The sequence below is a fragment of the Antennarius striatus genome, chromosome 13, assembly GCF_040054535.1.
Source record: "Antennarius striatus isolate MH-2024 chromosome 13, ASM4005453v1, whole genome shotgun sequence".
NCBI lineage: Eukaryota > Metazoa > Chordata > Actinopteri > Lophiiformes > Antennariidae > Antennarius > Antennarius striatus.
The window spans coordinates 19518649-19589307 of NC_090788.1; the positions used below are offsets into that span (position 1 = coordinate 19518649).

General features: G+C 44.4%; 4 protein-coding genes across 7 annotated transcripts in view; 2 read left to right on the forward strand and 2 right to left on the reverse strand.

The window, feature by feature from the left end:
- Nucleotides 1–650, reverse strand: part of LOC137606363 (15-hydroxyprostaglandin dehydrogenase [NAD(+)]-like) — a 5406-nt gene extending 4756 nt beyond the window's left edge. For both annotated transcript variants that reach the window (XM_068331601.1, XM_068331600.1), the window contains exon 1: nt 503–650. In XM_068331601.1, the coding sequence (XP_068187702.1) occupies nt 503–595 (93 nt within the window). In that variant the 5' untranslated portion in view covers nt 596–650. The remainder of the gene's footprint in view (nt 1–502) is intronic.
- A 7151-nt stretch (nt 651–7801) lies between these two features.
- On the forward strand, nt 7802–35826 carry larp1 (La ribonucleoprotein 1, translational regulator). 3 transcript variants are annotated; one of them, XM_068332140.1, is made up of 21 exons: nt 7802–8450; nt 17849–17913; nt 18471–18536; nt 22203–22274; nt 24966–25119; nt 26570–26704; nt 26807–26959; nt 27713–27875; nt 27988–28132; nt 28681–28855; nt 28946–29112; nt 29523–29621; nt 30025–30351; nt 30820–30943; nt 31045–31250; nt 31331–31437; nt 31629–31786; nt 31867–32011; nt 32106–32215; nt 32297–32424; nt 33203–35826. In XM_068332140.1, the coding sequence occupies exons 1-21, from the start codon at nt 8081–8083 to the stop codon at nt 33422–33424; spliced, it is 3291 nt and encodes a 1096-aa protein (XP_068188241.1). In that variant the 5' UTR covers nt 7802–8080; the 3' UTR covers nt 33425–35826. The 3 variants fall into 3 exon arrangements, with proteins under 3 accessions (XP_068188241.1, XP_068188242.1, XP_068188243.1); XM_068332141.1 differs by having other exon boundaries at nt 29538–29621; XM_068332142.1 differs by lacking the exon at nt 22203–22274.
- Nucleotides 35827–36030: 204 nt separating this feature from the next.
- Nucleotides 36031–44069, reverse strand: faxdc2 (fatty acid hydroxylase domain containing 2). The gene is made up of 9 exons (XM_068332143.1): nt 43885–44069; nt 41873–41910; nt 41503–41609; nt 41051–41154; nt 40790–40915; nt 38690–38891; nt 37983–38088; nt 37732–37898; nt 36031–36767 (listed from the first exon to the last, which is right to left on the reverse strand). Exons 2-9 carry the CDS (start codon nt 41906–41908, stop codon nt 36611–36613), a joined length of 1005 nt encoding a protein of 334 aa, XP_068188244.1. The 5' UTR covers nt 41909–41910; nt 43885–44069; the 3' UTR covers nt 36031–36610.
- Nucleotides 44070–47900: 3831 nt separating this feature from the next.
- On the forward strand, nt 47901–59792 carry macroh2a1 (macroH2A.1 histone). Its single transcript, XM_068330984.1, has 9 exons — nt 47901–48017; nt 49410–49614; nt 49697–49803; nt 49924–50115; nt 50851–50955; nt 54164–54254; nt 56170–56259; nt 57342–57516; nt 58269–59792. Exons 2-9 carry the CDS (start codon nt 49443–49445, stop codon nt 58432–58434), a joined length of 1098 nt encoding a protein of 365 aa, XP_068187085.1. The 5' UTR covers nt 47901–48017; nt 49410–49442; the 3' UTR covers nt 58435–59792.
- Nucleotides 59793–70659: the final 10867 nt, after the last annotated feature.

The window sequence follows — 70659 nt, forward strand, 5'->3', positions numbered from 1 at the left end:
CCGATGGTAATAGAAGCAATAATAGTAATTAGCCGTAGTAATAGTATTAATAGTAATAGTAGTAGTAGTAATAGCAATATTAATAGTAATAGCAGTAATAATAGTCATACTAATGGTAATAGTTAGAGTAATAGTAGTAAAACAGTAATAGTAGTAATTGTAAGAGTAATAGCAGTAGTAATAGTAATACTAATGGTAATAGTAATAGTAACAGTAGAAATAATAGTAATAGTAATTGCTAACTTTTTTCCTGTAACTCTGTGACTTTACAGGTTTCACTGACAGATTTCTGCTCTCCTGTTCACTTCCTACATGGTTTAACATGTTTTTTCTCCATGAATCTGAAGAACCAGCAGAGATCCAGATGGACCAGCCAACATCTGGATCTCTGCTGGAGAACACACACCACAGAGTCCACACAACAGGAGTCCTACACACTGTCTGTGGTCGGGAGGGGTCCACACAGTCTGGATCCACGCAGTCCGTGGAGGACCAACTCTACCTTGGCTCCGTGTTGCAGGAGTAACTCGGTCATCGCCCTTCCGATCCCCATCGCCGCGCCGGTCACCGCCGCCACCTTCCCGGTCAGAGCCATGACTGCTGCTGGGCGGGAGGAGGGAGACGTCTGCGCCGCATTTAAAGAGGCTGGCGTGAGAGACGCCCACGGACACTAGTGACACGCCTCAGAGTGACCGTCCATACCGTATATGAACGGAACCAGTCCCGTCCACTATACAGACACTCGGTGTCAGCTGGTGCTATATGCCCTTGATGAGGGGGTATTTGTCTGTTAACAGAACCACCGGGTATCTATCTATCAAACTTGCTGAATACGGGCGTAAGGCGGGCTACACCCTGGATAAGATGCCAGCTGATCGTGGGGCCCCACCAAAAAAACCAAAAAGCCCCCACCAACAAAAAAAGTTAGTGGGGACTGGATGTGGGGGGGGGGGCAGACATGGGTTAGTGTGAGGCAACAGCGCTCCCCACTGCGCCCGGGACGCAAAAACATTTTAGCGTTGTCAGATTAGTGGACTCTTTTAATTTGCATGTCGGTGGGATCTGGGATGGCCATGAGATGTTCCACTGTGGACCTGAGTGACACAGAAGAGGAGTATAGAAGGGGCACCATAAAGTGCTTTAACCTGTGTAAAGTGGGTTGAGGTCATCTAGACGGGAGCTAATAAAAGCATGTTTGACTGTTTCAAAGTCTAGATAAACAAAAAAGTGCGTCAGTTTAGCTATTGTTCTAATCTGATTAAAACTACCTTGGACAACAGAGCTGACTAGTTTGATAAAATTTATATAGCTCTCAAAGAGAACCCCCAGGTTTCTGATCCTGTCTATAAATGTTATAACCAGTGATCAAGGGCTTTGCTCAACTTGTGTGTACAGTTAGATGATCCAAAAAACATCATCTCAGGGTTTCTGGTGTTCAACTAGAGGAGGTTTGCTGTCACCCAGAATTTAATGACGTCCAAACAGCTGAGAAGTGTGTGTTTCCAGGGAAGATGAGTCAGTACAGTGGTGTAGGAGATTGTAATTGCCAGTGTTTGTTCGTTTGTTCATTTACCAATCCATCCACCAAATATCATCACAACCGTTGCAGATAGAAAGATGAAACAAAAAGCACATTACTCAGGCAGGAGAGGCGATGAAAATGAGATGATGACCTTGACCTGGAGAAAACTAGGTTAAGGGTACATTTCAACTTTTGTACACTCAGGAACCAGATAAGATAGAAAGACGACGGAGAAAGCCAGTGTGAGTAAGACCATGGACCAAAGCTAGTGCTTTGATCTATAACAGTAGGTCAGAGCACTATCTTTGATCTTTGACCTATTCAAGTAGGTCAGGGTAAAATTTTGAATTCAGTGGTGTCGCGGGATGTTGCAGCCTTTGTTCTAGTCTATCCTGAGATATTTTTGCACATATCTCAGGAGCTAGATAAGATAGAAAGACAAAACAAAAGGCGTTATATTCGGGACGGTAGGGGGATGAAAATTGGATCACAACATTGACCTTGAAAAACTAGGTCAAGGTCACATTTTAACTTTTATCCCTTTTTAGGTACACATCTAATGCCCAGTTACATGTTGGATCATTAGTCTTTTGTTAAATGACCCTGACCTATGAAAGTAGGTCAGGGTAAAGTTTTGAATTCAGGGGGGGTCACGGGATGTTGCAGTTTCTGACTGCCTTGTTTCATGTTGTCCTTGCCTATGTTTTGATTTAAAACTCTTTCTGTATTTCTACCCTTCTCACGCACAACATGGGTCAAAAATAACCCTTATCTATTTTCTGTTATTTCCTGTAAGGCTGAATGCCTTCATGATATATCATGTATTTAAACCTTTATCATTGTGTTCAGTAAATATCATGTTTTTGTTTTGCACATATTTTTCTTTCCTACTTTATGAACAAGAAAAACTTTTGTGTTTTGACATGAAACGTTCAGGTGATGACAGCCAATAGTTTTTCAGGATATCTGTGCTAATCTGCATGTTCCCCACATCGTCCATCTCAACATCTCAGTATTATTGCACCTGCCCTTCCTCCCACTCACCTGTGTGCCAAACACTCCCTCCTCACCCATCAACAGCTCCCCTCAGCAGCTGATTCTGGTTTCCAGTCACTCATTCACCTGTTAACCCACTGCCTACCAATCAGACATTAGCCACTGCGCTTAAGCCTTAGCTGTATGGATTTTGAGCCTGACTGTTCTGGGAAACTCATTCTGTTTGGCTTTCTGACCCCAACCACAAGTCTGTTTCACACCTGCTTTGTGCACCATAACGCTCATTACTATCTGAGTAAAGATCATTTACTTTCCTGTCTGAGACTGTTGCATTTGAATCCGGCTCCCACGCCTGTGACTTACTCAATACTTCACGACTGGTTTTATGGTTAAGTATGAAAGGAAAATGGAAATAATAATCTGTGGAATTCATTCATCTTCTTGAAAACAAAATTGTAATTGTCTCATCTTTAGCCACTTATCTGCTATTATATCTGATACTATAAAACAGACCAGAAAACCACAAAGTCATGTTATATGTTAAAAGTTGAATTCATGTCTGCATAATTTGTGCTTATATATGTTTTGTCTTTTGGGATCTTGTTTGTTTGTGAGATCAGAGTCCAAGGTTTTTCTTCTCCACCTCCACCTGAACTCCGTATGATCTTGAAGAACAGACGCATTGGTTCTACTCTGCGGTGGGACCCTGAACGACCTCTCCTGAACGGCCACTAGGGGGCGTGTTGAGCCGTCACGGGGACACGTGTTGCTGTTTCACTCCATCCGTGACATCATTTCTGGTTTCTCAGCTGAGACGCACAGCAGCAGACCTATATCCGATCACACAACTGATGTTCTGTGTGCTTTTTCTTTTTTTCTAATCATTAGTTCCGTTTGACCCCTTGGGAAGTCATGTGACCTCCCTTCAAGAGATCATTGTAGTTGAAGTTGTGACGACATTATGGGTTTCTGTCTCAAACCAGAGCCATTACATTAATATGTGTGCCAAGAATATAAAAATATGAAAATATTTTACTACCTATAAACCTGTGACACTTATGGTTTCTGAAAGAATAAAAAAAAAATCCAGGTTCTAATATATATCCAGAATGGAACGATTAAATCTGGGCTATGACTCACATTTTGAAATTATATCACATTTAATTTGTCCTATATTTTCCTATTTTAGCTCCTGGCCAATTATTATAATGATGTTTGTTTTTTTCCTGTCAGAGACTGAAACACTCTCGACCAGATCTATAAAGCCTGTCTGAGAACAGGAACAGATTCTGAGGAGTTTGAGTGAAATTCAGTTCCTTCTTTCCGTTAATGAGATCAGCTGTCCACGAAAAGCAGCATCCATCATACAGAGCTCTGATCAATAAAACCAATGTAGATGCTTATGAAAAAAAAAGTCTCCACTCTGCCTCCCAAACCAGGTCCACAAAGCCACCCTAGGCTTGTCTTGCTTACGAGGCAAATCCACCATTTAACAGCTTTCAACTGTGATTTGCTGACCAGCTGCTGACTTGTGTTTTCATCCCAGCGACCCTTTGCCATTTCACTGGTGGTTGCATCGCTAAAGAGCTGCAGAGAGCTGGACAATGCCAGAGAGCTTTACATGTCACCGGCGTCATCGCCCTCAGAGAATAGGACGTGGCGATTTCATGGAATATCAGCCTGTTTACAGTGAGGGGCCAGCATGGGAGAGCAGGGTGTGTGTGTGTGTGTGTGTGTGAGACCTACTCGAGGCCGTGACTGCGTATGAGATATGTGGTCAGAGGGTTAAACAGGAGTGTTTGTCAGCCCAGGGATGAAACAGCTCTGCTCACACCTTTAGACGTGTGTGTTTGTGTGTCTGAGTGAGTTTCATTCAGTCCCACAGAAACCAACAAGTTGTTCATCAGTCAAACCACCAAACATCTGTCAGCTGATAACACAGGGTGTGGAATAAGGGGGCTATCGTATGGCAAATGTTTTGGGCCCAAAAAATAAACAAATAAACAAACAAATAAATAACATTTTATATATATATGTGTGTGTGTGTGTGTGTGTGTGTGTGTGTGTGTGTGTGTCACAGGTCACAGGTCCAGTGCCTGAAAGGGTGTCGGACCAAAGAAAGGGATGGCTCAATGTGTTTTGTTCATGCTTTCAGTCATAATATTATCTATATGTCCGTAAATGTATATATTGATAAGTTTTCATAACTTTAAGGAAGAAAAGAGCTTTGCTCAAAAAAGATCTTAAGGACTGTTTGTCGGATGAGGCAGCTGAAAAGACAAACACCAACTCAAACACCAACTCTGATCTGAATGAAGTGACATCTGCAGGTATATTTACAAACTGCTTAGCATGTGACAGCTGAGCAGCTAATAGCTAGTTAGCTTTCTAACGGCTATCAGTCACACACCTCTCACAACAGCAGTAGGACAAGGTTAATTTGTTTCCTCAACCTGTGAAAAAATAAACTTGACATTGCCGGAAATTATTGCCCTTACTGCCCTCTGGTGATTTAACTGCTGTAATACTGTGGATTTTTAAAAAAAAATGTGTTGCATTCAAGACATTTGGTTGAGTTTTGTTTCCTACATTGTGCACCAGCATCACATTCGTTCATTCATTCAAATAATGAATGAATGAATGAGTGAATGAATGAATATTTAGACTAATTTTTTATTGGAATCATGAATAGGAGCAGAAGCCAGAGTCTCACATGAGGAAGAGTAGTGACAGGTGTGTATGTTTCTCTGTGTGTGTGCACATGTGTGTGTTTGCACGTGGGGGGATCTTCTGCCCCTTCTTCATCCCCACCCGCCCCTCAAGCATACCTGTTCTTCTATGCACATTAAACACACTCATACACACACATACACACACACACACCTTTGCTTGTTTTCTAGTTGCTTTAACTCACGCTAACAAACAATTACATTTCTCATGAAACTGTTTTTAAGAATGGCGGCCTCCAGGCCATTCTGGATCGTCCGGCAGTGAATGAACCAATCAGCACTCACCTAACAGGGGCGAGAAAGTAAGAATCTACACAACGTGTTCAAACAGGAGCGTGTCTTCAGGGAGGTACCGCTGCAGTGACTAATCTGAGAAATGAACGTACTGTTTTTAATCATAAATACGTGAGCGGAGCGGCGAGGACAGCAGGCGGCTGAGGATCAGAATCCTCCAGCCGAGCACATGACCAACTGTGGAGACTCAGAACCTGTGCCCCCCCCCAGGAAGGTTCAAACACCACAGCAGCATTATACAGTACAGTGTATTCATGCATTGACTGCATTGTTTCTTCTGTTCATTCATTCATCCAGTTTTACACAGTGACTGAATTCCCTTTATCAAAACTGGTTGATTTAACGAAGCCTATAAGAAATCTTTCTGAATGAGATGACCTCTGACCTCCGCTATAGTGGAAACTGGAAGTGTCAAACAGTGAAATGCACTTTTTTTTATATTAAGTATCAGAATAATAGTGAGACCAACATGATCCAGGTTCTAGGAGCATGGAGTCACATGATGGGGGGGTCAGCCTGACTGAGATGCCTTAGGACGTTTGTTCTAGAAATGTCTACTTGCCCCCCTCCCCCCTTATATTGTGTTATTTCTATTTATTTTTGTATATGTAGTGACCTTTAAGTCAATCCAGGGGACATTTTGAGGCACAGCAATAAAATTACTGATTTTCTTCATACATCTATGAACTAAGCGGTACCTGTACCACTATGCAACATTATAATACACAGATCTATTGGATCAAATATTTAGTGATCATTTTTTACATTTTAATTCATGAGGTATATTTTGGTACTACTACTTTAAGTATGTATGAAATTACACTATTTTTTTCCCCTTCAACAGAATCCATTACTTTCATAATCACGTCAACACTTCCACTTTTCTTTTTCCACACGTCTTGTAATATAATCATCCATCACTCAAGTGAAAAGGGACATTTAATTTAGAAGCACACGTTGGGCATCACTGCAGTCACAACAGACAGTCATCCGCGTACACGCACCACACACACTGGGTGTTTTCAGTGGGATCGACCAACTCCACAAAACAACTCCGTGGAATCCGCACACGTGTAGCTCCGGTGTGGACACGTGTGCGCCGTCCAGCACCAGGAACTAACGGCTTCCGTTGTTGTTTCCACGCTTCTCTGGTGGGAATGTGAACACAACGTCACGTGAAAACTCCACACACTAATCCACGGTGTTTTTAACAACCGGTGGTTACCGTGAAAACATTGGGCAGCGGGCTGACGGTAAGGTTACGGCGAGCTGCAGACTCGACCGGAGGGAGACAGTGACGTCATGCAGGACGTCGCGTTGCGTTCAGGATATCGGAAAAAAAAAGTAATTTCCATGAATTGATCATATACGTAGGTAGCTTTAGCACCAGATGACTATGTAGGTTATACATTTAAATAAATCATTTGAATTTTCAGTATATATACCCAGAGCGTGTAAAATGGGAATATCACGTGATAAAGAAACAATTTGTTGCTAAGTTCTTTAAATTTTAAAGAATGTAAATAATTTTAGTTTTTAAAGTACTTCACATAAAAAAAAATTCAACTTTCATGACTCAAACACAACAATGCAGTCACAGACTGCAACATCCCGCGACACCCCTGAATCCAAAATTTTACCCTGACCTACTTGCATAGGTCAAATATCAAAGCTAGTGATCTGACCTACTGTCATTGATCAAAGCAGTAGCTTTGATATACGGTCTCAATCACACTGGCCTTCTCCCTTGTCTTTCTATCTTATCCAGTACAAAACTTGAAATTTGTTATCTCAAGTTGTCTCAATGTCAAGGTCATCATCTCATTTTCATCCCCTTTGCCACCCGAGTGATGTGCTTTTTGTTTCATCTTTATATCTTCAACGGTTCTGAAGATATTTTGTGGACTAATGGACAATTACAATCAATACATCACCGCTTCGAAGCAGGATTTAACAAAAAGAAGCAATACAATAATGAGAGAACAAACCTCCACCAAGCTTCCACATCACATCACAGAGCCATGATGCCTGATCTTCAAATATGACGCCTTACGCGTTAGAATCTATGCCTAGAATTTTAAAAATAACTGAGTGAACGTTGAAGAGCCGCTAAAATAAAATCAAGTATTTTCCTAGTGTGCGTTTATTAGTAGTGAAGACTACATGTTGCACCTGAAGGCATCATCGCGACCTGACCCCAGAGCGCGCTCCCAGTGGTTCGTGGCCACTCCCCCTGTACGTGCGTACGTGCGCGCCCCTTCGTATCGCGTGGTGGGGATCATCCATATTGCTGCTAGTGGTGGAGTTCGGCTGATAATCCTGGGAGGCCGTCGGACACGTTACTTTTATTTTTATTCATGTTTTAAACGACGCTGACGACTCTGCGTCTTAGACGGAAGCGTTTCCTGGTCTAGGGGCGACAGAGGAGCAGCAGGCTCCCGGAAAAAACTTCACATTTCCTTGAAATTGACGGCGAATTCGGACCGAGGGGGGGGAGAGGACTGGTAATCCAGAGGGGGAAGAAAGACGGTGGTGGGAAATGGCCACTCAGGTGGAGACTCTCCTGCCCGGCAACCCGCTCGCCACAGCGGAGGAGCACGGTAAAATGATCAGCCGTGAACCGGTGGAGGAGCAGGGCGGCCGGGAAGACGGGGACAAGCGGCAGATGGGTGTCGCCGACCCGGGGAGCAGCAGCGACAGCACACCCGGGCAGGGAGACACCTCGACCGGGGAGGACCCAACCTCCCCGCGGGGGACCGAGGAGAGAGAGGGGGTCTGCGACAGCGACGAAGGGGATAAAAACGGCAGCAAAAAGGAGTTTACTGAAGCCCCCCCACCCAAGGTGAACCCGTGGACGAGGAAGATGAACGCGGTGACCGTGGTCAGCGTGAACGGACAAGCACACCACGGTGGGTACCCCGCTTCTCCATGCGTCCTCACTGTCACCGCTGCCCCGTCCAGGTTGGAGCTCACCTGGCCGGGGCAGCAGCTGTCACCCGGTTACGTGTCAGTTATGGAGCCTAAACACTGGGGGGCTGCTTCACAAACCACTTCTATTTGGAGTGTGATCACCACCACCCCTCCACCCAGGAGAAAGTTATTCTCGGAGTGGATGTTTGCGGGCGGCTGGTTGCACCAGGGATCACACCCTGATGGTGGTCGAATGAGTCCTCAAACGCGTCCCGGCGGCTTTTTGTTCCATTTATTAAATCCCAGCTGCTCGTTTCTAGTCGTGTTCTTGATGTTTTAGCCGTTAAACCTTCATTTCCTTTCATGTTCACGCTTCACAGACGCGTTTTAAACGTCTTGATGTGAACATGAAAGGGTGAATATTCCCTAGATGCTCCCCTGAATGCATTATTTGTGCGTTTAGCTGATCCATCCAGGGAGGGGGGGTGACACGGCTCCACTGTTGTTGCCCCGTCTCCTGTCACCTAGCTTCCCTACAGTTAGCCCCACCTGCCCTGCGTTGGAAATGCAGGTTCCACGCGTGTTTTGGGGGGCATGTTTCTGCACATTCTTTCTCTGGCATCAACCAGAAGCCTTCCCCTGGCTCACATCGGTGAAAATCCACGGGCTTGGCCGCTTGTGTGGCTCCTTAGGCGGCTAACAATAGCACGCAACCTCCTCGGGCCTAGCGATCTCCGAGCCCTCCCCCGCGGGTGTTAGCCTAGCTTCCAGGCTAACAACCGCCTCTTTCCGGTATTATTATGCAAACATGTTAACTTATTAACTTAGTAAACACGATTTCCGACTCAAACACGACTCAAAACGTTAAAATGTGATGGTTTAATGTTTGCAAGGGAGCAGGTTTGTTATGAGACGTCACGTGTTCACTCCACGTGTTCCCCGAGAGAACAGCATGGCTGCTAGCTAGCTGGCTAACTGGCTAACGGGGTTTTAACGTGTTTGTGGACTCGGGGACCTCAATCACCGTGTCGTGTGTTGTGATCGCCGTGACGTGGACGTGTAATCGTGCGGTTGTCATGGCCTGTACGCGTTGTCATCACAAATGTAGCTCATGGCTGCTGCCAGTTGTCGTTTGCGTTACGCTAACAGGACACACGGTTCCGATCAGCGGCCTCCCGTTCGCCCCTTTGTTTGCCTTCTGGGTTGTTTGCTTTGCTAGAACCATGTGGCACTAAAGTAAATTTCAGAGTTCAGGCTGTACCCTGAAAATAGCCGGTGTGGGTGGGGTGGATGGAGCTGCCCCTGAAGCTGTCACATCAGCAGGCAGGCTGGATGGGGGCCAGGTTCAGAGGGGAGGCACTGGTGCTGCAGAGAGAGGCACTGGTGCCACAGGACACCCACCAGCGGCTAAAAGCATTTTAAATGTCTGTAGGAACATCTTCAACACAAATCACACGTCCTCTTCTGATGTCGTGTTGGAGATGTTCCTACTTCGATGGCTGGTTCAGACCATCAAAAATGCCCCCTCCCCTCCAATTACCCCATTATAATAATAGAGAACGGTAATGGCAGATAAAGGTGAAACAGCTCCATCGTTAACCAGTCTGCTTTGCATTGATTACAGAGGTTGTTCTTGAATAGGATCCAGGACTGGCTTCTGCCCCACCCAGGCTTTTTTTGTGTGTGTTGATGTTCTGCACATCAATCATTTCTTTGTCACTGAATGCTCGCCTCTACATTCTCCAGTTGGACACTCGATCAACATGAGTTAATTTTCCAAAAGATTACTTTGCCTTGAAGTCAAAGGAAACCCCAACGCTCAACAAATCACCCAAACCAACTTTTAAACGTCTTCTTCCGTCAGTCAGCATCCAGTCGAGCCATCAGTGAAGGAAGCATCACTGCAGGCAATAAAAGACGGATCGCTGTGACTAAAACGAGACAAAGTAGATTTCTACTTTACCTGACCTTTGTGGTCAGAGTGAACCCCACTTTTCAAATTATTTGAACTGATATTGCTGTGTGTGAGCATGCCTCCATCCATATGTTCACTAATGGAAACAGACTGAAGGGCCTTAAAACTGCATGGGCTGTAAAACGTGTGCAGTGTGTGATCTTTAGTGTGTTTACATGTTGCAAACATGCATCCCATCCTGTTTTTCTCATCGTCTTCCGTGTTTGTACGGATGCCGATAGTTTGATGGTGACTTCATCTCAGATTTGTGTTTTTTGGTTTGACTCTCTGATTTGTTTCTGGTAGCATCTTTTTTTAAAAAATTTTTTTATAACAGATCTTCGGGGGGGGTTGATCTCAAACAGAGTTCATGATGAAATAATAAGATGTTGCAGACAGATGGAGGGAAATGCTTCATAAAAATCATACACAGCTGTTCCTTAAACTTTTCCATCATCTATTTTTCCCAGAAACGTTTATATATTGTCCAGTTTATCTCTAATGTTCACGGAGAAGTACTTTAAAACAAGCTACAGTCGTGTTTGATCATCTGTTTTTCTACATGATCTTAAAGGTGTGTTAAATCGCCCAGAAGGCAGTGCTGGGTGTCAGGGAAGCCAAAGCAAACAGCTCAAAGGTGGAATTAACTATTTACGTGAAGAACTTTGAAAATGAGGCGTCAGGAAAAACCAGTTTTTCACCATCGTTCTGCTCCAGCTGGGGGGGCTGTCAGTGAGGTTGGCTCACATTGATTATCAGCTGTTAAACAAACAGGTGCTATTAAGACTGAACTTGTTGTGCTACTGTCTGACTCTTCATTCAGAACTCACGTTCTCCCAGCTGTTCCAGGGAAAGTGTTGTGGTTTGTAGTGTAATCTGAGGTGTGACCCAGTGACCAGTGACTCATGAATGAGTAGTAGTTCTGCTGAAACAAGAAATGCAAATGTGGGTTTTATCTGCTATCATCAGTAGCCGTTAGCATATGGGTGAGCCTGAGGTGACACCTCCAGATGAAGTCCTTCCTGGTTGGAGCTGTTGGCTGAAACACTGTCCAACAACTGTTCTTGATCTAAACTTGAAGTGAAACCAGCAGCAGGCAGGTTGTGAGAGTTTTTATGTTAACTGGAGATCATGACCACATTGCTTTATGATGCACGAGTTATAAGCAGTCGTACTATGGACGTAAACAGTTGGATAGTAAAACGTGTCCTCACTGGAAGGGTTGGGTAGCCTGAGACTCCCAGATTTGTTGCTCTGTCCTCTGTTGTGGTTGTGACAACATCCAACCTGTCACACACACACACACACACACACACACACACACACACACACACACACACACACACACACACACACCCTAGTACTGCTGGGCACCAACAGGTGTCAACAGGTCACTGACTCTAAAGGAGCCCTGACCCGTTGAGGTGGAGGTGCTGTTATTGTTGCACCTGTGCAGGTTTAGAGTCCCAGCGTAGCTCCCAGAGTTTCCAGACATGTAAGGCTGGAGCTTGAGGACCTCAGCAGCTCTGAGGTCAGCGGTGTGTGTCGGTACGAAAGTGTAAATCGAGCTTCACATGCAGACTGGACTGATGACGCAGAGTCGGACTCCTCCAGCCTCTCGGTGGAGCTCGTGAACGGGAGTGCAGTGGCTCAGCTCACTGGAGCGGCTTTATCTCGGTTAGTCGCGTCTGGACTTGGCGATAGCAGCTCGTCCTTATTCACCCAGGGTGTGGACTGTTGACACCAAGGATGGGTCCGGGTGGTGGGGTGGTGTTGATCAGGGGGGGGAGACAGTCTCTCAGATGTTGGTAATGATTATCTTCTAGTGTTTCTGCTGCAAACCAGACTGATGCGAGGTGTAGGTTGGTGTAATGACCTGTCATCAGACACGTCTGGGTCTAACATTCTCTCTGTGACAGTAACCCCCCCCCCTGTAGATTCATTCATCCTGATCACACTGATCCTTGAATGTCGGCTCTGCAGCATCAGCGTCGTGTTTCCTCTCCAAACACTAGTGCTCTATTTGATTTGTGCTTGTCTGGATCTAACGTGTCTGTTTCTGACTTAAGTCAGGGCGACGCCCTCTTGATGCTCTGTTGTCTAAGCCATCACTCCACAGGATGTGACATCATGGCAGAGTCATGTGACGCCCAGTTTGTAACTTGACAGCCCTTTCCTCCATATTTGGTGTTTGGAGAGGGCTCCCCTCCTGCGCTGGCCCTCTCCTGCATGTTTGGCCCTCAGATGGAAGCTTTGTGATAAATAGATGCCACTGGTAGTTTGAAGCGTTCCAGATCGAGGCCCGAACCTGTGTCCCTAATCGACTAGTCGACGTGTCACTGGGCTCGTGGTAAGAGCTCTGAGTGCTTTGGAACAGGTTTTGTCAGCGATGTGTACTTAAACACCCATGAGAATGTGTGTGTGTGTGTGTGTGTGACACCTGAGGTCTTCTGAGGCCTCACAGGATGAAATAATATGAACGTGGAGCTGCTGAGCCATCACGTCCAGCATTCAGTGCTGAATAAGCAGTACTGGAGGGGGGGTCTCCATGGGGGCCCCCAGTGCTGTGAACACAGACACCAGTCAACAGAGTGATTGTAAGAGGAAGAGAGAACGACGTGGATGGCTGATGGGGGTGTGTGTGTGTGTCATGTGACCTGATATTAAGGTAATTATATTAAATGGGCGGATGCATGAAACACGCTACCCCTCCCGGCGCTCTTCTGGCCGCTCCTCCTCCTGTTGAATGGCGTGTGTGTGTGTCTGAATCTCACCTGCACACACCTGGCGTGTCCTTGAATGCAGCGCCGTTATCGGTCCTGTTGTACCGCCGAGCAAATAGCGCTGAGATAACAGCCGTCCGTCCAGTCACACCGTTCCCAAGGTGTTTCCAGACCTGAAGCAGCTCCAGCACGTAACACCCCCCAAAAACTCTGAAACAGAAGATCCCTGAAGTGAACACTGCAGCAGAAGTTTGAGAAGAGTCTGTCAAATTGAAAGAATTATTTCATCATGTAGACAAATCAGACCGATCACTGATCAATAAGGTCTGTCTCAGTATGCGGTGTGAAGTTCTGAAACAGCAAATGCGAGCTTCACCAAACTTTGTACATGTTACTGTAACATGACCCAAACTACACGCTTCAGTTCAGGAGTCTGGACTTAATGCAGCGCCTACATATAGCATGCTAATGTTGTTAACTAGTAATTAACATTAAGTTCATGTAATAACAGGACTTATTACATCTCGCTTCAAACAGTTGATGTAATCGTCAGTGTTCGTGTGTTCATCCACCAAATATCTTTGCAACCGTTGTAGATAGAAAGATGTAACAAAAAGCAAATTATTCAGGCAGCAAAGGGGATGAAAATGAGATGATGACCTTGAGAAAAATAGGTCAAGGTCAATTCTCAACTTTTGTACACTCGGGAACTGGATTAGATAGAAAGAAGACAGAGGAGGCCAGTGTGAGTAAGACCATAGATCAAAACTAGTGCTTTGATCTCTGAAAGTAGGTCGGGGTAAAAATTTGAATTCAGGGGTGTCGCGGGATGTTGCGGCCTCTGACGGCTTTTGTTGTAGTTTTGCAGGTGTTTTTTCACAAAACAAAACTCTTCAGTGATGATGGTAATGATTCAGTCCTGACCAATCACAGACAGAGCTGCACCGCCAAAAAAAAACCCCAAAAAAGGCTAAGAGGAGGAGGAGATCACATCAATCCAGTGCACGTTTAGAAATATTACTGCTGGCTTCAAACGAGAGCAGTCAAGCAAACAGAACGAGTGGCTTTAGAAACAGGTGAGTTAAAAACTGTTTACTCCTCGGTTTTCCTGCCCCATCTGTTTGCCTGCCCCATCTGTTTGCCTGCCCCCTCTGGTAGCCTAGCTCCTGTTAGCTCCTGTGTCATGATGACAAGGCAGAAACGCCCCCTAATAGCTGCTTCGCCATTCGTCCCACTTCCTTTGATAAATATCCAGAAGAGCGCTGGAGGGAAAACCAACCCCGGGGCAGCGGCGGCGGCAGCCCGAGTGTGTCGGTGCTGAATGTGCTCCGTCATGCTCTGTAAGCAGCAGTGAGATTTTGATTTTATGAAACCTTCACAATGCCGTTTTCACACTTTTCATTTGTTCCGACTAAGCAGATAAGAGTGGATAACGCCTGGAGGGATTCGGGCTGCTGGGAGAACCTTTCATGTGTTCAAGGATGACGCGCTCTGGAGTCTGTTGCGTGATTCCGACCTGATCAGCTGTTTCCTGTGAAGTCAGAGTACAACAGGCTGTTTTACGTCTGCGTTTTTGTAATTTTTTTTTTATTTTTACGACAGCTCTGCTGTCATTTACATAGCATTCATAGCATGGCTGCCTTCAGCTAGCAGCAGCTGTGTTGTTCAATGGGAAGTTCAGATTCTCTAGCAGCGCTTCGTAAACAAGAAAGCCTTGCAGAGAGGATGGTTTTGAGTCCTGGTCTCCCACTCCGTCTGGTCCCACCCCTCCCTCTGGAGACACCCCCTCATCTCGTCTCAAAGCGACACTGGCGCGTGTGTGGAATGTGCGGCATGTGAGTGAACGTTGTTAATAGTTCAAGAAGAATCCGATGGCGTAGACGTGCAGCGATATAAAGACAGAACATGCTGAAGCGATGCCAGCTGAGGTCACAGACGGCAGGAAGAGAAGGAAACACTTCCTGTGGCGGATTGTCAGAATTCCTGTGGCTTTACTGTCGCTGGAAACATTTCCAAATCAGTGTCCCTGCAGGTCTGGAACTGGATGGACCGGAACCAGTAAATCCTGAGTGCTGGTGTCTGGATGAAGAGCTTTTTTAGTTGTTGTTTGGATGCTGTGAACATTTACATCCAGAACAGGAACCAACTCTTTTTCCTCCCCTGGTCCGGCCTCAGTGCTGTTCAGCTTTCCTCCTCCTCCTCTTCAGACTGAGAACACATGACCGACAGATGCTGCATTAAAAAGCTTCCAGTTTCCCTTCTTTGACCTCAATCAGAGACAAATTGTGAAATCCTTTCGTGTTTTCTTCTGGTTTCCACCCACCTGGCCTGTTCTCAGTTTGCTCGGTCGCTTCTCGGTCACGTGAAGAACATTTGGACCTCACCTCGATGCTGGAGGATGTTCAGAGGGAGAGTTAACCCCCAAAAAAGGGGCTAAGTACATGAAATTAATTTCGCCGTTTCAAACAGAAGTAGCCGATCCAGTAGGGGTGTGTGTTAAAGCTCTCGAGGAGTCAGCTGCTAATGCTAGCTGCAGCACAACACAAAGCATGCTGGGTCATAATGATATCACTAAATGCTGTAATCTCCCAAATATTCCCAGCTGTCGCCCCAAACTGTCGTGAACACTTTTGAAGTTTATGATATTTTGTTGTTATTGAACATTCCATGCAGAATTTAAATTATTTTGTGTTATTTTGTTAAATTTTAAACTGAATATCAGAAGACAAACCTGCTTGTTTTTTTACTGTGGTGAGCAGTACTTGGTGTGTGATATTTTAAGGGACAATATCTGATTTATGTTGAGAAATAAAGTCAAAACACTTATTGTGTACAATTGTGTGTTGGGAATTTTATCATTATCAAAAATATTGTATCATATAGTCATTACAAAAGTTCCTTAAAGTAATGTGATATTTTAAGGCCTTATTGCCCCCCCCCCCAGCCTCAGCAGCTGATGAAGAAACTTGTAGTTGTTCTGGTTCAGGTATGAAAACTATGAAAAGCGAGTCAGACAAACTCCATCCGTTATATCTGGGACAGCCGTCCAGTGTTTGTGTCGCCTGCATTGATTTTGGGGTTGGAGGTTTAACTGTTAACCCTTTCAGACACCAGACTAAGGTGCGCGTTCACTCCCGACTGAAGGCCTATCTTGTTTTATTGCAGTGGTCAGTTTCATAAGAAAATAATCAAAATGTGGCTGCTTCTGGAATATTTTTCCTTCTCAGTTATTAGAAGGTTAGAAAAATGTTCCTCAGGTGCATTGTGGGATGAACAGCTGGTTGGGTCTCTGCTGAGGTCAGATTGTGGTTCGGTTCTTGGATCTGTTCAGGGTCCTGGCTCTGCTGCTCTTTTCCGTTATTGACGACACGACTGATTGATTGGTTGTAGGATTAGCAGCTATAACTCCTGTCTCATCGTTCATCAACAGGATGTTTACTAGTTGTTTACTTGTTTGCTATCATGACAGAAAAAAAAAACCATCCTGATGTGTTGTTTCCCGTCTCTTCAGTGTTAGATCTGTTGGGACAATGCTAGCAGTAGCTCTGTCAGCTCCCCCATACTCACGCTCACTGATTGGTCGCATGTGACCTCAGACCTGATGACATCAGCGATCAGCAGTGTGATTTGATGAGTCATCCTCCACCGTGGCGATGTGGTGCTTCGTCAGAGTGACGACTGAAGAGAAGCATCAGGAGGCTTCAGCGCTCGTCTCCCTCCTCAGACTGCAGGATGTGGCCTTAAATTATATTTTGATGCTGATGACAAGATACAATATTTTGGGTATGAATTTTAAAAATACAGTCATAAACAATAAACCACAAATTTATTTCTAAACATAAAAACTCTCTTGAGCTTTTACACACTTCTACTGGATCGGCTACTTCTGTCTGAGACAGTGAAATTAATTTCCCTCTTTTGTTAATCTGGTGGTCTTGTACTGTTTGCAGATTACCGTGGTTTATTCTGAATCTGTTCTCTTGGACCCAAACCACTTCCACGCCACCAAAGTCGTTGTGTTTTAGGGGATTAACTCGTCCTCTGTTCTGTCAGTCCTACTTTCTCTCCTTCTCTGCTGTTTTTACATTCCGTGTCATCGTCATGGATGTACGTGAAACACTTGATGTTAATATGCCAACAAGTCAGCGCACCGTGATAAGAGATTTTATACCCTATCAGTAATTGTGCCGGTATTATTGTGTATGATAGCATACGGCCCACCCTGATTTTGAATACATACAAACCAACCCTTTAGATTAGAAATGACTAATTATGTTAGCTATCCTAAATAATCCTGAGTTGATAGTTAAACACAATTTATTAAAAATTGACTATCTCTGATCATCTTATTGATGATGTCATCACTACTGAGAGTTTGACTGTTTCATGACATTTTAATAATAAATTTCCTCTCGATGGCGTGACAAAATCCTTCCTAGACGTCTGACTTCCTGTTGTCCCTAGAAGCGTCTTCTCTGTTCTGGTTCTGGCGGTTCTGAGCCCGATTGGTTTGTTTGAAATGAGTGACTTGTTTCTCTGTGCTGTTACCATGGTGATAACTGAATATTGTTGTAGTTTCTGTGCGGCTGATGTTCTTGTGAGAATGAGGAGGAACTGATGGAGCAGGTCTCCAGCTGTCCGAGCTTCATTCGGTGCTCCTGTATTCATTCTAACTGAACAATGTCCAGATGTTCACACAACCGTTGTTTTGTTTCCACAGAGCCGACCGGCCCCACCAAGGTGATCCGAGCGGGGAACCCACCGAAAGCCAGGCGTGGAGGAAAGGTAATGTTACTGGTCCCAATGCTGAAAACCCTCCCCCTGAAGGGTTTGCTTCATAACCTCCTGACAGGGACACGTTATGACCCCCCCAGAGCTATTAACCACACCTTGACTACAAACTTTACCACCTTGTTTGGACAGTGAATGGGTAATGAGCTGAACATCAGCTTAGACAACCTCATTGGGGGGGTCGGTGATGGTGCTGCAGCTCCCATCATGCATTTGCTGTTGATTTAAAGCTGACAAACATCCCATGATAGGTGGAGTCTGGGATGTTGTTCAGTTGACCTGCCTGCCTGTAAGAAAATGAAAGTATTGAACTGCTGTTGGGGTGAGCATTTAAATTGGGTTTGCCTTTGGCGTCTAGTGGGCGATGTAGAGGAGAATCTTTCCTCAGTAAATAGTCAGATGTCTTTCTCACTCGTATTTGAGTCGTAACGGTTTCTAGTGAAGCTGTAGGACCTGACCTTTGACCCAGGCACACCCACACTGAAGGTGTAGGGGTCAACTGAGTCCACCTGTCTGCCCCCTTGATGGTGTTCTCTTAATTTGTTTCCCAGGTTGGAGACTTTGCCGATGCCAACAGCTGGCCGACTCCCGGGGAGATCGCCACCAAAGACATGCAGGTAGGCCTCAGGGGTTTCTGGGAGGTATTTCCTGTAAACGTTTGCTGGTTCCGTTCATCAGTCGTGTGTCTTTGCCATCAGCTCCGGTGCCAGTCCGTTCACACCGTTTAGATAGATATAGAATATAGATAGATATATACTTTAATGATCCCAAGGGAAATTCAGGAATACACGAGAATGACGTTTTCAGGGCCTGGAGATGCAAATTACTCCAGAGTGTAATCACATGTTGAGGCCTCCCTTCGGTTGTCGTGTCAACGAAAAGCAGCTTCTCTCAAGATGACATCTTGCAGTTTGGGATTAAAATCGTATTTATCCGTCTAGCTTCCATCGCCCGCTTCATGCGCACGCGTTACGGTTCAGCCCCAAGTTACGCAAGATAACACAAACCGTTTCAGCCTGTCTGATTCATATAGACTGGAGACTGACCAGAGCTGAACCCACTTACAGTAACGATTTACTGCTGTGGAAAATTTACACTGCCAACTAGTGGCCTGGAGTGTATCCTGCAGCATTTCCTACATCTGCGTACACAGTTTTAAAGTCATTGTATGAATGCAAAGTAAGAAACATCTCATTTTCAACAAAAACAGCGGAGTATGTCGTGGTCTGACATTCTCTTCACACGTCTATCTACATACATGTTCAGTCCATTGTAGTGAAAACTAAGAACCATAAAACCAGTGTTTTCTTTTGTGTCAAGAATCAGATCGATGTGCAGCAGTAGGCGGTTGTAGTTGGGACTTAAATCTGCCGCTCTGAGTTTAAACCAAGCCCCTGATTCAATGTAGAGGTCCCAGGACGGTCTGGGGAGTGCTTGTTTGTTTGTTTGTTTGTTTGTTTGTGTCGGGCCAATGGCTTGGCCATGATCGGACCTCAGAATGATTAATGGCGTTGGTGTCTCACATCACAGGCGATAGGAAGAGTTTGTGAAAACTCAGGAAAGGGATGTGAACATCATGAAATGTGAACGTGTTTTACATCCAATATTTTCGGCAGACAGTGAAAAGGGAACCAGGGAGTCGTGTTTTTGCTCCAGTGGAGGAAACCATTCTGTCCGTCGTGTCTGTTGGAGGCTGCAGCTAATGTCAGCATTGTTTTAACAGAAACAAGTGTCTGTTGTTCAGTAGCGGTCAGAGGAATGGGGGGGTAAATAGATGTGAAGGCAAACGCAGAGAGACTTCCTGTTTTAATGGCACTGATGTTCTGGAGCAGCTGGTTTTTTCACAGAAGCTAACGAAAACCTCCAGACAGCCGTCGGCTTCATTCCCTCAAGCCTGTTGTTTGTTTCTGTTCGACAGAAACGACTCACCTCTGTGTCGTGACCTCTGACCCCTCTGGGAGACGGAACAAAGATGGCTGACCCCAGAGCAGCAGACAGACGTGTTGTCGTATTGATTTTTGTCATGGAAATAAAAAAGCAGAGCCTCCCTAAGAATCTATGCTGTTGCTAATTCATTATCAGCACCTTTCCTGTTATAATCCACCCTTAACACCCCCCCCCCAACCAACACCACCACCACCGCGTGCCACGCCCGTCCTCCCCCTCACCCCCCAGCTCCTGCTGCGATCAGAGGTGTTTCCTAGCAGCAGAACCCTCAGAGACCTTTTCTATTCCTGGGGTGGGTGGTGGTGTGTCGGGGGAGCACAACCCTGCTAACCTCCTCTATTTTAGGCAGCCAGGTCTGTTGGAGGGGGGTGACTGGGGGGGTGGGGGGGTAGGTCACATCATCAGAGCCAGAAATAGAGGATGGGTCTGTGGATCGAATATGTAGGTATGAAGGGGTGGAGTTTGGGGCGGAGGGGGCGGGCCTGGGGAGGGATGTCCTTGTAGGGCCCCCCTCCATTAAACCATCATCATTGCTGCTATTCTGGGAGGCGTCTGAGCTCGACACGGAACACTTACAGCTGTAAATCACAGGACGACCACAGACCTGCTGCTGGGGAGTTGGTGACCGTTTATGGGGGGGGGGGTAAAGCTCGTGTGGGAAATGATAAAAGACGGCTTTACTGAATATAAATATAACAGGATGAAGGAGGGTTTGTGTTTAAGAGTCGGGTTCTGTGATAAAACCAGTGAAAAGATCTGAGCGTGTAAATGTTACCGTTACCAGTTCCTCGGGGGCGTCTGTGGTTAAACTGGATATAATATCATTAACACCTGAACAACAGGCAGATTGGAGCCAGAAGGAAAGGAAACTGTTTATCTGAGCGGATCAACCTCAAGGGAATCAGAGCTCCGAGTAAATCGATTATAAAATTTGACACCTTATTGGATTTTTAAGTCCAGATTGACGAAAACATTTGACCCCGGGCAGTAAACGTACAGTATTCTCCACACCATAAGGCGCGCCCTTCAGCGAATGGCCTACAGGCAAACCTCGGGTTTCCAACCACAATTTCGTTCCGGAAGGCTGTTCGCATAGCGATTGGTTGGAATTCCAATTTTTTAATCCGTTCCAAGACTCTAGAAAACTACCTTTTTTTCCCCATCATATGTTATTTCATAATGTCATTTATATATTAAATTGTATAGTAATGAAACATATCAAAGAAATGTAAAAGAAAGAAGCAAAAATGTTCCAACTTCTAAGACAAAAAAATTCCAAATGTTTTGGTCGAATTCCAGTTTGTTCGATGTCTAAAGCGTTTGAAAACCAAGGTTTGCTTTTTTTTAAAAAACTTTTGTCGTTTTTTGAGATAAAGGCTTTTAGCTGCGCCTTAGTGTGCGGGTAATGCTGTAATCGATGAAGAAAACGATTGGTCCGTCACGGATTGATGCTAAATATCGTCCCATGGCTCATTCCTGTTTGTAAAACATCACATTAGGATTCAGCTTCGCTTCAGTCGATTATTATTGATGCGTTTCGTCTTGACGCCAGCAGCTTGTCCAGCGGTGGCAGGCCTTCACAAACAAAGCCCGTGTCAGCGTGTTTCACACACACACACACACACACACACACACACACACACACACACCAGCACATAGGCGTGTTGAGCCAGGACAGACGTATGTGTTTGTTGACGCTTCACTCCATTAGTCTGTTTTCTTAGGGATTACCACCTCGCTGTTTGTTCTGTGTCCAGATTGAAAGACGGCGGCGTGATGTTTGCTCGCCGCCGCCGTGTTTTGAGCTCCTTGATCAATGGCTGTGAAGTGACGGGCGCTTCATGGAGCGGTGAAGAAGAGGCTCATCATCATTTCCTATTTGTCTATTTCTGTCATTTCCCTCTAAAAATAAATCGTCTTTTTATTCCGTGTGGATGCTGAACGATGTGTTCCTGTCTGGACATAAATGATGCAGCGTTTCACCGCCGAGCTAACGTGGGACGTCCCGTCCCGTTGGACACCCGCAGGAGCGCTGCAGAGGCAGATGCTTCTGATTATCCACAGCATTCCTTTTGCTGTTTTTTGGCCGTTTTGTGCTGCAGGAGGACCCAAACGCCCTCAGAGGGAGATGAATCTGCGGTAATCGGGGTCCTCGTCTGTCCGTCACAACAATGGACCAGTTTTAACCAGTTAGAGGGCGTCTGATTACCTTTAAGCTCACTTTAGGGCCTTAAAAAGTTGTAAACCGCTGACTCGTACACCTTTTTTGTGAGCATGTGTGCATCCCCGTCGGCCTCAGTGTCCTTTCTAAACTGCTCTTCCTTCCCTCTGTTCAGATGGAGGCAGTGACACGGACCGTGTCCTGCCCGCCGACTGTCAGGCAGGTCAGAGACTCGTGGAGATTCACTGTAAGTCCAACCTGTAGCGGCTGAGGCCTCTTGCTGATACCTGTACCCAGACAAACACCCCAACAACACACACACTGAGCAGCGTCAGGCCACACACACATCCCATGTTCCTCCCTGAGAGCAGAACCCCCCCCGGCTTCCTTCCTCGGAGGTTGAGTTGGAAGGTGGAAGTTAGTTATCGTGGAGCGACAACTTTAACACACCTTAGTCATCTCCTGCTGAGTTGGTCCCAAATGACTCAGTTTCTGTTACACAATGAAAGGAGGTCACCGAGTCACTTTTACCCGTAGGATCCCACAGATCACGGCTTTAAACATCACATCCAATCTATAACCTGTCCTCTTAACAGTTTGCACCTTCATATCCGTCCCAACTTACAGTGTTTTCCGCACAATAACGCCTAAAAGCCTTTAATTCTCATAAAAACAATCAGTGCGTATTATATATGGAGAAACCCATTAAAATAGGCCGTTTGTTGAAGGTGCCCTTTATACAAACAAACCTTGGTTTTCGAACGCTTTAGACATGGAACAAATCGGAATTCGACCAAAAATTTTTGTCTTAGAAGTCGGAACAAAATTTGGAAGTTGAACGCAAAACAAACGCCTTTTTCTCGCCGCCAAGCGCGAGAAAAGTCGAGACAAGGTGACGGTAATGTGCTTTTTATTTTAGTTTACTCTATTCAATAATTTTTCACTTAATTTGCGTTCCAATGCCTAGGGTACGAGTTACGGTACCGTAAACTTCTGTCCAAAAGACGACGGTAACTCGTACCTTAGGCTAACCTGATTCTTTTTTCTCATGTTTGCTTCTTTCTTTTACATTTCTTTGATATGTTTCATTACTCTACAATTTTATATATAAATGACATTATTATATAACATGTTGAAAAAAGGTCGTTTTCTAGCATCTTGGAACTAATTGAGACCATTTACATTATTTTTAATGGGAAAAACGTATTTGGAATTCGAACAAATCGCTGTTCGACCAGCCTTGAGGAACGAATTGTGGTCGGAAACCGAGGTTTGCCTGCACATGAAAAAAAATTTTTAGCGGTGCTGTTGGTTGAATGAGCGCCTTAAAGTGTGGAAAATACTGTAATCTGCATGTTTAAGGACTTCATTCATTTCACAGCAGATCTTAGCGTCCAGTCAGCGTTGTCAGATGGTTGGAGACTCGTGGTTGAGACCAAAGATGAGTTTCCATTGGTCACCGTCATCAACCAATAGGATCAAGAGCTCTTTTTGTCTTTTTTTGTTGTTTTTATTGCTAAAAACATGTTTTTAAGTGACTGTTGTGGGTTCAGTGTTCCGTTGGCTCTCTGTAGAAACTAGCGTGTGTGTGTGTGTGTGTGCCATCTTCATGCTAGCAGAAGGATTTTCATTTAAAGCCGTATTTTAACCCCGTCACTGCCTACAGACTTCTTGTCCTTTCACATTTAATGCCTCAGAACACGACACATGAAGGCGCTGAGAAAATGTTGTTTAGTGGAACATTCCATCTTTTCTCAAAGGAGTGTTACGTACAGATGTGAGCCGTACGTGGACTGATCCTTAGTTTACCTGTCCAGTTTCCCTCTGGCCTCCGTACGTAATTTTGTAGTGCCGTCCTGCTGGGGTGTCGTTTGGATGAACGAGGATATTTTTGTCAGATCAGTCTGTAAAAGCTCTTGGTGTTTGGGGGAGAAAGGGTTAAAGTAATCCCAGTGAAACCACGGTAACCGTTAAACCAGCCTTGATCCATTTGTGATTGAGTTTCATTCACGCCAACAACAGGAAGCTCCTCTGGGGTCCGATGAGCTGCAGGTTCTGAACCGGCAGCGTCACTGGTAAACTGGTGGGGGGGGGGTCTTCTGAGGTCACACCAACAGTATTTAAATCGGGAAATACAGCCTGATTCCACCCATGGGATTGTGGGTAGTCTTGACAGGCCACATGGTAAAGTATTAGAGGCAATAAAACGTGGTCACACACTGGGGGGGGGGGATTTTTACCCAGAAAACGACCTAAACTGGAGGCTGAGGATTCTCTGGACGAGTGGGAAGAACATTGTCCTGTTTCTACCTGGTTGATGGGTTCTCCTTGGGGGGGGTTGTGTTTTTTAACTAGTGTTTCACCAATGAAATGCATTTGTTGAATGACAGTCGATAATAATCTAGTGGATTAGATGGATTGATTCAGCAGCAGGTAGAAATAAAGTTTTATTCACCAGTGCTCTGAATGCTCTGATCACCACTGTGCTAAGCCCCGCCCCTTCTGTCACCTCACTGATTTATCTAGTCAAGATTTATGAGTAAAAAAAATTTTTTTTAACTTTAGAAACTTGAAGAACCATATGTTTTTTGGCTGAACATACTGTTTTATTGGTGGCATCCATGTTCAGGTGTAGCTCCACAGCTGATTCAGCTCAAGTTAATTTTGACAGGTGACAGATCTTCAAAGTTTCTGGTTTTAGTGTGTGTTAAATAAAGATTAGACTCCTCTCTCTGCTCAGGTATCTAATATTTCACCAATAGTTTGAAACCCAAAAAACCTGATAAAGTTAGGATCTTTCCAAGGCATGCTGGTCGTGTTGCTCGGTCAGGTCAGTTTTATAGGAAGCCCTGAAGTTAAGCTGCTGTTTGACGGTCATGAGTTTCCTCCGGTGGACCCAACACCTCAGTTCTAAACTTGTCACCCGTTTTCTCTCCAGGGACATAAGAAGACAACAACCAGCAAGAAGGAGTCGAAGGAGAAGAGGGAGATCATCGAGGAGAGCAAGGAGAACCTGAAGGCCAAGTCGGACGACTCTGGAGAGGAGAAGAACGGAGACGACGACTCGCAGAAGAACGGACCAAAGAAAAAAGGTGAACGTGGAGGACAGTCAGTGTTTATTTAGTTTTGTGTGGGAATGTTGAAGTATTATCTTCTTCTGGTTCCTCACTTTTCACGCCTCCAGTCACAACGATCGATCATGTCCTCCATCGTCAGTGTTGTTAATCAGAAGGAGGAGGTGACAGTGGGTCTGTTTCCATGACAACAGACATTTGCACTTCCTTCTGGACGTAATCAAGTGATTCCAGTTCAAATCAATGACAAAAGAGCATCAGCAGCAGCCAGCGTTAGTGTTTCCTGTCGTGTAGCCGAGCGACGCTCACCAGTCCCGTCGACCTGCAGACGTGCTGAAGACGTGATGAGTTCTTCATGTCTCTTCTCTGAGTCACCATCAATGAGGAGAACCTTCACAACTCTGATCTCAGCACTGATCTCAGACCCAAAACGTCTTTTCTTCGTTAGTTGAACCCTCATATTTGGCAAAGTTTTTCAAGCTGGATGCCCTCCCTGCCCAGAACCCTCTGCATCTGCCCCAGCTTGGGACTGGCCTACAGTTGACACCGGCTTGTGCCCCCGTAGGGCTGCAGATGGATTGAATCCGGGGCAGAAGACATGTGAAGCATGCGTACTATAAATACATACTATACTATAGTACTATACACTGTATGCGTACGATAGCATGTACTCTAAATCAGCTTCGTCTTTGGTTGAAGCAAAACTAGGAGCAAATTTGTGTTTGTTTTATACTTGAGACGTCCAAACAATTCAAAATGACCAAAAGGAGAATCAGAACATCAGATAACTAATGAAATACGTGTGCAAAATATGAAATACAAAAGCCTCGGCTCAGAGGTCGAAGGAATAAAATTCTCAACCCCCTCCCCTCACCTCACTGTGGCGCCTGTCACCCACCCACCCAACCCCAGAGGCAGCAGATCCGTGACGCCCCCTGCTGGCCGCTGGAGGCGAGCGTAGCAGCAGCTGGAATAGAGATGTGTCCCAAAACACATCGGGGATGGAGTTTTTTAAGTATATTATTACATAAATAGTAATTAGGATTAGGATTATATTTAATATAATCTATTTCTTTCCACACAAACAATCCTAAAACTAAACTTTTGACTTCTTGCTAAGTTGTGAGTTTGATTGAAGTAAAACTGTTTAACCTGAGATAATTATATTGACTTTAAAAATGATTTTTACTTCCTCTTTTATAAGAATAAAACTGGATATTTGCTTAGTTACTGCTTTTCAATTTACACAAATACTTACAGTAGGAGTAAAACCGGGGTAACGTTTTTAGTTTTGGTTGAAAAATAAAAATAAAAACAGAATATTTTACCAAAAAAAATATTTTTTTTTCCAATATGGTTTGAAGGTCCGAAGAACAAAAATTAACAGAAATTGTGAAGAAAGGTCGACATGTTTCAAAACAAATCCCTTTGTGACCCCCACCCCCACCCCCCATGTGGTTCTAAACAGGAAACAAGCAGAAGTGGGTCCCCCTGATGATCGAAGTCAAGTCTGAGGGTCCCAGGGAGCGCTCGGCCTCCAGGAACAACAGCAGGCAGAACGAGAACGCTCGCCTGCCCCCCAACGCCAGGAACGATCTGAGAGGTCAGTCTGTGATGTCATCACCTCGCAGTGGCATCACTACGAGCTGCAGCGAGATGAGTTCCTCTGACGCGCTGCCGACCTGAAGGTTGTTGCCTCTTGCAGACTGGCACAGCCAGAAGTACGAGCGGGAGTGGCGGGACGACCACGACGAGGTGTCCAGCGTGAAGAGCGAGGGAGCGCCCTTCCGCGGAGGGTTTAGAGGACGCGGACGGGGAAGAGGAAGAGGTCGAGGGCGAGGAAGAGGCGGAGGAAGAGGTACGTGGACAGAGAAGCGAATCTAAGAATAAAACATAATCACCAGGTCTGTCAGGAAACGCTTGAAATAGAAGTTTGTGTCGTCGGTCAGCCTCGTTTCTGCTCCACCGCGGCCGGAGAGCTTTTAGTTTCCCTCCATCCTCTCATGTGAACCGAGCTGTGGACGGTTTAATCTCCTCCAGACGTTCAGGCTGTGACCTGCAGGTTTTGCTGAAGAAGTGATGAGTTCTTCATGTCTCTTCTCTGACATCAGTGAAGAAGATTTTCCTACAACTCTGATCTCAGCATCGCCGCAGAGTAAAGCTGGAAGCCGCTGTCGGGCGGTTGCTTCAGCCTCCGAGGCCGCGTTGCATCGGCTGTTTCTCCACCGTTTCCTTCCTGTTGCTCACAGCAGCGGCCGATCGGGCAGACGCGTCTTCTTCTCTGAGAAGATGTCGTGTCCCTCGCCGTAGAACCGTCACGCTCGCGGCGTTCCCGGGGGTATCTGATAGATCTGGTGAGGGAGATGTTTGGACTCCTGTCTGCTGGACATTTTAGAACAAGAAATGCAGAAACCAGCCTCCGTTCTGTCGGGCGTGTCGTTGACAGACGGCGCCCCACAGTGGCAGGAACCAGACGTGGGCGATAAGACCCGACACATTGCAGAATGTGATTGGTTGTTATGGAAACCTTCTGGGTTTAGCTCCAGCACTTACTTTTTATTTTTTGGTTGTGTTGCTGTTACTAAAAAAGTCTGACTTCCTGTCCCATCAGGCCACTACGACTACAACTACAGCTACAAGTCCTACGATGGGAAAGAAGGACCCTACGGCCAGAAGTTCGGCAACACGGTGACCTACTACTACGACAACATGAGCAGCAACGACCTCTTCTCCTTGGACCAGGACCTTCTGAAGGACTACATCAAGAGGCAGATGTGAGTGGAGCTGCTGCCTGATTGGACGAGACTAAACGCCGTCACGGATCAGAGAAATGCGCAGAGAGGTAGGCTATCGGACCCAGATGATAACCCGTCCGTTTCCCCGCAGCGAGTACTACTTCAGCCTGGACAACCTGGAGAGGGACTTCTTCCTCAGGAGGAAGATGGACCAGGAGGGCTTCCTGCCCATCGCACTCATCGCCAGCTTCCACAGAGTCCAGGCCCTCACCACCGACATCAGCCTCATCCTGGACGTAAGCGCATTCCACAAAGAGTTGAAGCTAATTAGCATCTTTAGCATGTTTAACCTGTTTAAGCGCACCACATGTGAGGAGTGTGTAGAGTATTTTCTGCACTATAAGGCGCACCTAAAAGCCTTTAATTCTCTCAAAAAACAACAGTGTGCGTTATAATCCAGTGCGCTTTATAATCCAGTGCAATTTACAGTGCAGTGTGCTTTATAATCTGGTGTGCTTTATAATGCAGTGCGCTTTGTAATCCAGTGCGCTTTATAGTGTGGATAATACTGGCTATAGGCTTCTCCTGAAGAGGAAATGGGGTTGTGACGCCTGGAGGACGACTGATGTGGTCAGACGAGGCGTCAACAACCCTCCAATCTTATCAACAAGTTTGAGGAGGAAGCATTTATTCCAGATTCTTCTGTCCTCCAGAGAACATAACCTCCCTGTGAAAATATCTTTCTCTGGAGACGCTGCAGAGTAATGTGGTGAAACGTTGGACCTCGTGTCTTCGACGTCACCCGGGCTGAATCCAGACTAACCGACCGCGTTTCTCCCGCCAGGCTCTGAAGGACAGCAAGGAAGTGGAGATAATCAACATGAAGATCCGTCGGAAGGTGGACCCGGAGAAGTGGCCTCTGCCGGGTCTGTCCATGCCCAACCAGACCCACACCGACTTCTCTCAGCTCATCAACTGTCCGGAGTTTGTGCCGAGGCAGCAGGCGGAGGATCCCGTCGGTGAGCTGCTCTTTCCTCGTCGTGTTGTCAGTCTTTACTGTTTAAATGCTAATATTTAGCTTTTTTTTTTAAACTGGATTTTTGCTGCAGGCTCTCCCCAGGCGACCACACCCGTAAAGCAGAAGACCAAGACTGAGTCTGAAGTGTCCAACCTGAAGACGATGCCCAAGGGCCTCTCCGCCAGCCTCCCCGACCTGGACTCCGAGTCCTGGATCGAGGTGAAGAAGAGGCCCAGACCCTCCCCGGCCAGAGCCAAGGTCAGTGAGCGGTCGGGAGTTTATTGTCGTGTTATTTTCTGTGTTGATTGATAATCATTGAATTGATTTTCTTCTAGTCATTTTAGCGTAAATAAGAAAAAAGCAATAGTGAAGTTAAGATAGAAACGGTATCGCAAGCAGTTCTGATTAAATGTCCAAATATCTGAAAGTTTTCGGGTCAAATATTTACTTGGAAGAAGTTTCAGCTTCCTTCTTTCCTCCAGTTTTTGATTTGATCACACTTCCACTAACAATAGTTTGTTTCCACGAAACGTTCATTAAAAAACCGTCTCTAGTCGTGTAAAATCACCGTCCCCACACCCGAGATCATTTCTCCATCTGCTCACTTTCCATGTCCATCATCCACTCCTCCTGCTCCTCGTCTTCCTCACTGGCGTTGACTGACGTAGGCCCCGTCATTACAGGAGCAGAAAGAGAAGGAGGAGACTTTCCGCTCCTCGGTACCCCAGACCGGACCCCCGTGCCCCCCGGCTGCCCCAGGAAATAAGGTGAACGATCTCATGATCCGTTTGCTTACGTCGGGTAAATCTGGTTCGGTAACTTCAGGAACTTTGAGTGAATTTATCATTAAATTTACAAATACAGTCAAACCTGGAGATACGAGTTAGTTCAGATACAAGTCGTCAGTCTGTCCGTGTGTTTGTTTGACATACAAGTGAAGTCCGTAAACCGAGTCGTGCTTCAGGACATCACCACGTGTTGGCGGATGGATACACCGTCACTGAGACCGGATCTCGTTCTTGTGACTTTTGTGTGTCTTTTCATTCTTTATCATTGTTTAAGTAACTTATATATAATTATACACGGGTAAAGCCTGCTTGTCTGTTGGTTGATAAAAATGTAGAGGTACCAGTGTATATAAAATCCTCATCTGCCCCCCCCCCCCCCCAGGACGGCGTGGAGCCGGACGAACCCGAGGAGCTGGACTTCATGTTCGACGAGGAGATGGAGCAGATGGACGGGCGGCGCAACACCTTCACCGACTGGTCGGAGGAGGACACGGACGGCGAGATCGACGACCGCGACGTCAACAAGATCCTGATCGTGACGCAGACGCCCCCTTACCTGAGGAAGCACCCGGGGGGGGACCGCACGGGACAGTACATGTCCCGCTCCAAGCTGACCAGCGAGCTGGTCAAGGTGATCAACGACGGGCTGTTCTACTACGAGCAGGACCTGTGGGACGACACCTACGAGCCCGAGTACGCCACCATCAAGGTGAGACCCCCCCCTCAGCCCCCAGCTGTTGTAGCTGTTTCTGGACGTGGTAGAATAGAGGTTTTTGTTGCCACCCCCCCCCCCCATTGTGGGTCTGTGAGCTCATTGTGAGACCTTCACGAGTTCACCAGCGCGTCCAGCGGCGCGTAGAAAGAGGACGCGGCGTTTATAAATACAGCCGTCACACGAGGCCTCGGCCTGAAGGTCGGAGGCAAACATGGACGCCCAGAGATCCAGGGAAGCTGGGGGGGGCGGCAGGACGAGTGTGAGTCTGACACGAGTGTGTGTATGTGTGTGTGTGTGTATGTGTGTTTGTTCGTTCGGGGTTAACGCCAGCTGCCGCTGCGTGCGTGTGTGTCGCGCCCGAGGGGGACATGTTTGATTTATAAAGGGGTGGAACATTTCTCATTGCGTCGCCTCCTGTCGGAGCTGTTGTCATGGCAACACCTGTTTCTCTCCTCCACACAGCAAGAGGTGGAGAACTTCAAGAAGGTCCACCTGATCAGCCGTGAGCAGTTCGACTGCCTGACCCCTGAACCCCCCATCGACCCCAACCAGGAGGTGCCTCCAGGTCCCCCCCGCCCCCAGCAGAGTAAGAACACACAACCCGCCGACTCGGCTCCACCTAGCAGCGGTTCTGTCTCAGGATTGGCTGAAACGACGCTGAAACTCTCGGCTTTTTTCTGTCCTCAGTCGCCACCGACGCTTTGGCCAACAAACTGTTCGGCGCCCCCGAGCCCTCCTCCATGGCCCGCTCCCTCCCCACCACCGTGCCCGACTCCCCCAATTACCGCAGCGCCCGGACGCCACGCACGCCGCGCACGCCTCACCGGAAGGACCCAGCCACGACGCCGCGTTTCTACCCGGTGGTGAAGGAAAGCCGACCCGTCGACTCCAAGGTGGGACACGTTTCCACGACGACGTGGGCGTGGTGGCGCTAAAACCGGCTAAACACGGGGGGGTTTCTGTGTCCTTCCAGACGCCTAGAAAGAGGAAGACTCGCCACAGCTCCAACCCCCCCATGGAGTGTCACGTGGGCTGGGTGATGGACTCCAGAGAGCACCGCTCACGCACAGCGTCCGTCAGGTGGGGCCCGGAGACGGTTTCAGACCTTTAAAGTCAGACGGATCGACCCCGTCGACCTTCAGAATGTGTTTCGTTGTCAAAAATCTGTTTTTATTTTTATTTTTAAATGTGAAATACGACTTCGAGAACTCCCCACGTGACGTTCTCTCCTTCTTCATCCCCCTCCTCTTCCTCCTCCCTGGTCCCCTCAGCTCTAACGCCAGCCCCTCCGAGGGAACCCCTGTCCTGGGTAACGTCGGCTGCACGCCTCAGTCCCTCCCCAAGTTCCAGCACCCGTCACACGAGCTGCTGAAGGAGAACGGCTTCACGCAACACGTCTACCACAAGTACCGCCGGCGCTGCCTGAACGGTAGGACCCTCCTCTTCCTCGGCTGCTTCCTCCTCCACCCCGACTTAATTAACCCGATCCTCTTCATCCCACCCCCCCAGAGCGAAAGCGGCTGGGAATCGGCCAATCGCAGGAGATGAACACACTCTTCCGCTTCTGGTCGTTTTTCCTGCGAGATCACTTCAACAGGAAGATGTACGAGGAGTTCAAGCAGCTGGTGGTGGAGGACGGAAAGGAAGGATACAGGTGGGGGGGGGCGCCTCGCTGATGCATTCACACACTCAGGTCGTGCTGTTCGGTGCTCTCATGGGTGTTTCTGGGTGTGTGTGTGTGTGGTCAGGTACGGGTTGGAGTGCCTGTTCAGGTACTACAGCTACGGGCTGGAGAGAAAGTTCAGGCCCGACATCTTCAAGGACTTCCAGGAGGAGACGATGAAGGACTACGAGGCTGGTGAGGAAGAGGAGCAGCAGATTTTATGACATCATCAAACATCTGCTTCGCTGTGACTGACGTGTCTTCATCCGTCCACAGGTCAGCTCTACGGGCTGGAGAAGTTCTGGGCCTTCCTCAAGTACTCCAAAGCCAAGAACCTGGAGATCGACCCGAAGCTCCAGGAGTACCTGAGCAAGTTCAAACGTCTGGAAGATTTCAGGATTGATGTGAGTAGATCGACCGTGAGGAAAGAAAACATCCAATTAAAATGTAGAACACAAGGTTCAAAGGTCAGTTCTCTCAAAGTAGGGTGTAATAGAGGTATTCCTCAACTTACAAACAAAGCCTGTTCTGAGAGGCTTGTTCATAAGTTGAATTGTTAGTAAGTCGTTATTTATTAAATTTCTATCTATAATCTCCATTTGGGGTCATTTAAATGTCATTACTACTCTACTAAATTTCTATTCCCTCAGTCTGACCAGAAACAATGACAGGACATTAAACATCCCATAATAATAAAATCCTGTAGTACTGTAATGTAACTTTAACATCTCTGCCTCTGCTGAAAGAATTTTCTCCTGGGGGGTGCAGGGACTAAGCCCAGTTTTAATCCCCTGAGGTGTTCCACCTCACTGAGGTGAATGATGATGTCACTTCCTGCTCATCAAAAGTCAGACACGCCCCTTTATGTTTGATGACTCTGTTTGATTTCAATAAGTTTCTCAACCAACAGTTAACATCAACTAGCAAAACATTCAGAGTTCAGCGTTAGCGTCAGTTAATGCTTCCAGACAGAAACGTGACCCGGCCAACATTGGTTCCTACATCATTTAGTTCCTACAGGAGAACGACCCCGTCAATAATAAATGAATATGAACTAACAGCAGGTTGTGATGGAGTTTTCTTACAGGCCTCGCTGCTGAGGTCGTTGTGGTAACGGGACCCAGTAGGGGTTGGGTTCGCACCCCCCTCCCTGATGAATCTCATCTGTTTTTTTCCCTCCAGCCACCGATGGAGGAGGGCGGCCGCCGGAGACACTCGTCCAGCGGGGACGGTCGCCGCCGGCACCCTTCTCAGCCTTCCAGCCGGCCCCACAGCCAGGCCGGCTCAGGGCCCGCCCCTCTTGCCCCACTTGCCCCCCTTGCCCCCACCACAGCCAAGGATGATGCCAAACCCCCCAGCCAGAAAACGGCTGAGCCCGAAGCGGACACTCTGACGCCGAAGTAGCTCCCACACCTTTATGGATCAACTCGAACCACGTGAGCCAATCGCTGGTTCTCTCTCAGCGCCACCGGAGAGGGGAGGGGGCCCAGTTCATTCAGCATGAGAATCTTTTTTTTTCCCCTGTAAAAAAAACTTTTGATTGCAAAATAAAGAGATAAGGAATCGATATGGCTTATTGATTAGCTTTACGTTTGTCAGGAAATGGCCTTTTTGTCTTGAGGAGGCAAAGAAGTGACAACAGACCTTTTTTCTCTTTGCTGGAGCTCAGTGAATTCATTTTTATTTTTGATTTTTTTTTATTTTCGAATTGAACCCCCCCCTTCCTCAAAAAAAAAAAAAAAGGAAAAGAAACATCACTGGTGCCCCCTTTTTTGATCGTCATTGTCCTGCTGGCTGAAAGACATCGGACTCTTTACCCAGATCTCAGATTTCTAATTGATGAATGGAGGAATATCAACACCACCACTGAGCATCTGAAAGCCCCCACCTCCCCACACAGGGAGGGTGCCATTCTGCCCCCTACATCTAACTGGACCAAAGTGGTTTTTGAACCGAGAGGACCTTTCCATCCACAGATGTGCTCTGAGCTGAGGGGCGGATCTCCGAGCCGAGGGGCGGAGCTTCTAAACGAATGATGACGAACCAAATGAGACTTGAACCCGACCCCCATCAAGGACAGGATCGTTGAAAGTTGCCTTATTTTAATGGTTTTACTGCTTCTAACTCGCGCCCGCCTCCTTACTGTTGATTGTACAGCGTTGACGTCACTCGCAAAGTCTGGGCGCCGTTTCCACAAGTGGCCACCAGGTGGTGCTAACGTCACCCCTTCCTCCTTCCCCGCTGAACTCGTCTTCCAGGTGTCGCCGGTTTGTTACGCGTCCCGTCCTGCTTCCTGTTTCCTGTTCGTTGTGCTTTTTCGTGCTGAAGCGACTCAACCTGGTGGCTGCCCACAAAACAGACCCCCCCCCACCCCCCCAGTCTGAAAAGCTGCATCCATCCTTCGACATCCATCCATCCATCCGTTGACAGTAGCGGTGATCAGGACTGGAATCATCGATCCACATTACTTGAAGAAAAAAAAGCGATGGTCACGAGGAAGAAGCTCTGTCGCAGGTGCTCCGGGTTTGGAGGCGTCAGCGAGGTTTCTGATTGGCTGACGGGGACCTCCAGGACGTCGACCTGCCTCATCACGTCACCCCCCCCCCACACACACACACACACACACAGACGCACAGGTTTCCAGGCATGAACACCGATCAGGTACAAGATGTAGCACCGCAAAACAAAACGCGACACGAACCTGCATCCAGCTGATAATCCTGACGATAATCCAGCAGAAGAGAGGCTCCAGACCTCCACTCATGTAAATGTGAATTTAACAGATGAAGACAAAAACAACAGCTTTTTTTTTTTTGTTTATAGATATATTTGCCTTACTTGTTATGTACTCTAACGTGTTTTCTTTTTTTCTAATCTCATGATTATCTTTTATTGCTTTTTAATTTCAATCTGCGGTGTTTTCTCGCATTGTTGTTCTTCACATGGTGTTTTTTTTTCTTCTTTTTTCCGGGATTTCAGAAATTGGGGAACACGAGAACAGGAAAGGGAACGGTGACACTTATTCACCACTGAAACGAAATTTGCGTTTGTGACACTTAAAATATCACAAGTCTGGTGTTTTTTTTTTGACGGTGAAACAGAATTTAGCACGATTGTTAAACCTAAAGAATTGGATGTTTTTTGTTTTAAATTCACCCAGGTGTTCCTAAAAAGTCTTAACGTGGGTATCAGGCACTTTGTTGAATGGTCAATTTTTCCATTTTTGTACTTCAGTTTTTGCTTCTGAGCCAAACAACACAGTTATACGAGTTTAAAAAAAAAAAAAAGGATAAAGTTAGTTTGGAAACCGTTGTAACGTTCTGCTCCTTGTTTCTGTTGGTTCCCCTCTGGTCCTGCTGGGTGCCTGGAGGTGGTTCTTCCCATCCTGTCCTGTGAATATTTGTTCTTCACCTCCTATCAATTCACCATATAAAAAATGCAAGAAATGCAAAAGCGAAGCTGTACTTTTCCTTTCTTTTTCTTTTCTGTTTTGTTTGGTTAGTTTATCTTCAGGGAGATCTGGATCAGTTTCACAGCAGTTGATGCATTCGTGTTTACTACAGACATCACTGAGCGATGAGGAAATCGGACACGTGGACGCTTGTCCCCACCCCCCACCCCCCCAAAAAACAGGTGGAAGCCTCTCAGTGGGTGAGCATGGTGTGGGCCACATGGAAACGGCTGTCTGTCTGAATGAACTGTAGGGGGCGCCACGCCCTCCACCCATCAGTTTTTACATGGACTCCGGACAGAGGAGTGACGGACGAGTCGCGAACGAGGATTATGGCTGGTTGTGATGTCTGAGACTGAAAAAAAAAAAAAATGGAGAAAAATTCCATAAAGCCATATGAATAAGATATAACTGTATATGAACCATACAGATAGTTCATTACATTACAATATCCTAGGCTTATCACGAGGAAAAAAAGATGAAAACAATGGGAAAAAAAGGAACAAAAAAAATATATAAAATTGAAAAATGTAAAATACTTGAATGAGATCTTGTATCATAACATTTAATATTCATAATATCTGCTTTGTAGGCTGACGTGATTCGCTATTAGTGTTATTTGTAATTTGTAGTAATTATGCTTTTTCCTTAATAAAGAAAAAAACAAAACAGTCAAAAAAACCTCAAAACGATGACTCCCTGAGCTTTTTTTTTTTTTTTTTTTTTTTCATGACATGAAATAAAATATTTGAAATTTATCACACAGACCAGTGGAGACGTTAGCCGTCAGACATCCACTTCCTATGAACCGTATGATGTAAAACATCGTGATCCGACGCGCCATTGTTCAAGGTTTACATTATTGGCGGTCGCTAAATGTCCTGGTTGCTCATCATGAAACCAAATCGTAGGCCATGTAAACAATAACATGAGAGGAAACAGGATGAAAGTGATGAAGGCGACGCCGTTCTGAAGAACGGCTGAAATTTCAAAGTCTCAAAGTGCCGACGGGAACGTTTCAGTCTTGAAAGTGATCAGCAGGCTGGATTAAACCAATCAACGTTAAGATCAACTGAGCATTAAAGCTCAAGGTATTCCACAGCGAATGCTGGAAGTCAAAAGTCAGAGGTCACAGACGATCACTGGCCCTTCTTCGGCGCATCAGGAATGCTCTCCGTCAGAGGCGTGAGGCTGGTGAGCAGGGTGTGGCGCTCGTACTGCTTGGTGTCTCTGAATTTGGTGTCGGTGCCGTGGAGACGATCCAGGATTCCCAACACGCCGTAGCACTGGTTGAACCTGGAGGCAGGAAGGATCTGTGAGTTTTACTGTTATTACCAAGGTTACCATCACCAGAGTAACATCTAAACCCTCTGTAGTGTCTTTGGTTGGTTGACTTTGGTGTTAATCCTACATTCACAGGTTCACTGGAGTAAAATAGTGAAATGATGATTAATGCACGTCCTGCTGTAAGATGATCATTGCTAACCGCTACAAGCTAATGTGGACAGGATCGATAGAGACTGTAGATCAGGGGTGTCAAACTCATTTTCACCGAGGGCCACATCAGCATGTCTGTCCTCTAAGGGCCAACTAATAAATGTAACTCAATGTCATGTTAAATAAATAACTACATTTATTTAACATTTACTGAATTTATTACTTATTCAAGTTACAAACATTAAAGTTGCACAGAAAACATGTTTCTCTGTTCTAACATAAATCCTTTTAATCTGTCAGGTTATTGAACCCACAGAACTCCATCAATCAAGGATCAAACTATCAATGAAAAAATAAAAAATAAACACAATCAAACACAAGTTAGGACATTAATTGTCAAAGATGGGCCTAATAACTGCATTGTGGGAAATGTAGTTTTTGCTCAAAGCACACTTGACCTATTTATTTTTAGACACGCTGACCATTTTTATTTTTGCGGGTCACATAAAATGATGTGGAGGGCCACATTTGGTCCCCGGGCCTTGAGTTTGACACACGTGCCGTAGAAAATCCCAAAACTCACTTTTTTTAGTTGGTAGTCATTACAAATTATCTGCATACCGTGTATTGTTTTGTTTTAACACTGAGCAGTACTTTAAATCTATTTTTATTAAATACATATAGATAACAGATGATGTAAACCAAAGATTTTTCCATCCATTTTCAGATGGTACATGGTCCAGCATCACATGACTGCTGATGCTGGACCAGAACTGATCACTCCATCCCACCTCCTGCTGGAGGAGCAGACAGGCGGACTCACCTGAGGTGGTGAAAGTCGTGGAACTCTGGGGAGGGCAGGAAGGGGAGGTGGTACCCACAGTGTGAGACGGTGGTGCTGAACAGAGCCAGGCAGTACCAGAGGGTGGTGGTGGTCAGGTGGGAGCCCAGGATCACGGGTCCGATGGCCACCGGCAGCATGTTGGACAACTGCAGCGAGAGCAACAACAGACATCATTCATTCGTTCATTGTGAACATGTATGGAGAGGTGGGGGTGGGGGAGGGTCACCCACCATGTGCTCCAGAGGGTGAGCGTAGGTGGCGACCACACCGATGGGGGCGGTCCACTCGTGGTGCTGTTTGTGGAAACGCTTGTAGAGGCTGGGATGATGGAACAGCCTGAGAGAGACGACAGAATGAAGACATGAAGCATGCTGGGAGTTCTGACAGGCTTTAGCATTAGCATGCTAAATCACAGCGCTAGGCTAGTTATTGAATTATTTATCTGTGTTTTCTTCTTTTGGATTTTCTTTTCCTTTATTGTTTGTATTTTTTAAGTCCTATGTACCTTTGTCTTTAAAATGTAAACACATGTATAAATAGAATTGTCTGGGTTGATAAAAAAAAATCATATTTTATGGGGTTTGTTTTTTTTACAAGGCTGGAACAAAATGATTTTAAATGATTTGAAAAATATTTTAGTTATTTTAAATGGAGAAATTGGAATGATTTAAATAATTTAATGATTTTAAATGATCTAAAAATGATTTTAGTTATTTTAAATGGAGAAATGCTTGATTTGGAACTCAGTCATGGATCTTGAGGTTCTACTGCAGGTTCTACTGTTGGTTTTACTGTACAGCTAAGGCTAAGCTAACATCTACTGTATTTATCCAACTCTGATATGGGTAAATGTTTCTGACCACTGGGCTGGAAATGATCTGAGTCTGTCTCCACTTTGAAGAGATTACTTAGACTTTAACAGTAAAATAATCCAGACCTGTGTGAATAGTAAAACAGAACTTCCTCAATGACGGCGAAGGCAGCGAGCTCCATCAGAGCCCACTGGAAGGTGGGCAGCTTGGGGTCACAGGGGTTCCCTCTCAGGCTCGTCAGGTAATAAGCCGCCACCACCATGGGCCCAGAGATGAAGACCTGGTTGAAGACGACAGTCTTCACCGCCTGGCGAAGCTTGACCGGATCTACCTGCAGGAGGGGGGCGGAGTCAGAGAGACGTGTTCATTGGTCTAACATTACAGTCAGTTGGCATCACTTTTCATGTATGTTCTAAGAAGAACAAAGCGAAATGTTCTCCAGCACTGGACCGTCTCTGACATACTGAGATGTAACATTAAACTATTATTTAATTTTAAGTTTTTTATTTTATACACTTTTAATCCCTGAAGGGAAATTAATGATAATACAAAATTATTAATCATAATAATAGTAATAATAATACATTATTAATAATAATAATAATCAGCATGATCGTCATAATAATAATAATATAATAATAATAATCATAATAATAATAACTATTATTATATTGGTGTTTAAATGTATGGATGCGATACCTGAGGCCTTTTATCAGAGTTTATGGAGGTCAGTCAATATCAGATGATAAAGATCATATAAATATCTCCAGTCTGTACAGTTTTGTACAACCTTTGCACAATTACAACACATTTGTTTTTGAATTACAGTACTCATGTACCAGAATGAAGAAGAGATGGACTGCAGACTTTGTCCTTCAGCACCACTGTGTTGGGGGGGAAACACTTGAACTTTGAACTCTGCCCACAAGTTCTGTGGGCAGGGACACTCTAAATAAAGTGGTTTAATGCTTCCATGTGTCGTCTCAGCGGAAATCATCTCAGATAGATGCGATCTCTCGATCGCTGGGGGTGTGTTGCTGCTCCTCATCACCAGCTTGAGTCAGATTGTTTACTGACTCAGGGTTACTCCCAGACACATCTTCAGTATCTCTTTTCACAGAAATCCTCTATGCACTCAGCATTGATCCACTGATTATAGGTGATAAACTTAAGGTCGCACGGGGCAAAGTAGAATCCATTCTGATAATACTTGTCTCCACAAAGGTCAATCAAACAAATATAAATCCGTCTATTCAAGGTTTCTCCTGAGCAAAATGTCTGGATTATAATAAGAGCAATCTAAGGATTGGAATACATGTACCCCAACAATGTACCCCAACAATAGAAATAATATTTTTGAACCTATATGAGTGTTTATGCATATTTTCCAGGCGGTTATCAGCGATGTTTATCTGTCTCGTCTCCACTAGCATCTGTTAATCAAACACAGCAGGAGGACTTTGGTCGGATGGACGTCTAATCAGCAGCAGTGAGGCCCACACATGTCCTTGAACGTAAACTCACCTTCACACACAGGTTCTTTTGATTGACAGGTGCTATTTGTTGTTTTTACCTAATGATGCATCAGTTTGTAACATGTAAAAAAACCCCACTGTAATCATCTGCAAACAGGCGACGTTAATGGCAGCATTATGAGGTATTCCTTGCCTCACTAATTCACCTAAAAAAGGGCGTGGTTATGTTGAGCGGGAAAATCAGACCAAGCGGTCGTTTCATTATTGTCACTGGTACATTATATGAAAACCTGGTAATTCTATTTACGCTCTCAGATGGAATGACCATAACTTCTCCATCCCAAATCTGGACTCTTAGACTCCCTCATTTTGATGATTAAAAGAGACATGAACTGGTTGATCGATCAATCTGATAGGTCCAATCCACATTCAGTTTTACCCATGAAAATCTCTCTCCTGGAGACCCTCGTCTAGATATTCCCTTCTCCCTCACGCCCATTGCTCGTTCATACTTATTTTTTGATAAACAAAATATATTATTTGTCTCAACATAGTATCCACTAGTAATGATAGATAAAGGTAGTAACTCAATAACTAAAGCCTCTTTTACTTGCAGTCACCAGGTTTTGAAAATACATTCTTCCTGTGTTCGCATTTGAGAAATCAATGGAACAAAGGAACTGAACATATTTTTCCTGCCCCTCATAAATAAATTGATTAATCAGCACTGCAGTGTTTTTAAAGCTGAACCTACCGGGTTGTTCTTGTCTGCCTGGATGCGGTAGCGGGTGATGAAGGAGGGTTTACCGGTGGTGTCCACCAGCAGCAGCAGACCATTCAACAACCACAAGGTCAGAGTGGGGAAGAACATCGTCCCTGTGGGTCAAACCAGAGTCAGAGCGGGACGATGGTAAAGACTTTCTGCCAAAAAAGTGCTGCTCATCCAAGTTGCTGTCGTTAAGGAAACTACAGATCACGGCGAGAGAATGAGACTCAGCTGACATTTCTTACCAAAGAAGAACAAAGCAGCATCATGACCCTCAAACGCCACATACAGTTTGGTCCACAGGTTCTGCCAGAAATCCCCTGAAGCTCCCCAGAATCTCTGGAGATGCCTGGAGGAGAAAAGTTAACAAGAACCCTTTGTTTAGAAGTTTGTCTCTGGGGAACTCTAATCAGTATTAATGACTCTGAGAGCGGATTCCCTCCATTGTTTTATAACAATTAGCATCTCTCTTTAAAAGTCGTATTGTCTTTCTAAAACCAACTCAAACTTCATTTCTAACCGTGTCAAAGGATTGAATCCATTTAACCAAACCTTTAAAGCTAACTTCTATATTATTAGATATATCTGCTTATCTTATCAGACCTGGAATCAGTGGCCACACCCCCCTGTCCTGATTGGATGGGCTCTGACGCGTGTGATGTAAGGTGTGATGTGTTTTAGTACAGAGGAATCCTACCACGTGAGCGAGTTGCCAAAAGCTGCCAGTAATAAGATTCCAGATCCGATGACAAACGTTGCTTTCTTCACAGAATCCCAGAGGCCCCCGGAGCCCCCGGACCCCCACTGTGCAGAGCAAAGAAAAAAAAACCCCACACACGTGTGAATGAAGCTCTGGTTTATCACTGACGTGTGCTGTGGTGGTCAGGAACAACCACAGCATCCAGTTCTTCATGAAGTTCAACTAATTATAAAGCGAATGTCATCCATTGTCTGCATTCAAAACTAAAGACGCGCCTTCAGCCAATCAGAGAGGAGTAGCGCTTCAACGCCACAGGGTTGCGTCTGGGTAATTACAGTCATCGTGTGTGTAGTTGTTGTGTTCTTACTTGTGTGACGCTGCTGATTGTGTCAGTTGTCCTCATGCCTGTAAACACAACAACACACAGAATGATGGGTTTTTTTGTTCGTATTGCAGATAGGTTCAACTTTATTCATGAGCACATTTAAGAACGACTGGCATAATCAACTATTGTACAGTCCAATAATAAAATCATAAAGCTGATATTAAGCCATGACATCACTGAACAAATCTCATTCAGGGTTATTGTGTTGGCATGAAGGAGGATATCAAGCAACATGTGGTAGAAACACAATCACAATGATAGAAACACAATCACACCCTAACCTGTGAGCAGGACACACACACTGACGTCATCTTACACTTAAAATATTTACTCTTAGTAGTGGAAAGAAAACAGAATTTTAGCAAAAACTAAATTCAAACAATTAGTTAAAAGCAGAATGTATACATATGGACAAAACTGTCGCAAAAAGACTGATATTAAAAAGAAGTAGCCTAATCCTGCACAGCTTCAAATAAAGAAATATAAAACTGTTGTTTTCCTCCGCTTTGCATTCAAAAGCTCACTTCTACAAAAATTTTTTTTTTAAAACTTCCATTTTTTTTCACATGCAATTCATAGAACATTTCAAATGTCATTTCAGGACGACTGATTCCTAAGATAAGACAAGCGTTTGAAACACACCAATAAACTAATTTCTCTGCTCAGGAGCGCCCCCACTGGATAAATGCTGTCACTGCAGGTAATAGAAGCCCGAACATCCACATGCTCTGTAAACCTCCAGCAGGAACCAGTTGAGTTTTATTAAGATTTATTTATTTAGTTATTTACTTAATTGTTAGTTAGTTAGTTAGTTAGTTAGTTAGTTAGTTAGTTAGTTAGTTAGTTAGTTAGTTAGTTAGTTAGTTAGTTAGTTGATAATCCACGAGGTGATCCTCCTTTAACAAGAAACACTGCTTCAGAGTAAAATGCCTTTCACTCAGTGTGTGTGTGTGTGTGTGTGTGTGTGTGTGTGTGTGTGTGTGTGTGTGTGTGTGTGTGTGTGTGTGTGTGTGTGTGTGTGTGTGTGTATGTGTGTGTGTGTGTGTGTGTGTGACAGAGAGATTAGGGAATAAAAAGAATGAATTTATGTAACCCCCAAATATTATAGAACCTCTTCAGTCAGGAAACAATTATTCAGTCAAAACGCTAAACACACACTAAACAAACAGTAAACAAACAGTAAATAAACAGTAAACAACGATGCTGCTCCACCTTCACCTACAGCCTGAACTCCACGCGTGAATAAATGTTTTGGGACATTTAGCTCTGAGGCTAACGCTCACATTCGAGGTTTGTTGTTGTTGTTGTTGTTGTTCTCCTTCTTCTTAATAATAATAATAATAATAATAATAATAATAATAATAATAATAATAATAATATTACAATTATTATTATTAATTTTTTATTATTACATCCATCACCATCATTATCATTATTATTATTATTATTATTGTCATTGGACCAGTGAGCCCCCTTGATATCTGACCCACCAGACCACCTGAGGACGACCAGGACCAGAACCTGGACTGTTTGAGCGTCTCTCTCACGCAGGTTTGACGTTTTCTGTCAGAAATCATCTCAACCACTAATTTTCACTAGAAATATAAAACAGAATTTTTACGCTTCATAACTCGAGAAGAGATAATCTGTTAATAAATACACATGTGTTTTTTGTTTATCACAAACATACTTCTTTCTTTAGTATAAAGATTAAGATCGAATTTCAGATTTAATAACTAATCATTAACCAGACATTAATAAGACTTATTTTCCAAAGTCACAAACATTTTGATATTTAAAGTAATGATAATTATTCATTAGTAACCCGCCATTCCAGAGTGTTTTTAACAGGACAGTCCACTAACAATGACCCAACACGGAGACCTGTGGCAAACATGGTGGGAAAACCGCTCCAGGGAGTTCAGACTTAACCCGAACACCTCCACCAGAGGCGGCTCGGATCCGACCGCATCAGCCGGGAAGACGTCACTCACCGCCCGCTGTGTCTCCTCCGTCACGTCTCTGCTCGGTTCCACCGCCTCCGTCACCGTGGACGACTTGAAGCACGAGCCAAACAAACGGTTTATTTACAACAACGGGACGCGTCTGATTGGCTCGTTGGTGGCCACGTGATCAAACTGTACACGGAAATGGCAGTAAAGGACGACGAACGTGAAAAATATGCTGTGTGAAACTGTACGTGTTCTGCGTCATTTCGGAAATTCTGCGTCCTCCGAAAAGGAAAAGTTTTGTGTTTTGCTTTTTTAGAAACAAACAAGGAATATTTTTTATTATATACCTTTCAAATGAGTTTTATACTTAATATTTATACTCATGAATGTAAATATAATAAGCAAATATCACTGGGATATCCAAAATCAAAGTGGTTCACATAACTTTTTTTTAAAAAAACAATAAAAGTTTGTAATGTTCTTGTATGTTACCTTGGTAGATGTTATATGTTGTTTGTACACGCTCCGTTTACGGTCATTAATTTAGAAATAAAGTTGTTTTTTTTAGAAAAAAGAGCGTGGAAATATACTGCTGTGAAGGCATATCTCATGGTGATTGGTTGGAGTTAGGGCAATAGTAACAGGACGAGCCAATCAGAGAAGGAGCAGGTGTGTCGTCATCGTTTACAGAGCGAAACTCCGTCTATAGTCGTGTCGGCAGCACGTTGAGGAAATAATGGCTTAATATGAGTAATATTGAGTATGTATTTATTCATTTATTTTCAGAAACGAGTCTCACATGTCATTTACATTCTACGTCCAAGCAGAATGTAAAGAAATGTAAAGATACTCAAACAAGCTGTTTATTGATTTTACTTTCACAATATTTGTATCGCTGTGGTCAAACTACTGGAGAATTTATTTATTTATTTATTTATTTATTTATTTATTTATTTATTTATTTATTTATTTATTCAGGCTACAAAATGTATAAAAAAACACAACATCTCTTGTTTTAGATGTCATTTGTCTTTTGCAAGCCTAAATAAATTGCTGTATATCAAACTGCCCTAGGCTTGAAGCATAAAAGTCATAATGTTTAAGTGTGTAGTCAATGCTCTATCTGTTTACACCAGCAGGACTATGTGTGACTATGAATAAATGAGTGAATGGTGTCCTATTAATCGTCATGAGGGAATGTGTCTCACAGCATCTGATATGTTGTAGTAAATTATTTCTAAGATTTGTTGATATTACTGAGGATGTTTACATTAGTCCTTTATTTCCCAAAAATAAAATTTTGGATTTATTACTGAATGAATATATTTAAATACACTGATAAATTATTAATAAAGTACGGTAGTAACAATAGAACACCTTTTGGAGGTATCGTATGTTTGTCCTTCTTGTCCTGCTCTAAATGTCATGGGGTGAGGGGTCTTAACTATAGTTGGTCCACTGAGGTTAAACTCACCCTGTGAGAATGTCTCTTCACCAGAGCAGGACACGTTTAAACTCAAAACCGGCCTGCTGCTCTGTGATGTTTACGACGCTCTCTACATCCATGCGCTGTACACACTGGGAATACTGATGCCTGAAGGTACAAACACATTCAAACTTTCACCTCAATGTGTCCTCCAGCTATCACTCCACGCTTCCTGACCCTGATAACCTCCAGACCAGTTCCTGCCACCACATGTGGCTCTGCTATCATTTATCACTGTCTAAGGGCTCAGCCCAACACAATCAGTTAGTTTGACACTGCAGTGGTGGAGGGTAAACTGTAAAACACGTGCAAAGAAAAAGAATGAAGGCAAATGAGGTCTTCTTCTTACCTCTTAATTATTGCCTAAACTGTTACTTTAATTGAATCAAATTACAGTAAACATTTAAATTTCACAGTTTGGGATAAATAAAGTAAATCTTATCTTATCTTATTTCATGTAAAGACAGGTCTGGATAAGGATTAGAGCTATGTAAAAAATAGTTTAACATTTTTTTTAAATCTTGTACTTTCTTTCACTTTTAATCAATTAATTTAGTACAGTTAAAACATTTTTTGCAGTTTTTTTGTATTTTTTAATGACAGTACTTGAAAAATGTTAAACATGAACCAGCAAAGGAGAACAGTCACCTTTCATTTTGAGCTTACAACACAGTGAGAAAAATGTGTACTTGACATAGTTATATATCCTTTTATTAAATCTTTTTTAAGGTTGAGAATATTAAGTTTTATCTGTTTTCTTCAGTGGTGTAAGTTTAACTACTCAGTAGTATAAACAACAAGAATGATTCATTTTCATTTATTTTTAATTTTTATGAACTCATTAATCTCCAAATGGGGAGGTGAACTGACACTTCTCCAGCTTTACAAAATAACAAAACGTGACCTCCTCAGAGTATTTAAACCCTACATGTGCAACCTACAGGAGTAACAGTCATCAAGTCATCAGCAGTACAGGTGCTCCTCTTCATCACCTGCTGTCTCCGGGCCTCAGACAGGAAGTAGTGCTCCAATGTTCAGCTCATGTCTGACCCCTAGAGTCAAGATATAGTTACTGCACCAGCATGCTAAGCATGTATTTACAAACACACGCACGCACGCACGCACACACACACGCACGCACGCACACACACACACACACACACACACACACACACAGGTTTCATTTTTTGGATTGGTGCAGAGCCTCAATAGTCAGAATCTAACAAGAAAAACATTCTTCACATTAAAGAACTCATGAGATCATAAAGATGGCTTTAAATACATCATATGAGGAAGTGCTTCACTAGAGCTAACTTAATAAATTATTTTATTCATCTCTCGACAGTGTGGCAGAGGTAGAGCATGATACTGATCAAATGGTTTGATCCTCGTTTCCAGGAGTTTTTCCTCTGACAGGTCACTGAGGGTAGAAAGTCAGGTATAAATAATATAGTCAATAATAGATCGATCACATGCAGCTGCTTCTGTTTTTAGGTTTCATGGTGGTTGGCTGGCGTACTGTGATGCAGTAAAACAAACATGTTAATGCCGGTGCTAACACCTGTGTCTGAGCACTCATCTTGTGGCTGTTGGCAAACAGAGGTGTTAGCAGCTCAGGCAGCGCCAGGGACAAAAATAGCCTACTGACCTGGAGTCTGTTTGGGGTTTGCAGGATCTCTAACACAGGTTCACTCCGGGCCAAATGGCTTCCAACTCTCTTTGTCGGCCCTGTGATGACCTTATGACCTGACGAGGGTCCCACCTCTCACCCAGACTCCGCTTTAACAGACTCCAGCATCCTTGTGACTCACAACATGTTGCAATGACAGGCAGAAATAAAGCTTCCCGTTTTGACACTATGGCACTACCAACATCCTAAAACATCCCAACACGCTTCGCCCCTCCTGGCTGAAGTGACAGCTATCCATCCTCAGCTTGGTCAGGGAGTGAAACTGCAGAGAGGCCAGAAACCGACAAAGAAGACAACAAACTGGACTGTTTCTACCTGGTGATGGGGAAGAAACACCAGCTGGTGCACACTTCCATCAGCAGCATCAGGCTCTCAGATGCTTCTTTAATGTTCACAGCTGACAGAGGCAGGGTGCACCCTGAACAAATCGCCAGCTCAAAGTCACACCTACAGGCAATTTAAAGTGACTGAATCACCTAGCTGTATGTTTTTGGAGGTGGGAGGAAGCCGGAGAACACAGAGAAGAGCCCACACAGACACAGGGGAACACAGGAAGGCTTGGTTTTTGAAACCATCACCTTGGCAACAGTGCTAACCATGCTGCCCAGCTATAAAATGTGGTTTTATTTATTCTAAAGAGGAATAAACTGCTGCCTCCAGACAGCTCACCTGTCTAAAAACACATACATGTCTCCTCAATGTGGACAAACGTGGAGTTGTTATGGCGGCGTCGTGTTTTTGTTGGTGCGTGGGTGCCGTTTCTAGCCTGTAACCCCACGGACAGACGGCTCAAACTCGTTATTTGAACACGTTATCCCCGTGTTTACACCGGCCGCTCCGGCGGGCCGTAAAGGGTTAAAGATCGTCCTCCAGTCGCAGCGTTCCGCAGGTTGCGCTGGCTCGCGCTCATATCGCTGCGCGCTGTGGATTGTGGGAGTCGGGGACTCTGCCCAGGCTTGTCACCGGAACACCGGAGCCGTCTCTCAGCCTGTCCTGTCCGTAAGTACCCGGCCGCCGTCCCACCGCCGTCGCTTCGCGTCGTGGCTCCGCTCGTCGCGTCGCTCCAGAGTTGTTTTTCCGGCATTGGAGGCCAAGCGCGGAGAGCGGGCTGCCGGAGCCGACAGGCCGGGAGGGGAGGGCAGGAGGCTCGGCCAAGCTACCTCCGCCGCTCCGCTGGTGTCTCCACCAGGAAGCAGCTCCCGGACGCGGAGGGACACAGCCCGCTTTAGCCGCCGTGGGTGCGGGTAGTGTGGCCGGAGGGAGGCGTGCTGTCGGTGTCTTGTCCTGGAGCGGGAATGCCCCCCCAGCTGTACCTACACCTGACCGGGGGGGAGACGTGTCGCAGCTCCGCTCCATAAGGCTGTAACGCCGCCGGAGCTCCGGCGCTGCGTGAAGTAGATCCAGTCCACTGGTGCAGACTATTCATGTGTGTTATAACAACAAGTCCAGTGACGACATTAGACGTTATTAAATGATATGAAGTCACCAACGCGTCCAGATGCTCACAGTGATGCAGCCTCAGGTTCATTCCAGTCTGGAAACCAGAACACAGAGAACTTAAAGCTGTGTTTGAATGAAATAGATCCATTCTGGGGGGCTGAATGAAGGGAATAAAGATTAGTCTAATAATAATGATCTCTAACGGGGACAATGATTTTCTACCTGTCTTGAAAGGATTCTTTACTTTGCTGGACAAGGGCAAGAAAAACATTTTATTTCTAAAGATTTGCCACTCAATAAAATCTAATCTGGATAGAATAGATGTGTATAATCTATGTATCAAACTTCATGTATAAAGCACTTTTCATGCAAAGTGAGTAGCTCAAGGTGCTTTACATAAAAACAATACAAAAACAGTTTACCGCCACACACACTAATTTAAAAACACTGACAAGGTCACAACAGAGGAAATCCTATTTTACACTTTCCACTTTGAAGTTAGGAAACACCAGAGAGAAGTTAATCGATGTGGAGTTAAAAGATGTAATTTAAAAGTAATTTTAAAAAAAAGTTAGAGGCCGGACTAAAGAGGTAAAAATAATCAAATAAAATTCCATTAAAAAAACAGTCTAACAAAGTAAAATAAATAAATCCGTGATTAATAAAATAAATAATATTCAATAAGATATAATTCTAGACAGTATAGAAGAGATCACACAGTAACATCTTTACTGTCTCATAAAAAAACAGTAGTTTTGAGATAAAATCGAACTGCAGTGATGAATTTTAATGGTTTCTGAGTCAGATCCTGAATAAATAAATATCTGACATGTTTCATGTGGAATAACAGTTCTGCTGTCGGCGTTAGTGTAAAATAACGGCTGGATGTTTGAGATGTAAACCCTCATCAGCTGACTGTTTGTTTAGAACCAGCATTAATATCTTTACCAGGTTGTCCCTGACACCGGTTGTGGTCTCAGCACCATGTCCAGCCGAGGAGGAAAGAAGAAATCCACCAAGACGTCCCGGTCCACCAAGGCGGGGGTCATCTTCCCCGTGGGGCGCATGCTGCGCTACATCAAAAGGGGCCTGCCCAAATACCGCATCGGGGTGGGGGCGCCTGTCTACCTGGCTGCTGTTCTGGAGTATCTCACTGGTGAGATCTACATTGGGGGGGAGGGTAATATTTCTATTTCCTGTGCGTCTCACACTAATGAACGTGTTCTTCACCCCTCCAGCTGAAATCCTGGAGCTGGCTGGTAACGCAGCGCGAGACAACAAGAAGGGTCGCGTCACGCCGCGACACATCCTGCTGGCCATCGCCAACGACGAGGAGCTGAACCAGGTCAGAGGGGGTAATATTTCTGTTTCCTGTGCGGCGCGTTTGTGATCACATGTCAGCTCCGTCTGTAACAGATTGCAGCGCTGGAGAAACTTCCTGTTTTAATCTGTCTTCCTGTCTCAGCTGCTGAAAGGTGTGACCATCGCAGCAGGCGGAGTTCTGCCCAACATCCACCCGGAGCTGCTGGCTAAAAAGAGAGGCGCCAAGGGAAAGATGGAGGCTCTCGCACCCCCCACCCCAGAGAAGAAACCCAAACCAGTCAAGAAAACAGCAGCCAAGAAAATGAGTGGCAAAAAGACAGGAGGGAGGGGGAAGGTATTGAACAGACCGCATGATTTATCAATACAGTAATCCCTCGTTTATTCGCGCTTCAGGATGCACGGCTTCACCTCACCACGGATTTTTAGTAGGTAGTCACGTGACACCGTACAGGCATGCTATTGATAATAATAAAATAAATAGTTTCTCACTATATCGCAAAATTTAGTTTTTCACAGGTGGTCTTGGAACGCATTAACCACGAGTAACGAGGGATTACTGTACTGATATTAGCATCCAGTTATATTTGTCAGGTTATTAAACCCACAGAACTCCATCAATCAAGGATCAAACTATCCAAGAGAATAAAGAAAAATATCATCAAACACAAGTTAGAACATTAACTTCGTTCAAAACATTTTTCTCAAAGTTAAAATGTTCTTAATTACTGCGTTGTGGGAAATGTCGTTTTTTGTCAAAGCACACTTTTGACCTATTTTATTTTTAGACACTCTGACCTTTTCTGTTCTCGCGGGCCACATTTGGCCCCCGGGCCATGAGTTTGACACATGTGCTCTAGATGGTCATCAGACGTTTTCAGTTGCGTGTGATGATTCCTGAAGGATATCACATGACTTTTACCGTGGAACGGTTTATTCTGTCTGAAAAAAAAAATTGATGGATGTCAGTGTTCAGGGGTTTACACGTCACCTTGTTTAGGGGAGGAGTCAAACACGAGTCAGGGCGGGGCCGTCCTGCAGATTGGGCGCTGAAGCGTCTGTGTCTCCACAGAAACGGGGCGAGGTGAGCAAGGCGGCGTCGGCGGACAGCACCACAGATGGATCCCCGGACAGCTTCACCGTCCTCTCCACCAAGAGCCTCTTCCTGGGTCAAAAGGTCAGCAGGAAACACATCAAACCTGAAAACTACACGTGTTTATAAAAGTCAACTCATTCTCTCATCAAATTAATCAATAATTTTCAATCAGATCATTATTGAACAGCTGCCTGTTTCGTTCCAAGGTTACATAAAGAGCTGGAATGTTAATTATAAGGTGTTTTTTATTTTATTTTACAGGTTTAAAACTGTTATTGATTAGCGATTATCACATCTCTCTTTGCTTAGCAACAGTAGTCACATGTGCATCCTTTTGCTGTGTTACCATAAAACTGTTCTCATTGAACTAAACATGGACACTAATTGGACAAAACTCATCAAAGCTCTGTTTTGTTGTAATAATTAAGCGTCTAGAGATTGAAGATCAGACGCTTTTAAAAATAGATCCTCGTCTGAAGCCCTTAAAGGCAGGGATGTTGTGGCTGACGCAGGAACGCAGGAGAGGCGGCGCTGCTTCCCTGAGCGGGGGATCTAATGTTTGAGCGGATGTGACGGATAAACCCTGATGGTTACCCTGCTGTCACTGGGGGGGCCGTCAGAGAACACGCATCAGTCCGATGGACTGAGTTAGTGTTTAAACACAAACGTGAACATTCTCCATACGTTTTCATCAGAGAGACGTGACCTGCTGCTAACAGCTGTGCATGCTACGCTTCATCACGAAAACACGATTTGCTGCTGACTAACCAAACCTGGCTTGATCAGAATCATTTGTTCTCGTGCTTCTTGCTCTCATTGGCTGCAGGTTCCCACCCGTCTCCACTTGTTTAGTTTAGTAAACCTGATTCAGTAGTTAGAACATCAGATCTGGAGATACAGTAATCCCTCGTTACTCACAGTTAATACGTTCCAGGAACCACACGCAAATAACGAATTCCGCGATATAGCGACAAACTATTATTTACGGTAACTTAAACATTTATGAACCCTCCTCATACTGATATTAAACCTTCTTATATCTGTATTACCTTTACCCACACTCTGATAGACTGTTTAAAGCACTTTTATATTTTTTTTAATACATGGATGCTGTCAGCCAATAGCATGCGCTTATGGTATCACGTGACTACCTACTAAAAATCCGTGATGTGGTGAAGCCGTTGATCTTGAAGTGCGAATAAACGAGGGATTACTGTATGTTAAAATCAAATGGTGAGCTGTGATTGGCTGTTTAAACACACATTCACTCATTCTTCCCGGACCGTCAGCAGCGACAGGAGTCCGTCGAACGTCCTCTTCATCGGCGGAGTGTCTGCTTCGGTTCAGCAGCTGCAGGAATCACTGATGATGTTTCATCAGATAGATGTAATTTACCCCCCACTGATCAAGTTAATGAGCCCACAAATAGGAACGCTGGATGTGAGCAGATGTAATTATCACAAGTTTGTTTTGTGCCAGGATTCGGTTTCACTCTTCATCACTGCTGCGTCTCCATCGCTTCCACCCCCACTGCTTCATTTGAGATGGTTTTTCTTCAGTTTAATCTTTGATGGAGAAACAGATGATGAACAAGTGGTGGTTTCTGTTACACAGGAAGTGGCTTTTACTTTGAAAGGTCGTGACCTTTAGAGGGATACCTTGATGTTTTGACTTGACTGTTTCTGGCGTTGAAACTTGAAAAGGTGGTGCAGGAGAAAGCATAATGGGGTGGGGGTTGGTACACTCCTGCTGTGTGTGTGTGTGTGTGTGCTGTGGGCCACTGTTCATCCTTCCATCCTCCATCACCACGGTAACCACGCAGCCTTTAACTCGCCCCTAGGGATCAAAAAGTCAAGGTATCCACACGAGCGTGGTTTTAACGGCTTTGCTTCCTCCCCTCTATCTCTCGCTCTCTCCCCCCCTTTGGCATGCCCCCACCTGTCTCCTCCCGCTGCCCCCCCCCCCTCCATCCGCAGCTCAACCTCATCCACAGCGAGGTCAGTAACTTGGCTGGCTTTGACGTGGAGGGGGTCATCAACCCCACCAATGCTGAGCTTGAACTTAAAGATGATCTAGGTGAGCCCCCTCCTCTCCAACAACCCCCCACCCCCCTGTACCCTCTGGTCCCAGCGAGGTATGGCGTTTAAAATCCCTGAATGTTCAGCTTCACACAGCTGAGAGCCGGTCATCAGATCACTGATCAGATCAATCGATCGGATCATCGATCAGGCCATTCAGTCAACCAGTTAAAACTGTTGCCGCGATGTTTACGCAGCATTTGAATCCGGTTGCCGTGGAGACGTACCCGGAGAGCCCAGCATCCTCCTCTTTGCTCCTTCATGCTGTCATTTAGGACAGACACTGATTACAGTATTTTCTGCACTATAAGGCGCACTGGATTATAAAGCGCACCTTCAATTAATGGCCTATTTAAAAAAAAATCATACATAATTCGGACTGGATTATTAAATGCACTGGATTATAAAATGCATCTGAGAAGTTTTTAAAACGTTTTTCATTTATAAGGCACATTGTTTTATAAGAAATTGAGGGAATTGAAGGCTTTAGGTGCGCCTTATGGTGCGGAAAATACTGTAATCAATACAAACCAGCTCAAACACAACGGAATATTTTATCTCCTGGAAATAAAACGTCACATTTCTGTATTTACAATTTGACCTATGATGAAACGCGTGACGTTTGAGGCCCCCTGATAGACATGTCCAGACGGAGCCGTCATCCGTCGGTGAAACGATGGACCTCAAACGGTTCAAACTGAGTGACTGAATGACCTCTGACCCCTCCTGGACGTTTTTGTGCTGCGTATGAATTCACAAAACAATTCCCAGCGACACATTCAGGGATTTCACCAAACCTCATGCCGGCTCCCCCCCCCCCGCGGTGTCCAATGTTTTTCCATTCTGTGTCGCCTCCCTTCAGACGGCGAACGGACCTTCATGAAGATCCGTCTGTTTCAGGACAGTCGGTAAAAAGAAAGGAACCATCCCAGATTACAAAATACAGGAATTGGCTTTTTAAAAAATCCCGTTTTTACTTGAGAAATAATAACCGGTGTTTTTTGGAAATCTGGCTGACGGTGCTTCCGTCACACAAGTTACTTCCTGTTTCCTATGATGTCATCAGCCGTGAAGGAGCACACACTCACTCCTGTTCGCTCTTCTGTTCGATGCTCTTTTCCTCCCGGTTGTTTTCCCATCATTCACTGTGTTTTCACCACCGTGTTGTCTGCCTGTTTGTTTGTTTGTTTGTTGTTTGTTGTCATCTGTAGTTGCAAGTTGTCCAAGCCGACATCTCCATCGTGGAGAGCGACGCTGTCATCCATCCGACCAGCTCCTCCTTCTATACAGGTGGTGAAGTAGGTAAAGGAGCATCGCCCCCCCCCCCCCATCGGAGGACAACCGTCCCGTCTGTTCTGCACCGCAGCCTGTGGACGAACAGCAGCTTCCTTCCTCTCATTACCCAGAATTCTCTGTCACAACCCAGATCCCTGCTCCTTTGTGTTTGAAGGACCACTAATGGCGTCATGATGGAAATCAACTTGGAGAGGCCTGAAATGTGCAGCCTGGACTGTTTGATGAAAGCAGTGATGTGCCAAAACCGTTTCCACATTGGACAGCGTGCTGACTAAGCGTTTTCTGGTCTGATTTCAGTGACTCAGGAGTCAAAGTCCGCGTTAAAAATCGTTTGAGTCTGTTTGCAGAGTAAATAAATCTGCTGACGGATAGCTGCCTCCTCGGGTGTCTCAGGGTCCTCTCCTGACCCCAGCTTAAGAGTTTTCTATCTTACAGCACAGGATTATGGGAAAAATGGAGGCCTTTGGCTGAATTAGTAGGGATGCTAAGACAGGATTTGATTTGATGTGACTCTATTTCACGCAAGGAGGCAAACATTTCTCTGCTTTTTCGCAGATTGGCTAAAGTTAAACTTTTTGCCACTCTGACCACCCGTCCTGATCCATCCCATAATATGGTAATGAGCCCATGAAGTATTTACTTTGAGACTCATGGAGCTACAAGTCAAACCAGTCCTGTTCAGTTTTGTCAAACGACACGCCCTCCTCGATCAGCTGAGGTGCGGCTGCCATGGAAACGAACTGAGCTGCCCCCCTCCCCCCTCCCTTCAGAACCACCAGGATTTGACAGTCCGGCTCCTCAGCTATTAGCATGTTTATGAAGCCACTTCCTGTTTTCTCTGCTGCGGGACAACAGATCACATGCCTCTTGTTTACTTTCTTCCGTAACCATGGAGACACTCTGGTTACAGCCACAAACCCCGACCTGAGTCACATGACCTTCACCTGACTGCAGTCAATGCTTCCTGTCTGAAGCAACGTTCACGTCTTTGTAAGTTGATTTTTCCCATCATGAGGTCGCGACCTGCAGCCGGGATGCGACGCTTTGTCACGATTGGCCCTCGTAGATCAGCCAATCCCACTGAAGGAAGCGTGCTACTCAAAGTGTGACCCCCCCCCGTAATGTCGTACGCAGCAGCTGTGTGTCGGGTCCTGCTTTGTGCTGCTGTGTGTAGCCGCTCTGTTCACCGCGCTGATCGACTTCCTGTCATGTGACGTCTGTCAGCTCAGCTGCTCTGAAGTGATTTCACTCAAACGGCCCACTGGTGCTGCAGATCAATGGATTGTTAATCATCTAAAACTTCATGATGTTTTTGTCTGCTTGCTTGATTGGCTGTCCAGTAACCAGTTGGGTCCAATAATCTCTCTTCAGGAGGCTAATGCTACCGCTAACCTGTTCTTAAGACATTGACCCCTCTGGTCGGCTTGAAGCGCCTCCCCCTCCAGCTGTGGCTTCTTTCTCTGTCTCCGGGTGAATCCGTTTAAATCTGCAGTCGTCGGATGCAGAATCACCTCTTGCAGCATCAAAAACATCACATGACTTCAGCTTCCTGTCGGATGTTGCTCCTCCTCACGGTTTAGTTGGACGTGGAGCAGTTAGGGAGTGGAATTAAATATCCGGCAAATCATTTATTTCCTTAATTTAAACGACTCCAGCTGAGTCGCTTTGTAAAGAAGCAACCAAACATTTGATTTTCTTAATTTTATTTAGTTTTACTCTTCCTGGTCTCATAAAGGAAGCAGCAGAGATTCAGAGAGAAGCCAGCTGAGATGATGCACAGCATCGGTGTCTGCCTGTCTGTCTGTCTGTCTGTCTGCCTGCATGCCCGTCTGTCTGTCTGCATGACACCCCCCTCTCCTCTTTCCTGTCTGTCCCCCTCTGTAAAGGATATAACCCCCCCAGACTTCCCTCTCCGTTTCAGGTTGCGCTCTGGAGAAGAAGGGGGGGAAGGAGTTCACTGAAGCGCTGCAGGAGCTGAAGAAGAAGAACGGCCCCCTGGAGGTGGCTGGAGGTAACTACACCAATCCAGAGCTGTGCTATCTGTTATCACCTAATAGATATTCATCCACTGCTGAAAATAGTCCCTATCGTATGTTTACTGCTGCTGGAGAAGACAGAACTAGTTCAGTAAAGGAAGCTGGATGTCTGTCTGTTCTGTCCAAGGTAGGAAAGTTCTGATTGGCTGAGAGCCTCAAACACACATGGGACAGGAGGTTGGACCACAATGCATTGCTCCGTTTGGGACCGAACGAGAAGAACAGGCGCCTTTGGCCTGATGCTAATTTAACTGAACATCCACAGAATCTCTTCACACCCCAGACAGTTCGGTTGACAGCTGAGCTCCAGATGCGCACACACACACACACACACACACACACACACACACACACACACACACACACACACACACACACACACACACACACACACACACCCCGTTCCCTTCCAAACCATAAAACAAGAACTTTATGGGACCTGTAATTACCATCTTCCTCACCACCTCCAGAGCTCACACGCAGCGCGAGCGGCTCTCAGCCCGCCGTGTGAAGTCCGTCCACCTTCTCTGTGCCATCTGGAAAGCAGCTCGTCTTCATCCTGGTGTTTGTCTTCATCGTCACTCCGGACTGCGATCCAGTCTCACGTTAGCTCATAAAACCTGAGCTCTTGGCTCAGCCTCTCGGTCTCCAGCTGCAGATACGACTCTTTTACCCTCCTCCTCCTCCAGCTGCCCTCCTCTCGTCTCCTCATCCTCCTCCTTTGACTCTCCTCTCCAGCTGGAGAAGTGATTTCTCCGGCCCACCCTGCCACAACGCCCCGGCCAAACCATTTAGAGCTCTGGGAGATTTGCTGCGTACATTTTCCACCAGGCAAAGTGCTTTTCTAGCAGCTCAGACCTCCAGACTCAACCTCTGGTCTGACTTCTAACAGAACCTGGTGGATGAAGCTGGTTCGTTGTAAACAGTGACGTGAGGAATCCAGGGGAACGAGTTCATTGTCCTGCTGCTCTCGCCACGACTGAATGCATTAATATTAACTGATCTAAGCCTGATGATGGTCACTAACTCTTCTTCCTCTCTCCTCTTCGTCACTCAGCGGTGTTGACCGGCGGCTTCGGCCTGCCTGCTAAGTACGTGATCCACTGTAACAGTCCAGGCTGGGGCTCAGACAAGTGTGAGGAGATGCTGGACAAGACGGTGAAGAACTGCCTGGCTCTGGCCGACGAGAAGAAGCTGAAGTCGGTGGCTTTCCCCTCCATCGGCAGCGGGAGGTGAGAACCCCGACACCAGCAGCGGCCCCTCGTGTCGATGATTGCAGAATCATGATTCTGCTTCCTTCATTAAAACAGTTTAGAAATAATTCAAAAACACGAGAAACCTTCATTTGTAAGGTCTCAGACACTTCGGTCCGGTCTCCAGCACAGACTGAGGAGTTTTCTGAGCTGAGCCAAAATCTGAATCACCAACAGATGGTGAGGAAAGTGTGGTGAAAATCAAATTGTTTAAATATGAAATTTTAAAAAAAGGTTTTAAGTCCAGCAATGAGGTCGAGGTACATAAAGTTAATCGATAAAGCGACAGTTTATGACCAACTAAAGAGATCAAAAAAAGCACCAAATGAACTCGTCCCATTGGCTCCACCTCCACCAGCATCATCATCAAGATCATTTATTATGTTTGTTACAACATTTGTTGTTTCTAAACACATTTGACTTATTTAAAAATACAAATCCAAAAATTTGGGTGTACTTTGGGGGGGGTTGAAGGGATTAATTACATTTCAATTCATTTCAGTGGGGAGCATTTATTTGATTTACGAGCAAATCAAGTCAGGGTATGACTGTATTTCCTGTACGACTGTGATTGGTGGGTCCTGCTGCTGTTAATCTGAATGAAAGAAATAATACAGATCACGTTTTCCAGAATTATTCCATGCTTTAAAACGTCCACATTCTGCTCTGACCTCTAACTTTTAGTCCTCTCTGTGGTTTGACAACATCTACTCAAACTTCTTCCCTGTCAGGAACGGATTCCCGAAGCAGACGGCGGCCCAGCTGATCCTGAAGGCCATCTCCAGCTACTTCGTGGCCACCATGTCTTCCACCATCAAGACCGTCTACTTCGTGCTGTTCGACAGCGAGAGCATCGGCATCTACGTGCAGGAAATGGCCAAACTGGAGACCAGCTAAGATCCTTGGCGTTCCCCATGGTTTCCTTCTCGCCCTACTCCGTTGTTTATCCTACAGGGAACCCAGAAGGTGTTTAGTAGTGCTTTGTTTGATATGAAGAAGAATCTTTCTATTGGCCGGGAACTTGATTTTGCATTACGTTTGTATTTTTCTTATATTGTTTTTAATTTCTTACTTAAATGTAAGAGTGCACTGCTCATCCTTTGGTCTTTTAATAGAGACAGTGCCGCATTCAAAACAGATTCTACGAGTGAGCAGATTTAATTTTCATGATATATACAGTGAAGATGTTATTCATGAGCGATAGCTGCACTTCAGTAAAATCAGGCTTCCAGAGAAGTCCAGTATTTATACGGGTTAATGCATGTAAAGAGAGGAACAATAGCAGAACAGCTATTCTCTTTCCGTTGATCTCGTAGACACGACACCTTCAGTTCCGTGTTTTGGTATCAGTTAGTTTTGGAACATTTATTGTTAAAAGTCCTGTTTAACGAAATGCGTAAAGAAAGCTTGAGTTTCCTCTTTTGGGCTGTTGGCAGACTCAAAGTTTGGAATGACTTTTAGTTCGTTTTTTGTGTGTTTCTGATTCCTGTGTTCACCTTTGTTCACAAAAAAAGAAAAGTTTCCTTGTGTGCTGCAGAAACCTTGAATTCCACCCCCCCACAAGAAAACAAAATAATCAACTGGAAAAAAAGGAGTTGCTGTCAGACAGATCCTTTATAATATTTTTTGGTTCCCAAAAACAAAATCAGCTCTTTAAACGGTAGCAGCGGTGATTGGAGGTTTTTGCAGGACATTGATGGGATTATATTGTGTATTCCTGTGAGTGTTAATATAGATGGCGTATTTGTGAAACGTTATAGTAAAATATTTGACTGTAAGAGATTTTTATTTCCTATTTTAATTTTTAGACTGATTCTTAAAGGCGCAAGTGATCTGGAAGCCAAGCATAAATGTTAGAGGGTGTTTTATTTTGCGTGTTTCGTCTTTGTTATGCCATAAAACAAATGTCATTTTTTTGCTGGTTGTAGAAACACGGCTGTTGTTTGGGTTGCTGTTCAGTCATCCACCACTAGATGGCTCCATGTAATCAGGAAAGGGCTTTTCCAGCCTAGCCATTTCCTGTGCAGCTGCAGGCCTCTTCATGCAGGCGCTGGTCGATTTGAGTTGGATTAGAATTGGGACTGACAACCGTAAAAAAGAAGAACCCGACTGTTCTGCTGCATTTGGACTTTTCAAAGCCGAACTTTCTTATGAAAAAAAAAAAAATCGTAAAATGCTTTCTAAAGAATTGAGACATTTGATGAGCCTGCTAAAGGTCTGTCCACACTCCGGTAATAAAATGCCTTCAAAAAACATTTTTCTGTTCCTCTTGAAATCACTATGGTTTTGGTTTCACAGCAGTGTGTGTGTGTGTGTGTGTGTGTGTGTGTGTGTGTGTGTGTGTGTGTGTGTGTGTGTGTGTGTTGGAAGTGCTTGTGTGTTTATGTGTGTGTTTTGACTGTAATAATAAATCTGTCCCTGCTGTATTAAAGAGAACATGATCTGAAATGCTGCAGAACAAATGGCGGCAGGATGACACGCTACATTTACTTGATTTGACTGAGAGCCTGTGTGTGAGTGAATGCGGTTTTTATTACTTTCAGTTAGCTAACATTACATTAGAAACAATTGTGACCTGATTCATGAACATATCAACGTGTAACTTCTCGTAAGAATTCATTTAAATTCTCTCAAAATAGTGTTGATTTTTCAACTATAGGTGTTTTGTTCAGTTTGTTTCACAACATTAAAATCTTTTCAGACTTTAAACCTGCAGTCAAGATTTTTTGGCCACTTGGTGGCAACATAACGTTTGTAGACGGGATTGAATTTCATCCAAAAATCACCAAGATTAAAAAACCTTGGAAATAAAACTGTGATTGGAGTTTAAATAAAAGTACAATTGAACCTGCTCAGGTGAAAAGTCGGGCTAGTTTGACTCTGTTCTAGTCGGTTCTTGAATTCTGTAGCTGCTCTGTTGTGTGTTTTTCACCAGGAGGACAAATAAATAAAGGACACATAATAAATGTAACTACTACTTAATGTTAAATAACTGAATTTATTACTTATTCGAGTTACAAACATTACAGTCGCACCAAAAATAATGTTTGCTTGTTGTGTTATAGCATAAATTTATTTAATGTTAAATACAGTACGCCCTGCTTCTTCTTCGGTTAATGCGTTCCAGAAACCACAGGTGATCAATGGATTCAGCGATAGAACGACAAACTACTTATCTTATTATTTACGGTAATTTAAACGTTTGTGAACCCCCCCATACTGATATTAAACCACCTTCTATCTGTATTACCTTTTCTGACACTCTGATAGACTGTTTAAAACACTTTTGTGTCTCACAGAAGTCCGATACTCACGTAATGGAGCGCACTTCCGGTTGCCGTTAGCCAATAGAATGCGAGTACGGTATCACATGACTACTAAAAATCCGCGATGAGAAACCTGGCTTCACCTCCTGAACATTCCCACCTCTCATTCCCAATGACGTCATTATTTTCCATCGGAACGATTGCTTTTATTGGGTGGGGGGGCATTCTGCTGTGTGAAGCTAAACTGTACCCGGTTCAGTCATCTCATTGGCGGGGGCCCAGACCTCGGTCCTGTCCCACAGTTCCATGCTGTCGGGTCACAAACCACCAGAGAGTCAGATGGGGGTCAGTTTCCCAGCCATCCAGGGAGGCCGGGACCTGAGACCCCCTCTGAGGGCGCCCATCTGAAGCCTAATCCCTAGGAAATACAGCCAGGTTTCAACCCCCACCCCCCAACATCAGCCCCTCCCACCACTCCATCCATGCCTCCATCCTTCCATTCTTCTCCTCAGAGGCAGAAAAGCCCCGTAAATTCAAAGCATCTGTACGGGTGAGGGCCAATCCAAGGGCCGCCTTTCCCAGAGCCCCGCAGATGAAATTTTATTCTTCGCACGAAAAAATTACCAGGGGAGGGGGAGAAAAAACAGAAATTAAAGTAAAGCAAACAGTGGGGGAGGATCAAGGAGATGAAGGGTAAGGAGCTGCTCATCCTGCTGAGGAGCTGCTCCACTGAGAGGAACGGCATAATGGGAGATGGGGGGGGGGTCAATAATTAATAAAATATGAACTAACAGCAGGTAGTGACAGTTTTCTGACAGGTAGTCTATCGTCTACATGACCGCTCTAACTTTCAACCTGACCTGAGTTGTCTTCAGTCTCCATATTGGTGAACAGAAATGCATTGTGGGTTCGTTTCCTGCTCTGAGGTTCACAGAGATGTAGAGAAAAGAAGGAGAAAAAACACAAGGAAAGACCACAGGAAGTGACATCAGAGAAAAACTGTTCACTCAGTCAGAGATTTGTTAATGGTATGTTTTACAGACTGTTAGCATTAGGCTAAATTTTCATGCATCTATGGTCCTGAAACCTAATTAGGACCATCTTCATCACCTTCATCTTCCACATCGTGGTCGGCGCAGAAAATTAAATGCTTCATGCATTTTTAAATTTGTATTAAATATGAATATTAAACTGTCCTACCATTAACCTGAAAAGTGTTGATTGGTTATTTTTCTGATTTTTCTGTTTTGTTTTTGACAAATCACACCCTGATTTCATCCATGTTTTTTTTGTGTGTTTTTTTAAATTTTTTTTAGTTTTTTTACAAACAAAATACAACAAATGAATGTCTTCATTCATAAAAGTAAACAGAATGTATATCATTGGTATTTTTTTTATTTATTTTTATTTTGGTGCTGACCTTGAGAAGTTCTCCAGATGGACATGCAGCTCCTCATTTCATCTATTTTCGGTTGTGCTTGAGAAAACTGAGTCAGCTAAAAGTAAAAAAAAGTCTTCCTGAATGTTTTGTCATCGTCTCCATGCTGTAAACATCTTGTGTGGAATTGGGACGCGGCCCCGTCTTCCTCCACCTCTGCAGTGACCGCTGAGGGTCCTTGGACCTCCCTTTGGAGACCGGCGCGGCAGACGTCTCCTGGTGTTAGCACACGCTAATGAAAACCCTGAAGCCGCTGCGGTGGAACCGGCATTCAAGTGGAGCAGGAAAAGAAAGTCTGTGTGAAGTTTATTTCTGAGCGTGGTTGGTGTTTTGTGCTTCGCAGCGACCGTTAAACAGTAATCGTTGGTTGTTTCTGGTCACAGACGGCCTTCATGTGGTCCAGGAGCAAGTCGCAAGGAGGACTTGATAATTTCCAAGAACTTAAGACATGGATTTACACATAGGCAAAAAAATGTTGGTTTTGACCTCATGTGACCTAAACTGGCATCCTGAGAGAAGATTCCAGGCTAAAATGAGACATTTCATACGGTTGGCGTAACGTGGACAGCCCAGGTCACGTTTGAGGCTCAGCACAGAGGACCTGCTGAGCCTCAAACGTTTCCTCACCTCCTCACGTTTCCCTCCACACTTGATGATGTGAACTCAGAGGCGAGTCCAAACCCATCAAACCCAGAGCTGCAGCATTTTGTGTGGGCCTCCAGCAATCACCCCCTTACCGAAAAAGGAACGCACCCCACCAGAAGATGGGCAACTACCAGCCTGTCTCACGTCATGAGAAGGTCTCAGGAGAATTTAAATTATTTAGATTTGATATTTCAATGTCAAACTTTCTCAAAAGGCCTTTAAAAGTCACTATTTTCAAGTTACTGATTTTTAATAATAATGTAATTTATTATAATTATTATTATTATTATTATTATTATTATTATTATTATTATTATTATTATTATTATTGTTATTGTTATTGTTATTATTACTATTCTTATTATTATTATAATTATAATATTATATTATATATTAGTACAATAATACTACTACTAATAATTAATATTATTATAAAATATTATATTATTAGTATAATAATAATAATTATTATTATTAATATTGTTGTTATTATAATTTTTTTTAAATTCATATTATCATTATTATTATTATTATTATTATCATCATTATTATTATTATTATTTTTATTATCATTATCATTATCATTATTTTTGTTGTTGTTCTTGTTGTTATTTGTGATATCAGTGGGAAGTATTCAGCTGTTGTAGAGTTATTTTATGGTTGCCTATCTGCACACAGGCCTCTACTCTTTGGTTGAGGGAACGGTTTTGGGTTTACATATTTATTTAGACAGGACGGCATGTGGTTGTGATTTAAAAGACAAAGCCAGCATAAACTGACGATCCATGAAGGCGTGACTTTCCGTCTGTGGAGTCGACGTCAGACTCAAGCCGACAGTCAAGACCGTCTGTTTGGAGGATTCATAAAAGCCAGACTTTGGTTCAACATGACAGCTTTTACGTTTGTGTTTTCTACAACTGCAGATGATAAGTTGGATGTGGTTATAATTAAAGTGGGTGTTGTGAACTCACTGTGGTTTGGATGGTTCACCTAGCTATCGCTAACCGCTGCTCTGCTCCTGGAGGCTGGCACTACAGTAAAGCCGTGTGAACGCTGGCATCTCCAGAGGTCACTAGCTAGGCAGGATTCTTACATTCTGCCATCGGCTTGTTTTTCTTAATCCTCTGATTCACAACCATTAAACATGGCTAAAGAAGGATTTGGGTCTACCGAACCCCGGGACGGAGTGTCACCCATCCGTCTGTCGCCTCACCGAGCCTGAAAGACTCTGAGCCTCAGCCTCAGGAGACGAGCCAGAAGGCAGGCCGCCGCCGCCAACGCTCCTGCCACCTCGAAAGGGTTAAGTCAGATCTGAGATTGGCCACATCACGCTGTTGGGCCATTTAATGCAGGAAACCTGATCGCTCGGTTCCTTTTGATGGCCTGATTCCCTGGCTTAGGAGAATAAATTAAATGCAATCCCTGCCTAGGCTTCAGCTGCAGCGGCAGGCCATGCTGATTTAGGATTTTCATCTGGGGAGCTTTTCCCTCCCTTCCTGCTCTCTGCCCCCCCCCCCTCTACACACCAGCCACCAGCACCGCTCCAGTGAGAGAAATGGTGAATATGGGTTGAGATAAAGCCTTTTCTGGGCTGTAATGAAGCTCCAGCGCGGCTGTCAGTCACCACAACCAGCCTGTGAAGAATAACTGCTGGCCTGATTGGAGGGAGGAGAGAGGATGGGGTGGGGAGGTGTCCCCCACTGGTTCATCACACCGGGATTAAGAATATTAAGTGGTGATCCTAGATGTCCCACTGCAGTGTGAGGGGCTTTAGGGGAACCTACAGGTCGTTTGACCGAGGGGCCGATGACCAGCCTATCGACCTATGTCAGCCCCCTGACTGGATGATTGAACAAGACTATGGAGGTGTTGTAAAGACTTGTGTTTTCGCCATCATCAAAGCTGACACCTTGTGGGTGTCTAATGATCCAACATGTAACTGGTGCATTGTATTTGCCATGAGGTTTCAGAGTGTACCTAAAAAGGTATAGAAGTGAAAATGTGAACTTGACCTAGTTTGTCAAGGTCAACGTTGTGATCTCATTTTCATCCCCTTGCCTCCCTGATTATAACGGCTTTCTATCTTATCCGGCTCCTGAGATATATGCAAAAATATCTGAGGAGAGAAAATATCTCAGACCATAGATCAAAGCTAGTGCTCTGACCTACTTTCATAGATCAAAGCAGTAGCTTTGATCTACGAAAGTAGGTCATTTATTGCTGCTGTTTTGTTTCCATGCAGACTCTCCTGAAAGCCTTGGAAAGAACCCGTCGCCTGGATGGACCGGCGGCAGCAGATGCCGTCTGAGTTCAGTGCGTTGGGTGTGGTGGTAGATCTGGAAATGTTTTTTTAGAATTGTGGTTTGACCGCTGCCTGTTAGCTAAAACTCAACAAATTGCTTTTTCACAGTTATTTGGAATCCTTTTCATTTGTTTCCAGAGGAAATGTTCCCAGAGTCCTGAGATGTTTGTCTCTAAACTCATCCACCATTTTAACGTCAGTGTAGCCGGTGATGCTAAAGACTACTAGCAGAACTAGCACAACCACACGATGTGATTAAAGAGCACAGGTCAAAGATCAACAAGCAACATAACAAGAAACTGAAATAATGATGGAAAATGTTCTAGGTTTAATCGGGTCATCCAGCTGTTTTTCTATTGATTCTAAAGATTCTGGAGGGTAATTGTGGTTAGCTCCAGAATACACAATACACATTGTTAGAGACCGATATTAAATCTGAGACCTCATGTCGGAAAAACCTCTGCATAGTGAGTTCACTATCCCACAGCATCAATATATCATCGTTTCTTTTTTTATTTTATCCAAACAGAGAATTTAGCCAAAAAAAAAAAAATCTAAATCAAAACAAAACAATGGTCCTGAAAGTTCTTTTTGGCTCCAACAACCCTTCCTGTGTGGTTTTCCATCAGCATCCATACTAGACACTGGAGTGCACTTCTGGGCAGCAGAGGGAATTCTTGTTGGGAACGAGGCCGTTGGTGAAGCAGTTCGTATTTTGTGGTGGGGAGGGCGTATCGGGAACTCGGGTATGATGTGGCTTCCAGGAGGGAAACTCAGAGCCGCGTCCAAACCAGATACGTACGAATGTAAATGAGTCATCTAACGACAGTTTAATATCGGTCTGTGGACGTAGGACTTGTCTTTATTTCTTTCTCTCTCTCTTTCTTTCTTTTTCTTGATTTTGTATGAGTGTGATTGTTTTGTAATTTGCTTTTTGTGAATATACATGCTTTATAAAAATTTAAAAAAAAACGTTATTTATTTCAGGAAGAAAAAGGTTGAAGTCTCGTCTGAAACCACTTAAAAAAGAATGTGTCAAGCAAGAATCAGAATCCATTCTAACTATTTCAGATTGAATGATTTACCGTATTTTCTGGACTATAGAGCGCATTTGTATACAAGCAGCATCCGCTCTACTTAAAAAAAAAAAAGCCGCAACGGGCAATAAGTATGCTATTCTTCTTTGCATTGATTTTTTCGTCTATTTTGATTCTAATTCTGGTTAGAGCGCCCCTAGTGGTGGAACAAAAATCCACACAATAGCTGCACCTTTGTATAAGCCTCATGGTTCAAAACCTTGGAAAAAAGTAGCGGCTTATAGTCCAGAAAATACGGTAGATACTCTTACGATAAGTCTCATTTCTCTTATGTTTCGTGTTGAGTGAGAAACTCGTGTTCAGTCATTGCTTGGTTTAATTTAATCTATATTTTGTTTAGTTTTCTATATTTTTTTACTACTATTTTGAATGTGAATTCTTTTTTGCATGAATCTCATTTGGATTTTGAGTTTGATTATCTTGTGATTTGTTTTTTGTGAATAAACGTTTTAAAGTCAATCTTTCTTTCTTTCTGATATTTAAACTCCAATCACTCATCATTTATCCTTCTAATAGAATAGAATTTCTATTTTCTCATGGTGGGCCTCTTTATAGGAACAGTTTTCCAACCGAAGTTCAATAGCGTGATTTTAAAACATGTAGAATGAGTGTTTTTAGTGTAAAAGTATTTCTCTCTCTGAGATCAACTTTTCTCTTGTTTTGATGTAAAAAGGCCACAAACAGCTGCTGGATCTTCTTAGATCAACTTTACAACCGTTAACTTTAACGACTGCTTTAATGCTAATAGGTTAAGACTAACCTGGCAGCACGGCTGAGCTTTCACACGAGAAACTGTGTCCGAAATTATCTTAACCTTTTTACGCTAACGACCGTCCCATTTAGACGTAATCCCGGCTTCAGTAGCAAACGGAGAGCCTTCTCTACGGATGGGTTTCATGTGGTCGTGAATAAATGCTTTTCTCTTGACACCCAGCTGCTTTTCAATTTGTGGGAGCTTTTTGAATAGATTTTAAACACTAGAGGTCTTTGCAACAACAGTCTTGAGTAACCAGCGGTATTTTAACAAGACCGACAGTTATTCCCTTACACCCTGAAAGTCTGACTTGATGTCTGGATCAAACTCAATGATTTTTATTCTCTTTTAAACATTATTAGAACTGGGACCAGAGATGTGAGATTTGGTCAGATGGTGAACTTCATAGGAATCTGCTCCTCAGATCATGTCATAGTATTTTAAGGGTAAGCCTACTGGAGTGTTTGTGAAGCGCTGAGTGTCCTAGATTGGAGGTTCATCCTTGGTGCTGCAGGAATAATCTGAAGGGGACTAAATTATATCTTTCCTTTAATAATCTTGAATGGAAATTGAACAAACATCCAGCATTTTCATAGTTTCTGGTTCTACATAAATCATTAGGGTGGAGTCATCAGTGAAAACCAATGGAGACAGCAAACAATCCAGAGTGGGTAGTAACTCAGCATAAAAGATGAACAGACTTGTCTTCAGAATGTTTTAAAAGAACTTGGTTTCCACCATTTTTGATCATCTCTTGCAATATTTTTTATTCATTAATTTGGAAAAAGAGGTTGCCTTCCTATCGAGTCTTCTGGATATGTGTAGCGCCCCTAGTGGTGAAACTAAGAATTACAAGTCACTCAAGTGGATGTTTTCCATTATATGTTTGTAATTTGGTTATTTTATTTTGCAATTTTCATCAAGTATAATCAAGTTTTCTGCATATTTTTTAATTTTCCTGACAGATTTCAGGACATTTTTAAGCCGTTTCAGTAGAAATCTAACAGATGGAACTGACATGTATGATACCTGAGCACAGCTTCACATGAAGGTGTAAAATGTTCAACATGAGTGATTATTATTAACATTGCTTCAGAGTAGATCTACTGAGGTGCAGTGGTTTTAAAAATGCACTGACATGCATTTAGGATAATTTCTGCAGATCCATTAAATATTTGTGAACACAGAACCTCTTAAATTTAATTAATCTCTTATCTAACTAAACCTGTAATTTTACAGATCAAAGATTCAGCAGCAACACGGCAAAAAAACCTGAAAACCTGCAGAAATGTTCAGTTATCAGAAAAATGTGGAGGTGTGACGATGTCTCTGTCTGTGATTGGACGGGAAGAGATCAGGTGACGCGTCAGTGCTGTAAACGACTTTTATTGGCCTTCCCGGGGTTACGATGAGGTTATCCTGAGACATACTCATACTATCACAAGCTGTATATGCACACATGATCTTTGTCACTTCTCACACACACACACGCACGCACACACACACACACACACACACACACACACACACACACACACTATCTCATTGTCTGTGGGGTTAATCTGAGGGCCGGATCAAAGGGTCAGGTCCAGGAGATAAACTCCAGCCCTGGAGGTTCCAGCGCCTTTCTCCCAGAATATCTGCAAATCATTAAGCCGAAGGTGATTCACGGCGGCTCACCGCGTAGCCCCAGAGGATTGTGGGTCAGATGGAGGAGGATTTGTATGAGCCGTTGCTGCCGACCTCGCTGCCACTCTTTGTCGCTTGGCTTTGCTGTGAACCAGACATGAGAGCCACACAAGACACCCCCGGAGATAAAAGAGGCTTCACCCCTGACGGGAGGAGAGCTCACAGAAAACACAGCAGCAAATTACGCTCGTCTGCTTTGTGTGAGGATCCTTTAGAAAAAAGCCCAAACATCCAGCAGTCAAATGTCTGGAGGGTTTATTAAGCATAAAATGTTCAATGAAAGCAAAACGGCCGTGCTTGTTCCTGCATGATTGGAAAAGCACTTCTTACAATGCTGATGGGTGGATGAATGTGTGTGTGTGTCATCGCTGCTGACACGCTAAATGAAGGGTATCAAAGCATGGAGGGCTGGCATGGAGGTAAGGCCAGGAGGGGGGAGAGGAGAAAGGAAGGGCTGAAGAACAGAGGAGACACCTGCAGGGGTGGGGGGGTGGGTTCGCCGCTCACCTGAGGGTCAGAACCTCACATGACCGAATCTAAAAAGAGTGTGTGATGTCAGAGTGGGCAGAAGCTGCACCTCCACTCAGGGTAAGGGTGGAGGTGAGATGATGGTCCACCTCAGGGCGAGCTTTGGGTTGTGACTCAGGTTCTGTTTGCTTAAATTGTGCTTTGTGCATTTCCATGCCTGTATTTGTTTGTGTGTGTGTGTGTGTGTGTGTGTGTGTGTGTGTGTGTGTGTGTTTCCATGCGTGTGGAAGCCTGCACATTTCAAACACTGGGAGGTGAGTGTGTGTTCTCCAGGCCCCGGCTGTGTGCTCATTCCAGGTATTCAGCTGGGTGTGGAGCGACTGCATGAAGAATTGACAGCCGTGACAAACTGTTCTTCATGTTTACAGGTGGAAAGATCTCCTGCAGGTTGGTGGAATCCTCCACCTACACACCCCATCACATGCACTGACACAGAAGCACTTAGAGAGAATTGGATAAAAACTATAAATGATGGATTAAAACTGCACCATGGGTTATTTTAGAGCAGGGCTGCTCATACAGGACCTGGTCTGGAAGAATTTTTATATGAGATTTAATTTTCACACAAAGAGACTTTTTGAATTTTTCTTCCTTGATTTTGCTGAGGCCAGTCTGGGACGCCACGCCCTTCAAAGTCATCATCCTCAGCCGGGGGATTTCCTGAAACATCAGAGGTCAGGAGGTACGAGATGGGGTGGAGCAGATAATGTGTGGCTCACTGTCGTCCCTGGCAACCGTGTTGGCATCGCAGCGAGCTATCAGATTTATATAACAGTTAGATGATGGCGATGATAATAATAATAATGATAATAATAATCATAACAACAATGCTAATAATATTATTAAAAGGAAAAATAATAGTATTAAAAACAACAACACCAACAAAAATAATAAATAAATAATGAGAATAATAATAATGATTATATATTAATTGTTGTAATTATATGTTATATATATAATTACAACAATTAATAGTAGTAATAATAATAATAATAATGACAATAATAATAATAATAATAATTATTATTATTATTATAGTAATAATAATAAATTCTGATTATAAGTATAATTATATTTAATTATAATGATAATTATACTTTGGACTTAGATTATAAAAGACTGGCAGTATTATCAGGTTAGTATTTCATACATGCTGAACATAATAAAAAGCATAAACTCAAACAGGAAGTGTAGTTCAACCTCTCCTGTTTTCTTCCTCTCTGGGATCACAGTCATCAGAAATAGAGGAAGCAGGTTTGATATAAAGTAATGTGATATAATCATCAAACAGAAGTCAGACTTTAGCCAGATTCAGTCAGGTCACTTTATCTTCAGGCGCATTGAGAGGACACCCATTAAATCTCATGTCAACTTCCCGCCAAAATAAAAGAAAGAGCTGAAAA

What these genes read in the sequence shown, in the direction of transcription:
- larp1 (XM_068332140.1), top strand. Translation starts at nt 8,081, where the DNA reads ATGGCCACTCAGGTGGAGACTCTCCTGCCCGGCAACCCGCTCGCCACA. An exon ending in AAGCCAGGCGTGGAGGAAAG is followed by an intron (nt 17,914 to 18,470) that starts GTAATGTTACTG and finishes TTTGTTTCCCAG; the next exon opens with GTTGGAGACTTTGCCGATGC. An exon ending in TCGCCACCAAAGACATGCAG is followed by an intron (nt 18,537 to 22,202) that starts GTAGGCCTCAGG and finishes CCCTCTGTTCAG; the next exon opens with ATGGAGGCAGTGACACGGAC.
- macroh2a1 (XM_068330984.1), top strand. Translation starts at nt 49,443, where the DNA reads ATGTCCAGCCGAGGAGGAAAGAAGAAATCCACCAAGACGTCCCGGTCC. An exon ending in GCCTCTTCCTGGGTCAAAAG is followed by an intron (nt 50,956 to 54,163) that starts GTCAGCAGGAAA and finishes TGTCATCTGTAG; the next exon opens with TTGCAAGTTGTCCAAGCCGA. An exon ending in CCCTCCATCGGCAGCGGGAG is followed by an intron (nt 57,517 to 58,268) that starts GTGAGAACCCCG and finishes CTTCCCTGTCAG; the next exon opens with GAACGGATTCCCGAAGCAGA.
- faxdc2 (XM_068332143.1), bottom strand. Translation starts at nt 41,908, where the DNA reads ATGAGGACAACTGACACAATCAGCAGCGTCACACAA. An exon ending in CAATCAGCAGCGTCACACAA is followed by an intron (nt 41,610 to 41,872) that starts GTAAGAACACAA and finishes TGCTCTGCACAG; the next exon opens with TGGGGGTCCGGGGGCTCCGG. An exon ending in TTTGGCAACTCGCTCACGTG is followed by an intron (nt 41,155 to 41,502) that starts GTAGGATTCCTC and finishes TTTCTCCTCCAG; the next exon opens with GCATCTCCAGAGATTCTGGG.